The sequence below is a fragment of the Rana temporaria genome, chromosome 1 (genome assembly GCF_905171775.1).
Source record: "Rana temporaria chromosome 1, aRanTem1.1, whole genome shotgun sequence".
In the NCBI taxonomy this organism is placed as follows: Eukaryota; Metazoa; Chordata; class Amphibia; order Anura; family Ranidae; genus Rana; species Rana temporaria.
This window is the reverse complement of record NC_053489.1, coordinates 613,541,451-613,604,411: the sequence shown is the minus strand read 5'-3', so window position 1 is coordinate 613,604,411 and position 62,961 is coordinate 613,541,451. Positions and strand designations below refer to the sequence as shown.

General features: G+C 44.5%; 2 protein-coding genes across 3 annotated transcripts in view; both read left to right on the top strand.

The window, feature by feature from the left end:
• Positions 1–9,640: 9,640 nt before the first annotated feature.
• On the top strand, positions 9,641–29,645 carry SPON2 (spondin 2). 2 transcript variants are annotated; one of them, XM_040335251.1, is made up of 6 exons: positions 9,641–9,817; positions 14,480–14,702; positions 18,186–18,409; positions 24,864–25,055; positions 27,847–28,021; positions 29,344–29,645. In XM_040335251.1, exons 2-6 carry the CDS (start codon positions 14,492–14,494, stop codon positions 29,520–29,522), a joined length of 981 nt encoding a protein of 326 aa, XP_040191185.1. In that variant the 5' UTR covers positions 9,641–9,817; positions 14,480–14,491; the 3' UTR covers positions 29,523–29,645. The 2 variants fall into 2 exon arrangements, with proteins under 2 accessions (XP_040191185.1, XP_040191186.1); XM_040335252.1 differs by lacking the exon at positions 9,641–9,817 and adding an exon at positions 9,827–9,961.
• Positions 29,646–49,527: 19,882 nt separating this feature from the next.
• Positions 49,528–62,961, top strand: part of LOC120924349 (transmembrane emp24 domain-containing protein 11-like) — a 26,133-nt gene continuing 12,699 nt past the window's right edge. Inside the window, exons 1-2 of the mRNA XM_040335250.1 lie at positions 49,528–49,747; positions 60,383–60,483. Coding sequence (XP_040191184.1) covers positions 49,612–49,747; positions 60,383–60,483 — 237 coding nt within the window. The 5' untranslated portion in view covers positions 49,528–49,611. The remainder of the gene's footprint in view (positions 49,748–60,382; positions 60,484–62,961) is intronic.

Sequence of the window (62,961 nt, the reverse complement as noted above, 5' to 3'; positions counted from 1 at the left end):
TATTAACCAGTTGGTAACCGCCCTATAGCCAAAATACGGCTACAGAGCGGTTCCTGTACTCTAGGAGGGCGTCAATGTACGTCCTCCCAGAGAGTGAGTTGTGCGCACCCAAGCGGGCGCGCACACGCGATCGCCGGTGCTCGCCGGGTCTACGGGACCCGCAGCAACAGCACTCGCGGTAAGGAGCCAATGGAAGCGGCTCCTTACCACGTGATCGCGCCGTCCAATGACGGCGCGATCACATTTGTAAACAAACCCTGCGGCTGGGTCACCTGCAGGTCATCTCTCTCCTCTCCTCACACCGTTGCAGCGTGAGAGAAGAGGAGAGAGATTTTTTTCAATGAAAGTAAGTGCCAGCAGTGCCCAGCAGTGCCCAGCAGTGCCCAGCAGTGCCCCATCTGTTCCCCAGCAGTGCCATCTTTACCCCAGGCAGTGCCATCTGTGCCCCAGGCAGTGCCATCTGTGCCCCACTAGTGCCATCTGTGCCCCACTAGTGCCATCTGTGCCACCTGTGCCCCACAAGTGCCCCACCAGTGCCACCTGTCCTACACCAGTGCACACCAGTGCCACAACAGTACCACAACACTGCCACATCAGTGCCACAACACTGCCACATCAGTGCCACCTGTGCCCATAAGTGCCACCTGTGCCCATAAGTGCCACCTGTGCCCATAAGTGCCAATCAGTGCCGCCTGTGCCCACGAGTGCCGCCTGTGCCCACGAGTGCCGCCTGTGCCACACCAGTGCCGCCTGTGCCACACCAGTGCCGCCTGTGCCAAACCAGTGCCGCACCAGTGTCATCTGAGCCACACCAGTGTCATCTGAGCCACACCAGTGCCACACCAGTGTCATCTTTGCCACATCAGTGCCGCCTGTTCCCATCAGTGCCACCTGTGCCCATCAGTGCCGCCTGTGCCCATCAGTGCCACCTGTGCCACACCAGTGCCGCCTGTACCAAACCAGTGCCGCCTGTACCAAACCAGTGCCGCACCAGTGTCATCTGAGCCACACCAGTGCCACACCAGTGTCATCTGAGCCACATCAGTGCCGCCTGTGCCCATCAGTGCCACCTGTGCCCATCAGTGCCGCCTGTGCCCATCAGTGCCACCTGTGCCCATCAGTGCTCATCTGCACCCCACCAGTGCTCATCTGCACCCCACCAGTGCTCATCTGCGCCCCACCAGTGCTCATCTGCGCCCCACCAGTGCCATCTGTGCCCCACCAGTGCCATCTGTGCCCCACCAGTGCCACACCAGTTCCACCTGCACCACTGCAGTGACGCCTGTGCCCACCAGTGCCGCCTGCTAATCAGTGACCCCAGAGCCACAGCAGTGCAACCAGAGCCACACCAGTGCCACATTTGCCCATCAGTTACACCTGCGCCACTGCAGTGCCACTAGTGCCCACCAGTGTTCTGCAGTCCAGCCTCACTAGCCACCAGTATGGCAAAACATTTTTTTACCACCGAGCAGGCCTTCCAGAAACTATGGGCGTCTGATGACAGCTGCGAGGAGTCTCTGTCCGATTCCGATTCGGCCTATGAGCCCGTAACAGGAAGCGGGTCTGATACGGATTCAGAGGAGGAACCTGTGCCCGTTAAAAGAAGGCGTTCTGGCGTGGAGCAGCCTACTACTAGTGCAGTGCCGTCCACCTCGCAAGCAGTGCCGTCCACCTCGCGAGCAGTGCCGTCCACCTCGCAAGCAGTGCCGTCCACCCCGCAAGCAGTGCCGTCCACCCGCAAGCAGTGCCGTCCACCCCGCAAGCAGTGCCGTCCACCCCGCAAGCAGTGCCGTCCACCCCGCAAGCAGTGCAACAAAGGTCAGGCACCAGTAGGGTGTCCTCTCTGCCCCAAAGGGATAGGGGCCATGCCAGCCTTCCCTATGGCCTTCAAAACCCCCTGTGGCTGCCTTCGAATTCTGGAGCATCAAGTATCCCCCCTTTCACCGCCCAACCAGGTGTACAGGTGAACACCGATAATTTTGACATGATTGATTTTTTTCATTTAGTTTTTACAGAAGAATTATTGTCATCTATTGTGGCCCAGTGCAATCTCTACGCTCAGCAATTTATTGTAAGCAACCCCGATTCCAGCTATGCCCGCCCCTTTCATTGGAGAGACCTGACCGTAGAGGAGTTTAAAATATTCTTAGGCCTGACCTTCAATATGGGTCTCTCAAAAAAAAACAAAGGGTACTCCTATTGGTCTACCAAAGCCATCCACCACATGCCCGTCTTCTCATCCCGTATGCCCAGATCCCGATACTTTATTATTCTACGATTCCTCCACTTCAATGACAACACCCAGTGCCCTCCCCGAAATGACCCTGCTTTTGACAAATTATTTAAAATTCGGCCACTTCTAAAAAAAAATTCTGAAAAATTCCCCCAGTTATATACCCCTCAACAATATATATCAATAGATGAGTCCCTTGTAAAATTCCACGGCAGGCTGGGCATCAAACAATTCATCCCAAGCAAAAGGGCCCGATATGGGGTGAAGATGTACAAACTGTGTGACCGAGACACGGGGTACATCTACTCCTTTATTGTATATGAAGGGAAGGACTCCCAACTGCATCCCCCTGAATGCCCCGAATACATCGGAACAAGTGGAAAAGTCGTCTGGGAGCTCATCTATCCACTACTTGGAAAAGGATACCACCTTTACGTGGACAATTTTTATACCAGCTTGCCCCTGTTTAGAAATCTTTACCGGAGAGACACCCCAGCATGTGGCACAGTGAGAATAAACAGAAAGGGCTTCCCCCAAAAATTGTTGAATCAGAAGCTGAGACGAGGAGAGACGACGTCTTTACGGAACCAGGAGCTATTGGCTGTCAAGTGGAGGGACAGACGAGATGTCCACATGCTCACCACCATCCACAATGACACCTACGTGGAAGTCCCCAAAAGAAGCGGCCCAGTGCAGAAACCATCTTGTGTCTACGACTACAATTTATTTATGGGTGGCGTAGACTTCAATGACCAGATGATTGAACCCTATCTTCCCTCCCGAAAATCCCGTCACTGGTATAAAAAAGTGTCCATTTACTTTTTCAGTTTGGCCTTCTATAACTCTTATGTTATCTACAAAAAAGCAACACAGAATCCCGTTCCATATCTACTCTACCAAGAAGACGTTATCACCGCCCTTTTGTTCCCTGAAATGCCACCAGACATTCTTCGCACTGATTGCGTGAGCAGACTTCACGAATGGCACTTTCCTGACAAAATCCCCCCCCCGTCGAACAGGTGCAGCCCGTCAGAAGAAATGCCGGGTGTGCGCCAGAGGAGGAGTCAGAAGAGACACAACAGTTTATTGTCCCGATTGTCCCTCCCAACCAGGCCTCTGTTTAGGTGCATGTTTCCGCCATTACCACACTATTGAAAATTATTAGGTAAACAAAATTCAAATTCCCTGTCATTTTCCTCCACACCCCTTATGCCACTGCACTCTACATACCTCTGCCTTCTCCGGAACCGACCCTGGACTGTTATACGACCACGATTTTGCCTAATGCTAAAAATACCTCTGCTTTCTCTGGAACTGACCCTGGCTTGTTATACGACCACTCTTTTGCCTAACCCTAAACTGTACCTACATCTGCCTGCTCTGGAATTGACCCTGGACTGTTTGACCACGTTTTTTGCCTGCCCCTTGGATTGATCTTTTACCCTGCTATGCTAGTGGGAACACAGGGGTCTCACACATGTGAGGGGCTCCAGAATTGTTTTTCTGGATGAAAAAACAAATTTTTTAGTTTTCTCATTCCCAGATTAGAGTCTGGTTGCCCGGAGGCTTCAAAGAGATTTAGGTGGGAGAAGCCTCTACCCCTGTCCCCATTCTTTCCTGGCCTTACTACCAGGACCAATATTTTGGCACTGCTGGCTATGTACCGACTATGAACAATATTGCTGCCTGGACAATTCCATTCATTGTCGCTGACCACGTCCCTGCCTGCTGCCTGGATCAGGGCTCTCCTCCTGTGGACAATTGCACTACTAAAAACACAGGTAATCCTTTTTTTTTGTACCCATTACTCAGCAGAATGTATTTTAGGGTGTAACTCTTGGTATGTACATGCTGTGTTAGAAATATGAAGGGCCTTCAAAAATGTGATAGATTGTAAGGAAATTGGATGTGTAATTTGTGTCCCTACAACACCTGATGGTGCTTCTTGGATGTTGGGTCTCTATGTGGCCAGGCTGTGTAAAAGTCTCACACATGTGGTATCGCCATACTCAGGAGGAGCAGCAGAATATATTTTGGGGTGTAATTTTTGCTATGTACATGCTATGTGTTGGAAATATCCTATAAATGAACAACTTTGTGTAAAAAAAAATGCGTTTTCATTTTTTTTCCACATTTTCCAAAAACATCTGCAAAAAAATGAACTGTTCAAAAGACTCATTATGCCTCATAGATTATACGTTGGGGTGTTAGCTTTCCAAAATGGGGTCACTTTGTGGGCGTTTCCATTGTCCTGGTGCTCCAGGGCCTTCAAAAGTGTAATAGGTGGTTGAGAGATTAGATGTGTAATTTATGCTCCTAGAATGCTTGAAGTTGCTACTTCGGTGTTGGGCCTCTGTATGTGGCCACGCTGTGTAAAAGTCTCACACATGTGGTATCGCCATACTCAGGAGGAGCAGCAGAATATATTTTGGGGTGTCATTTGTGGAATATACATGCCATGTGAGAGAAATAACCTGTTATAATGACAATATTGGTATGAAAAAAAAAAAAAAAAAATCTTAATTTTGCAAAGAATTGTGGGAAAAAATGACAACTTCAAAAAACTAACTATGACTCTTACTAACTACCTTGGAATGTCTACTTTCCAAAAAGGGGTCATTTGGGGGGTATTTGTACTTTATTGGCTTGTTAGGGTCTCAAGAAATGAGAGAAGCTGTCAGTACTTCAGGTGTGATCAAATTGTTCAATTTTCAGAAATTGGTACCAAAGCTTGTAGACCCTATAACTTTCACCCAGACTAAATAATATCCACATTTTTTTTTTTTTTTTTACCAAAAATATGTAGCAGTATGCATTTTAGGCCAAATGTATGAGGAAAATTACTTTTTTACAAAATGATATGATAGAAATGAAGAAAAATTAATTTTTTTACAAAATTTTCGTTCTTTTTTCATTAATAGCGGGAAAAAAAACGCAGAGGTGATCAAATACCACCAAAAGAAAGCTCTATTTGTGGGAAAAAAAGGACAAAAATTTCATTTGGTTACAGTGTTGTATGACTGAGTTATTGTCATTCAAAACGTGAGAGCACCAAAAGCTGAAAATTGGTCTGGTTATTAAGGGTGTTTAAGTGCCCAGTTGTCAAGTGGTTAATAATGCTATTATTTGTACAATAATCCTTTTACCACCACCTGTATTCCCCTTATTGCCTGGAGCAAATATCACATTTCAGCTATGGGTCTAATGACTCAGCAATAGCATTGTCATTAATATTGATACTGAAGTAATGCATATATTTTGGGCTCATTGCATTTACTTCCTGTGACAGTAATAGTTCCTCCGATGCACTGAAAGCAGTGTTATCAGCCCTGCCCAGTTCACTTTTGAAGACAGAACATCTCCTTCCTATGTTATGAAGATGCAGGGGGGTGTTTCTATAGTCCTCTCACACTTCCTGCAATAGGGTGACAATGCTTCTTTGCCAGTGCAATGTAGTAAGCGTTGTCACCCTAGGACAGGAAGCATGTTACTGATTACAGGTGAAAAATAGGAAAATAGCCCAAAAAAAAGAAAGCTAACACAGCCATCCAATCTAATGCCGCGTACACACCATCACTTTATGCGATCTAAAAAAACGACGTTTTGAAAAACGTCAATTTAATTGACCGTGTGTGGGAGAAAACGTCGTTTTATGTCTTCTGAAAATCGACCAAAAAAAATTGAAGCATGCTTCAATTTTATGTGTCGTTTTTGCCCAACGTCGTTTTTTTAGATCGCATAAAGTGATTGTGTGTACGCGGCATAAGGACCAAAAAGCTGAATTATATTTTTTCGTTTTTCGGCTTTAGATATGCCTTAGAGCCACACTGTATATTTTGTTAGGAGATTGGCTTTGTGCCTGCTAGACCTCTCTGTCTTAGCATTTGAAGGGCTACTTGTTAATTGTTTCCGAAGCGCCCACACTATTGTAGCACTTACCCCCGAAGGAGCTGCTGATTTGTTTTGGGTGGCATGTTACCTCATGTATCTCCGCCGTATAGGGTATTTGATGAGAGTTGCAGTAAATGGAATGTCTTTTCTGTGCTTTTTATTACCCAGCCGGGTAAAAACAGTAGAACTTGGTGAAGAGTAGAGAAATAGTAGAAATGGAAATGGCAGATTCAGGTGTATGTAATAGGGAAATGGTCCTGCTTCCAACAACAATTTCGGTTTCACCACCCCAGCCAGGATGCGTATAGCGCAAGCCTGGCAGTCAGAATGTCACTCGGAACTTGGGAATAAGTCTCTGCCACAGACCCTCCCAATAGTTTCAAACTTGGGGTTAAGTCTCTGCCACAGACCCTCCCAATGGTTGAAAATACTGAAGACAAGAACCTTCCTTAGCAGATTCAACACCCGGATCGCCTTCAGGTAGTTTTAGTTAGGTTACCGTCTGATAGGCGACCGATGTCCAGCCTCTCAGTACCCGGTTTTCTTGGTCCCCAGTAGATGATCAAGACCCTCTTGGAACACCAGCCTCTCTTGGCACTCCTCAGGCAGACTCTCCACCGAACAGCTTCCTCTAACAGGACTAACGCTTGGGACCTCCTCAGATTGGGGACCCAGTCACGCCACTGGGCCCCAGCCACAGCTCATGTTCTAGACCAACGTGGTTCCGGAACCAGGAACATCACGTAGCACACACACCTCGGCCCGGAAGGCCATTTTTGCCGGGGTGCCGTGGTATGGCTACCCTGAAGGTGGGCGCTACACATGAAGAAGGACCCACTAAAATGGCGTCTGCCTCATAAATACCCTTCCCCAGCATGCACAGCAAGGAAACCCTCCTCCTGATAGGCTGCTGGTAAAGCATTCAAATCCTCGACTCCACTGCCGCCACCTGTCGGCCTGGGGTGTGATCAGCACCCCAGAAATGACAGCATGAACCCACAGCACAGCCAAAGCTGAGACAGATTTACTTAACTCTCTGACCCCCTCTAAATTTACACTAGCACCGGTTCTGAAAAGTAACCAGGCGCTACAATATTTTTTCTCTTCTCCACAAGACCTTCTTCTGACTATTAATAGTGGCAGAAAGACCAGGCCTAGCTACTCGCTTACTGGCTGCTGCCATTTATCCAAAACTCCACAATCCCCCCTTCAGTTTAGATTAAGCTTGGTTGGTTTTTCATAGGTTTTTGTCAAATATGCTGAAGAACATCTCAATATCACTGAGGGCTCCAGAAAGAAATTATAGATAGTGAGGGGAACCTGCCATGTAAGGACAGGCTGGCACTGTAGTTAGGGACCAGAACCTGTTTTAGCCCAGGTTCACACTGGGCTGCGGGAGTGAAGCCGTGCGAGTTCAGCTGAACTCGCGCAATTTCATTCCCGCTGGCAGTCCCGATTTCGGCCGCAATTTCAGAGACATCTGTGCAGGTTTCTTCAAAAATGTATTTTGAAGAGAAATGTGTTACCATGTGCTTGCAATAAAGGTGCATTCCCTGTTTTGAACCTCAAACAGAGCTGTGTGTCTCGTTAATGGGGGGGGGGGGAATTTGTATGGGTCGTGTTCGCCGGATTGTGGAGTGTCGATAGCTGTCTTGGGTTCGGGAATGGAATAACCTAAACGGCTTTAACCCCTGTATATATATATGCTGTATATATATGCTGTATATACACACTGGGAGTCCCTACCAAGTTTCTTCAATCAAGTGGGCATCTCATATGTACGATTTCCCAATCCAAGTGTTATTCCACTAATTAAACAAAAACATAGTGCAAGGACTTCCTCTTGATTCGTTGTGTTTGTAAATTTATGTGCCTAGCTTTGCAGGGTGAGAGACGAACCACGAACCACATTCACCTACCTACGGGGGTAGCGCTACATTAGTTGTGTGCTCTACAAATCTGGCCTTTATGAAATAGTGGCAAGAAGAAAGCCATTGTTGAAAGAAAGCAATAAGAAGTCCTGTTTGCAGTTTGCGAGAAAGCATGTGGGGGACACAGCAAACAAGGTATTGTGGTCTTGAACTTTTTGGCCTTAAAGGCAAAACGCTATGTGTTTGACGGAAAACTGACACTACACATCACCCTGAACACACCATCCCCATCTTGAAACATGGTGGTGGCAGCATCATGTTATGGGGATGCTTTTCTTCAGCAGGGACAGGGAAGCTGGACAGAGTTGATGGGAAGATGGATGGAGCCAAATACAGGGCAATCTTAGAAGAAACCCTGTAAGACCCTTTTCACACTGGGGTGCATTTCAGGAGTTTTAGGGCTAAAAATAACCCTTCAAAAGTACCTGGGGGATAAAAGTGCCTGCTAGTGGCCAAAAAGCACTGCTAAAACTAGCGGCACTTTAACACTAACGCCGGCAACTTCCCAGTGTGAAAGAGGCCTTAGAGCCTGCAAAAGACTTGAGACTGAGGTGAAGGTTCGCCTTTCAGCAGGACAACGACCCTAAACATACAGCCAGAGCTACAATGGAATGGTTTAGATCAAAGCAAATTCATGTGTTAGAATGGCCCAGTCAAAGTCCAGACTTAAATCCAATCGAGAATCTGTGGCAAGACTTGACAATTGGTGTTCACAGACGCTCTCCGTCCAATCTGACAGAGTTCGAACTATTTTGTAAAGAAGAATGGGCAAAAATGTCTCTCTCTAGATAGACAAAGCTGGTAGAGACATCCCCAAAAAGACTTGCAGCTGTAATTGCAGTGAAAGGTGGTTCTAAAAAGTTTTGACTTGGGGGGCTGAATACAAATACACGCCACACTTTTCCGCTATTTATTTGTAAAAAAAAATGAAAACTATTTATCATTTTAATTCAACTTCACAATAATTTGCCACTTTGTGTTGGTCTATCACTCAAAATCTCAATAAAATACATTTACGTTTTTGGTTGTCACATGACAAAATGTGGAAAATTTCAAGGGGTGTGAATACTTTTTCAAGGCACTGTATGTGTGTGAAGGAGGGGGGAGGGGGCACTGCAATTGACATTTTTTGAAGTTCAGCGTTAATCCTTCATTACTCTATCAAAAAAAAAAAAAAAACTTTAGATTATACATACACTTTATTAATTACAAATTTGCACTAATGTGTGACTTTTATATTGGTCTGGAGTTTGGCTAATATGTGTTAAATGTGCATTTAAGCAGCAAACTTCTATCAGTCAATGGTATCTGAAGCTCTGTCATTTACTTTTTCATTTTACCTTTTGAGGTCTTTCAATAGTTAAAATTCCCATGGCATGTCTTCACAGAATACAGCACTTTAAACCATGAACACATTTCCCCAATGTATCACATGAAGATTTACAGCGGGGGAGTCCTGCCTTTTAAAAACCAAATTTGTTTAGTCAGCGTTGTAAGGTTTATTTTATTGCAGAAACTCCAACCAACTGGCACACAGACTGTTCCAATAATTTTGTAAAAAAAAACAATCAAACAGTACATGGTAGATGTAAGCTGCATATAAACGGCTGGGTCCTAAGGTTTAAAGTCATTGTTGGACAAAGAGGACCCTCTGCAGGCATAAATAGCACAGTCCCTCCTTTTTTCTTCCCTCATCAGAAGAGCTCAGTTGCCAGCAGACACAAGTGCCCCCAGCCTGCAAGGACGCTGTAAGACTAAACTAGTAAGTACAAGTCTATCTTCTCCTCCTATCTTCTCCTCTTTGTACATAGCACTGCTACAAGCTGCAAGCCATGGCAAGCTGACCCTTCATGAACTTACTACAACCCTTCCCCACAACTCTTTGTCTCTTTGTGGAACTTTCCTTGTAAGTGCTAACTTTAAATTTTAAACTACTAAAACGTTAAAATGAAAATTTGTATTTTGAATACACTCAACTTTATTGCTACAAGTTAAATTTTTTCACTTTTTCAAAAGGCTCTTCCTAAATGTACTACTCCCAAGCTACTAATGTGGATATATTTCAAGCACTTAGATTCAAGTCACTGAATTAGAATTGTAATTTGACTTCAGTCTTAATTCAAAAAGCTTAACACAGGGATAAGTATCTTTAGTTTTGGTCATGTGATTGCAATTTTCAAATCTCTTTGGATACAGATGAAAATAACTGTCACTTAAAAAAATTATCATCAATTGTCTTGTTGTGTAATGCTGGCCATTGATTTTTTTTTTTACTGATTAATCTCTCCTAATAGGAATAATTGATATATAACAGACAACACATTAAATCAATAAGTTACACATGGGGAAGTGGATTTTGCTTGAATTCTGAAAATAAAATTATATGTTATGGGTTGTACTTCAGTGTTTTCCATGCAATCTCATAATTTAATGAATTTCATCTTATTTCAATTTGATAATTGAAATAAGATGAAATTCATGACCAAAGCAAAGGGCTTACTAAAACAATATTGGTCGCACTAAGTGTTACTGATCCCAGTGCTGAAAACGATAAAAAAGGGTTGATGCAATATAGCTGCTATTATATAAAATACAAATAATATCTTTTGCATATCTTTATCAAAGCAAAGGGCTTATTGATCAATTCAAAATGATTGATAGTTTTCTGCCCTTGACTCATTTTGATAGAATCTGATCTCAATCAACTGGAAGGAAAGTTGTGCCTGTTTTATTGTTTGCCAATTTGATTGTTTTGATCAAATCGCTCCATCGATTGTATAATAAAATCAAAGAGTGTATGGCCACCATTAACTTTGGGAATTAAGCCTAATAATTGTTATCATCAGCAATGAAAAATAAAAATAACAGTCACTTAGTTGATAGTAAAAGTTGTTAAGGCTTAGTGATTTTAGGGCTGGTTCACACCACAAAAATGCACTCCAGGTCTGTTCCAGGTGCGTTTTGACATGCACGTTTTTGATGCGTTTCCAGATGCTCTTTGCAGTTTTTTTCCCACTGTATTGGGGTCCTGTGTATTTTTGATGCGTTCCAGTGCATTCTGGTGCATTTGTTATGCTTTTTACTGCTGTCCAGTACAGGAAACATGCAGCATGTTTTCCTTTTTTTTCTGGATTTGGAAAGCCCTGGAACTGACTGCACTGGTGTGAACTATGCCATTGGAAGCCATATAACCAACATTCCATGCATTTTTGATGAACCATGTGATGTGAACTGGTCTATTGAAGTTTACAACTGCAAGATATGGAAAATAAATGTGGCATATTATTAAATATTCCTGAACTTTAAAAATCTTTTTTTCAACTCCACATTTACCACAAGTTTTACTTGGGCTGTTTTTAGGCTGCAAACTTTCAAATTGAGTTTTAAACAGTTTAAACTTTCCTTTCTGTGGAACTTTTTTTTTTTATTAAAAATTTTATTATTCTTAGCTGTTAACATTTTTTTCGGTACATTTTTTAATTTAGGGTGATACCATATATAGGCTAACTAAAAGGATTATAGTGAAAGCTTTCGAGGCAAGCTGGCCTCATGCCGCGTACACACCATCACTTTATGTGATGAAAAAAAACTTCATTTTCTGTGAAGTAAAAAACGACGTTTTTGAAGCTTCAATTTTCAAAAACGACGTTGCCTACACACCATCGTTTTTTCACAATGCTGTAGCAAAGCGAGGTTACGTTCACCACTTTTTTCCATTGAAGCTCGCTTCATAACTAGCTTCTGGGCATGCGCGGGTTTAAAAACGTCGTTTTTGCTACACACGGTCAATTTATGTGAAGTAAAAAACGACGTTTTGAAAAACGACACATAAAATTAAAGCATGCTTCAATTTTTTTTGTCGTTTTTCACAAGACATAAAACAACGTTTTCCCCCACACACGGTCATTTAAATTGACGTTTTTAAAAACGTCGTTTTTTTTCATCACATAAAGTGATGGTGTGTACGCGCCATCATCCTTGGCCAAGAGGCCAGAGTGCCTTGTAAACTTACACTTAAGTCTTTTTAGTTGGCCAATAAATGATATCACCCTCAATTCAAAATAGTAAGCCTTAGTGATATGCTTAAACAGCACAGATAACTACAATCCTTACCGAGGTTGAACCCTATTGTTAAAAGACAAAGAAATAAAAATCTACATGGTTCAATCTTTCTGTAGACTCCACTGGATTTTTGTTCTTGGGTGTTATCCCCTGTACACGCTATCTGAATTTCCGATGGAAAAAGTCAGATGGACTTTTTTCATTGGATTTTCCGATCTGAGATTTTTCATCGGAAATTCCGATGAATTCCATCGGACTTTAGATATAGAACATGTTCTATTTTTCTCCGATGGAATTCCTTCGGAATTCTGATGTGATTTGGCCGGGCAAAAGCCCAATCGTGTGTACGCGGCATTAGTTATCCTTAAAAACAGGAAGTAAGAGAAAATTCTCGCAAATTAAGGTAATCACTAGGGGAACCTTAATGGGGAGATTTACCTTCACTTTCTGTCCCATAGCCAAAACAGGAAGTAAGAGGAAATCCTTGCAAATTAAGGGAATCACTAGGGGAACCCCAGGTCACCAGAACTAGTGTCCCCCTATATTTTTTTTCTGGGGACAACCCAAAATCCTGGATTTTCTTTTACTGTGAGCTTCAATGATAATGTTGTAAAGAAAAGGGAGGCTGTATTGGACTATAATGGCATTGTATGAGCAACTGATAGACAGTCAAATTTATAATGTAATGGTTCAATGATAATGGCAAACAGACAAGCAGAGATAAGAATCTTCCAACCGGGGGCACAGACAGCAATAAAAACTGCCAGATGTTCTAATCCCTCTTCACTCTATCCCAAAAAAATGCCTTTAGTTGTACTTTAAGACATATTGGGCCAGATTCACAGAAAAATTTGCCGTTTACGGCGATCCACAAAGGTACACGCGTTCGTCGCATTTTCTTACGTCGTCGCTAGTCGGTTTTTCTTGTCGCAAACTTAAGCCTGCTATTACATGGCTTAGATTTAGACCAGCCATTTTAAAGTATGGCCGTCGTTCCCGCGTCGAATTTCAATTTTTTTTTTTGCGTAAGACGTCCGGGAATACGAAAGGACGTAACGCACGTCGGCGTTCAAAAAACACGTCGGGCGCCGTAATTTCGCGCAAAGCACGGCGGGAAATTTCCTAACGGAGCATGCGCACAACGTTCGGCGGGGGAACGCGCCTAATTTAAATGGTACACGCCCAATTTGAATTAGGCGGGCTTGCGCCGGACGGCTTTACGCTACGCCGCCGCAAGTTTACACGCAAGTGCTTTGTGAATCAAGCACTTACGATGAAAACTTGCGGCGGAGTAACGTAAAGGGGATACGTTACGCCGCCGTAATTGTTCGTGAATCTGGCCCACTCTGCCTACATTGAGGTCCATGTGATCAACATTAGACAGGAAGGGGGGTTCACATTATTATACATGATTTATATAGCGCCAACAGTTTACGCAGCGCTTTACAATGTATAGGGGGACAATACAATTACAGTACAGTTCAATATCCACTTGCTTTCTGAAGCTGGCTCAAGCTGTACCCCACTAAATGAGCTCCATAGCAGGGATGGACTGGCCATCTGGACAACAGGGAGTTTTCCGGTGGGCCAATGGCTCAGTGAGCCGGCTTCAGTGACAGAGGCCGCCGCCCCCTCCGCTCCTCTGTCTCCCCTTTTCCGCAGTGCTCACCTCCTCTCCCTCCCCGCAGCGTTCACCTCCTCTCCCTCCCCGCAGCATTCACCTCCTCCATCTCCCCGCAGCGTTCACCTCCTCTCCCCCCCGCAGCATTCACCTCCTCTGCTTTCCTGCAGCGTTCACCTTCTCTCCCTCCCGCAGCGTTCACCTCCTCTCCCTCCCGCAGCGTTCACCTCCTCTCCCTCCCCGCAGCGTTCACCTCCTCTCCCTCCCGCAGCGTTCACCTCCTCTCCCTCCCCGCAGCGTTCACCTCCTTTCCCTGCCTGGCCGCCCACATTGGAAAAACCTGTCAGTGGGCCGGTCTGGATGAAATCCAGGGCCACATTTTTGTCCCAGTCCAGCCCTGCTCCATAGTCTTTTGAACCCTGATTCAGTGGCTCATGCATCACAAGTATATCCACCTCTGGGTATGATAAGTATTGAAAACTATAATGTTATTGAGAATGACTTGCCCTTTAAAGTTACGTCAGCTGCTTGACATTTCTTCTTGTGGAAAATTCTGTTTCTATGCTCAAACTTTTTCTAAAGATTGATTGCATTTGGAATGGATGCTCTGCAATCTAGAACTCTGCTGGAACACTTTGGGCTGCTTCTAAGCAGAAATGTTTTGCAGATGTTTTGGGAAGTCACAGAAAAGACACGCGTCTATATTCATGTCTTGCTGTGTCTTTGTGTGTGTTTCTGCAGAGGACGGAAAACATGAATCTCGTGAGCAAGTTCTGCAACTTCGTCCTGACGGCGCTATTGATTGCGGGTTATTGCAGCTGTCTTCCCTTGAGCGAAGATGCTATTTGTACCGCAGAGGAGATTGCTAAGTATAGCATCATCTTTACAGGCAAATGGAGCCAGGCATCCTTCCCCAAACAATATCCTTTGTACAGGCCCCCGGCACAGTGGTCATCATTGTTAGGTAAGTGATTATACACTATCCACACACCTCTGTGTTAGATTGTCGAAGATCTCATCTAGATAATGTGGGAATGGAGCAATTACACCAGCAATGGTCTTATCCTGCCTTGACCAAATCTCAGAGGGTTTCATTCCATCCACTGTGATTAGCAGGCCTGTCTGATGTGTCACTCAAAATTCTTGGTGATTCTGCTGTAACATGTGGCCTTGATAATGATATATCTCTCTCTGTTACCTGCTTTGTCTGTGCTGCACAATAGGTATACTTTACTGCTCCTTCACACAATGCAAGGCTATCATTTGGCTGACACGTTAAAAACAATGTACTCCCCTTGTGCTTGATATCTCAACAAATGCTGATGAAAGTAAAGCTGGGTACACACTATCATTTTTTCTTTTTCATTTAACCCAGCGGGCCGAATGAAAAAAAAAAAAACTGAAGAGCTCAGGAGGAGATCATGTACTAACTATCCAATTAGTACAGCAATCTCCCCGCTGAGCTTATGTGTTCTGACCCCCCCGCCAGAACACACGGGTCACTTAAACATTGGCTGAGAACGGCGATCAGATGCTGATCTTTTTCGGTCGCGTTCCTTCAACAGAAGCCAGACGTTCACCCGGCTTATGTTGGGCCAACTGACGTACACACTGGCTGAATGTCAGTTGGTTTAAATTGAACTGGCCGATACCGCACAATATTTGGCCTGTGTGTATGGCCCTTTAGACCAGCGGTCTCAAACTTGCGTCCCTCCAGTTGTTGTGGAACTACAAGTCCCATCATGCCTCTGCCTGTCTTGTAACTATCTTGCAATGCCCCATGGGACTTGTAGTTTCGCAACAGATGGGGGGCCGCCAGTTTGAGACCCCTGCTTTAGACTATAAAGCTGGCCATAGATGGATCATAATCAGGACCGTCTATATTTCAATCCATCCATGACCATTCCTGCCCCAAAGAAGTCAATCTAATGATGGACTTCTCTCAAGGCTTTTTGGAAAATGTTCCTTTTATTTTTAGAGCAGAGAAGTCCCTGCGGTCAGAATACATTAACACAGCAGGGAGGATTCCTCCATGCACTTTGCGTGTGTGAATTGAGAAATTCATTCAGTTTTTTTTTTTTCGATCATCCTACTGGTTGCCTAAAAAAAATTATCCATATATGGCCAGCCCTAGGGCTTGATCACACTTGCTTTGCTCTTTGAAGAGTGTACCGGAAAAGACAGGCCTTGGGGTTTGTTCACATGAGCGGGCGGCTGAGCCTCAGTTTTACTGCCTGCTACTGCCCACCTGATCACTAACATACAGCTGCTATTCTGTCTGTGTAGCAGTGACTTGGCAGCCTACCGGCTTTCTAATCACTCCTGCAGCCCTTCTCAACCAGGGTTCCATGGAACTTTAAGTTTCATCCAGAGCAGACTTAAAGCGGAGGTTCACCCTCAAAATGAACTTTCCAGCATCCTTAAAGCGGAAGTAAACCCATCAATTTAACAGTTTGAAAAAGCAGTTACATTCCTGGCATGCCAGGAATGCTAACTGTCACATTGGTTGTGCTCTCAACCAAACTGTCAAACCATCCAATGGCTGGTGTCATAACTGATCACATGTGCAGCATCATGGCAGTTGAAGATTAAACAGAGGCCAAGACGCGCCTTAGCAGCCGTCAATCAACTCCTCTTCACTTAGAAACGCCCATTCCCCGCAGGATTCCCCGCTCGGAGCCAGAAAACAAGGGCTCATATAACGATAAGTACAAGTAAAAAATAAAAAAAAAACAGCATACTGCAGATGTTAGCAGTATGCTACAGCTAATGTCAAAAAGTGGATTTTTGGGTGAACCTCCGCTTTAAGCAAAGACCTGGAGGGTTCCTCCAAAGAAAAAAGGTTGGGAAAGTCCCCATCAACACCTTAGAATGCCTGTCTGCATCCATTTTCTGTGCCTACAGTTCATTTTTATTTTATATATTTCCATTTGTAGTCAAATGTTGAGATGCACTGAGAGCAGAAAATGCAAGTGAAGAAGAATGATAAGCCTGACGACCCCGGCGACCCTTCTGACAAGCAAGTTCTTTCCTTCCTTGCCATTGAATGGCTCATATTTTAGCTGTGCTGTGTTGATCAGTTGCTTGATTACTGTTATGGAAGAGGGTCTGAGAATGTAATCAAGAAAAACCATACCATACTATACATATACATACTTCTCTCAGAAACCTGGAAATCACTGTATTTGTTCTGCTACTACAGTGATCTTCACCAGCCTCTGGGTCCTGTCAAGCGGCTGCACTGCTGCATTGTAAACACAGGAGGTTGTCTGCTTGGTACAGGTGCCGTTCAGAGAACACTTTACACTTTGCATTTTCTCAATAATCCGATTAGATGAGATGGAAATCATGACGTCACTGCGCCACATCTCCACCTAGTCCAATCAGAGCATGCTTTTCATTCATTGAGAAAATGCAAAGTGTTCTCTGAACGAACCTGTGCCAAGCAGGCAACTTCCTGTGTTCACAATGTAGAAGGGTAGCCACTTGACACACAACCCGGAAGCAAGTAGAGATCACTGGACTGGAAGTGTCTACTGATTTATAGATTCCTTGGGGATCGGCCAGGTATGTTATATGCATACTATAACCAAACACCATGTGAACTTCAGGCATTGCTCCAAGCAGGTATCCTGTAATGCTCCAGTGACTCACATCGAATAAGGGTGCCAGCCTTGAAAGAACCTGTCTTGGCTCTATGTACACTTATAGGAAGAGGATTATGAAATGCAGCACTCCAAAAAACAGCCTAAGTATGGAAAGAAATTAAAGCAGCTTTAGTCCAGCTCCTCCAGATCACACCCCTGACATGTTTCGCCCTGCCCACAGGGCTTAGTCATATGCGTCGGTTTCATAGTCTGGGAGGAGTCTGGCTGAAGCCGCGTTCATTTCTTTCCATACGTGGACTATTTCTTTGGCGTGTGGCATTTCATACTCCCCTTCATATGATATATGCAAAGTTACACTGGTCCAAGATAGAACAATGTAACTATGTAAAAATATAATATATAAAAAATATCCATTCCTGGAATTCTTTTTTAATGTTAGAAATGTGACTTTAGCACTCCTTTAGGAATATGTAAAAAATATCCTTTGGTTATAGATATATTGAAGTGAATGATGCTATGTTTTCATATTTAATATTCCCTATGTAGAACAAGCTTGTTCTTGTGCCTATTCTGGCCATTTATGAGGCCTCTGTTACACAGAATAATGTAGACAGTGTTAATACACTGAGTGGTGAAGCAGAGATGGATGTGCTCATTTGTCGCTAGCGGTTGTTAAGTCTCTATTGATTTTACCTCGCTGCTCCCAACAAGTTAAATCCATTTTGCTGCGTTGATACTATCTCATGTGCTGGCGGTTGAGGCCTGCCGTGATTTACAAACAATTAATCTTGAAAAAGGCCAGTCGTACAACATGACCATCTACTCCTCTCATCTTTCAGGAGTGAGTCACAGCTCTGACTACCACATGTGGAAGAGGAACGATCATGCCAGCAATGGAGTGAGGGATTTTGCAGAGAAAGGGGAAGCCTGGGCCTTAATAAAGGAGATAGAGGCAGCTGGAGAGAAGATTCAAAGTGTGCATGGTATTTTCTCTGCCCCACCCATGTCCATCGGGACTGGCCATGCATCAACAGAGTTTGAGGTCCATACCAGGCACCCTTATGTAAGTACTATGCACCCCAAATGTAAGTACCAGGGTTTACTGTTTTCAGAGGTGTTGAAACCATAAAGAAGGGTGAGAATGTCTTCCTAAGCAGAACCCTATGTAGGTGGGCAATGATATTGTGGCCTCTTAGCTGCATCCTGCTGTGTACCCTAGGGAAGCAGAGCACCCAGCTTCTGCATCTGCATACACCGCCAACTCAAATACTGAATTTGGCAATATAGGGATTAACAATTTTGTACTACTTTTTGTGGATGCAGCATATCAGGAATGGACTTACATAGAGGGAGCAGGTTTTTCTGACATTATAATATCTGTAGAGCACTCCCTAAAGAGCTGAAAGTTGAGTGGGATCCCCCACTTGGGTTGTCACCAAACCCGAACACGTATTAATTACACAGGTACTGTGGCTGATTAAGGTGGTAATTAAACTTACTTGGTGCCTAATCTACATTAAATTAGCCTCAGAACCTGTGTAATTCATATGTGCTCGGGTTTAAAGGAATGAGGTGGCAACCCTAAACCCCACTCTGCGCAGTTAGGCACACCACATCTTCACAAGCACACTGCAGTCCAGAAACAGTCTAGTGTTTGTTTGTTTTTTCTGTTTTATTTTAGGGGAATAAACTTGAATGGGGATAGGGGTATTATCGGATGCCCACTTGTTTTAGCTGAACTCTTCAGGGTCAACTTCTTCTGTACAGTCTTTTTGCACACACCTCAGCTCCTCCAGAACATCACTTGCCTGCAAATAAAAATTCCCAGGACCAGCTGACACACTGTTAGGTGATCTGACAAAACGGCTCAGTCAGACCAAGCAAATTCCCATTAGGGCCCCGTACAGACGAGCAGACAGTCCGATGAAAACGGTCCGCCGGACCGTTTTCATCGGACATGTCCGCTCGGAGATTTCGGTCTGATGGTTGTACACACCATCAAACCGAAATCCGCGCGGACAGACGGCGTGGTGACGTGGCCGCGCCGTCGCCGCGACGATGATGCGGCGACGTGAGCGACCCTGGAAGGTCAATGCTTCCACGCATGCGTCGAATCACTTCGACGCATGCGAGGGATGGCGGCCCAGCGGACATGTCCGGTAAGTCGTACAGACGACCGAACATGTCCGACGGACAGGCTTCCAGCGAACATGTTTCTTAGCATGCTAAGAAACATTTGTCCGCTGGAAACCTGTCCGATCCGCCAGACATTTGTCTGGTCGGCCGTACACACGATGTTCGGTCGTGTGTACGAGGCCTTAGAGGCCCCTTGGTTGTATAACAAAGTCCTAGTGCCCAGCTGTCCTTCTGTGGCTAATGATTCCTGCACCACCTCTTGAGGCACTGCCAGCCCAACTGGCTGCAGATTCCCCTTTCACTAGCCCTCTCGGCCAATCTTCTACAGTCCTCCAAGACTGACTTTGTATCCATCTCAGACTGCTCTCACCCCGTCCTCTCAGGCTGCCTGTCGGTCCTCCCTGACTGTATCACTCACCAGCCCACCTGGCTGTCTTCTCCTAGGAGATCTCCCAGATGTACTCACTGGCTCCTGCTGTCCTCACACCTACTCCCGTGCCACTGGACAGAATTCCTCATTGGGGTTTAGGAGGGTCCCTCCTGCACCAGAGCTCCCAGGCCCAAGGTCACCCCCCCCCAAACTAGGAGGCTACCCTCAAGGGCCCGCCGACAGCCTCCTAGCACTCCAGCTTCCACCTGAACTCTCCTGCCCTGCTAGGCTGACCTTGAGTATTTGAGGGGGCCTTCCCACTGCTAACCCATCTGTTGGGGATTGGACAGGGCCCTCACGAATACTCCAGGCAGCTCCTCCTAACCTCTCTCATATTCTTCTGTAAATTTCTCACAAGTTCCAGAAGTAAGGGGAGGTACCAGAGATGCTGCCTGATGAGTTATAACAGCCTCCCTGGATCACTCACCAGTCCCAGATTAAAACACAGGCTTGGCTGCCAGCCAAGCCAAAGGGTGCAGAAGCTACAACACACTTCTTAAATCTGAGTGCCACCACTAGGGCATATATAGATGCATGACCAGTGTAGTCCAGATGTACTCAACCTTCCTTTTACTGCTAAACCACTTGTACTCCAACACTCCCTCTTACTCTTCTAAAATAATCCACACCTTAATTTGGAGTATATATGGCCATAGCAGCCTATTTTATTAACACAATATAAATATCAATAACTCCAATATCAAAATAAAACAAAATATATAACATCCGTAACAACTTGTTTAACCCCAGTCTGTTGGTCTTTGACGGCACCCCGAACTCCAACACATATTCCAACAATACACTGCGGAATCTTTTCAGCATGATAGGCCTTCGGCCGTATAACCAGCTCAGAGACAACCCCCTTCCCACAGTGCAACCATTACCAGTATTCCAGCTAACCTTTCTGCTAGAATAAACTGGAGGGGCACATACTACCGACAAGCCCCCTACCCCTTTCCATCACATGTTTACTGCCACCGTCAAAGACCAAACAAAACACTGCCAAACCAAATTGCCATGACGACCATCTTCCAACGCTCCTGAAAGAAAGAAAACAGACAAACAGACAAACAAACACACAAACAACTTATACTGAGGGCGGGTGGGAAAAACTGCCTCCTCCTTTCTCTCTCCCCAACTTTCTGTTCCCCTTGGTACCGCCTCCTCTTTAAGTGACACCACTCGCCCTCTGACTTTCTTCCCTGTCACCTCCCCTCCTACACTTCTCATATTAACCCTTCCGTTATCTCCCCTTAACACACTGTCATGCCCGGCCCTGCACTACTTTCCTTTCTTTCTTTTCTGTCCGGGCCTCACTATAAAGAGAACTAATTCTGGTGACTAGGCTAAATTACAGGGAAATGTATGAAAAATCCAGCCTTGTGGATGAGATTCAGCCTCAAAGTGAGATTCAGTCTCACACATTAGATCTAGCCTCAGAGTTGAGATTCAGCTTTCAAATGAGATCCAGCCTCATATACGAGATTTAGCATTATATGACAAATCAATCCCCCCACAAGATCTAGTGTTTCCCTTGAGATTCAGCCTCACACATTATATTCACCCTCACATAAGAGATCTAGCCACACGCAAGAGTTCTAGGTTCACAGATGAAATCCAGCCTCTGAATTGAGATCCAGCCTCATACATGAGATCCATCCTCATAAGTGAGATTTAGCATTACATGACAAATCAAACCATCATCAATCTGTGCCTTTTATATCTGCCTGTAGTTTAGCTTTAAGCAAACTGTAATTTAGCCTCACCAGCCCTTTAAATTCATAAGCTGTAATAGGTGTATATAGTATACAGATTGTGTTATTTTCACATAATAGTATCACTGACACCATAAAAACAGCACAACCAGCACAGAGGCAGCCTAGCAACAGACACAACATTAACAGAAACATTGCAAAACATGAATCCATCAGTGCTTTCATCACCAAGAATTCCTGGATCGCCCTTGTCAGCCTCTCCGTTCTGCACATTATTTTCTGTCTTCTCATTTGCTCTATTACCAGATGAGCTGAGACATCCCGATGAGCACCCTATTAGTCCTCTCACTGACACCAACACTGGGGCACTATTCCTCCCACTGACACCAACAATGGGGCACTAGTCTTCTCACTGACACCAACACTGGGGCACTATTCCTCTCACTAACACCAATGATGGGGCACTATTCCTTTCACTGACACAGACAATGGTACAATATTCCTTCCACTGACACCAACAATGGGGTTCTATTCCTCCCAATGGCACCATTCATGGGGCACTATTCTACCCCCTCCCCCATACCAAGGATGGGACACTGTTTACTCTCACTGACATCAGGGCATTTTCTATCCCCACTGGCTACACCCTTACTCCCTAAAGTCTGAAGAACAGTAAACTGGCTCTTTGTATAGAAAGTTTGGAGGTCCCTGACCTAAACAACTGTGTTCCTGTGTTGTGTTGTGTCTGTTTCCTCTCTCTTCTTACTGGCACCTTGCTGGTGATCTCCATTGGTACCTCACCGTACATTTACTCTGTGCGGCCCTGTGCTGCTCCTCATCTGTGTCTTGGGCAGTGTATTTGTGGGCGAGGCCACATGACCAGGGAATAAAACATTATGGTGGTTTCCAGGCATAAAGATGAGCCATACACTGTGTGCAATAAAAAAAAAAGTCCTACTGTGCTGTCCATGTCACTGCATACCTTCACCTGATGTATATAGCATATACAGTAGGAGGGACACCGCTGAGCTCATGTCCTCTCCAGTCCAGTGTGCCTCTGTCACCTCACGCCTAGTGACATAATGGATAGGGTTGCCACCTGTCCAGAATTCACTCGGACAGTTCGGGTTTGGAATCATGCGTTCGGGTTTCAGACTGCCTGAAACCCAGACACATTATTCAGACTGGACTATGGCTTCCTAACAGGGTTGCTGGCTGCAGTTGTCTAAGCTGAGAGTGTTTGTTACACTCTTTCACACTGCCCAAAGCCAGCACTAACAACCCCCTCCCAAACACACACACAAACGGGAGAGGAGAAAGGGCTTGATCTGCACCTCTTTCCCCCACCCCTACCCCTCTGTGTCTGCCCACACTCCAATCTCTGGCGTTGTGCCTCAGAAAAGGAAAGAGGGGGCTGGAAAATTTGAAGTTCATCAGCCTCAAATGCATCTGGATGAGAAGTGTTGACTGCCATGAGGTGAGTGAGCTTACCATCTATCCCTGTCTGTGACTGAAGTTTTCCCCCTTCTTTCTCCTGCCTCTGAGTGTGTACACTAAGGTAAATCAGGGTTCTCAGAGCACCCCTTACATCAGAGTTCCCCTTTACACCTTTATACTATAAAAAAAATTGCTATGCGCTGTTAAAGTGTTCGGGTTTGACTTGAAGAAAAGGTGGCAACCCTAATAATGGGGTCCTGCTTACACTGAGCACAGACTACATGCGTGCACTTAATTTCTTCACTCTCCATGCAGCTGAGCTACAGTATGGGTCTCCATTTAGGAGATTCGGTCCCGATGCCTTCAGGGAACTGATCGCTGAGAAGCGAGCCAGATCACTGATCCCCTCGCTACCAGAGGACCCTCTACCATGCCAGGTACTGGCTTGCAATGCACTCGTTACTGGCTACTCATAGCAACCACACTCCTCCTCCTGCTTATCTTTCCAAGTAGATCCTTCATAGTGGCTTTGCTTCATACCCCACATGTGTTTTACTGATCCGGTTTTTTCATACGCCAGAGACCATCATGCACCCCTTTAAATGACTTCAGACCAGGCTTAAAAACAGTTGAAGCAATGCACATTTGTGGCAATGTCCAACAAGTACATTCCTGTGCGACATAACCCTATCTAACCGACCTAAGCTGCCCAGGCATATCTTAACAAGGAGATATGACTGGCATCGTCCGAGGTTTGGTAGTTCTCCAGACTTCTGGTGTTCCGACATACTACTGGGTGCAGTAAACCCTCTTATGCCGCGTACACACGGTCGGAATTTCCAATGGAAAAAGTCAGATGGGAGCTTTCCATCGGATATTCTGACCGTGTGTATGCCCCATCGGACTTTTCCCATCGGAATTTCCGACGGACTTTAGATAGAGAGCAGGTTCTCTATTTTTCCGTTGGAAATTCCGACTGAGTTTTGCCCGGTCAAAAGTCCGACTGTGTGTACGCGGCATCAGTGTTCCATGTTGATTTTGGCATCTCTGAGAGTGGGTCTGTAGCCCAGCCTTCCTCCTCTATTTATATCACAGGATGGACAGGCAGGGTACCAAAAACAGGAACTGAGGTGCTAACAGTTAACCCCTTCCCCAGCCTGGACAAGCCAGCTACCTAACTAATACACTGCAGGCAACCTGCCTACATAATTCTTTCTCCATTCCCTTGCTTTTATTTTATTCGACTTCCAAGTTCCCTTTTCTGGTTGCTCCGGTAGTGTCGGTAAATGGCACTTGGGAATCCAATGCTGTAGTCACCTAGTAATAACACCAAAGTGTATTCATGTGTCCTTACTTAATCAATAACCAACCAATTGAAATCAGAACTGCCCTGGAGGTTTCAATCTAATTTTTGTCTATGGCGAAATAATACACTAGATCAGCCCATACTAGATTCCACCCTAGTGTTAACCTGGGCCACATTCAAGATTAGAACAGCACAATGGATACTGACAATGGGCCGATGTGGCATGGGAAAGTTTTTTTCTCTTTGATTTAATTGAAGCTATGACATGTACAGTGCCATACATAGTCCTGAGAAGCTCACAAGGAATACAAACTCCCCCATTGTCGGTCAGCTACTGCTATCAAATTAGATCACATCCTATGGCAGGTTTGTAGGAGGATGGCTGAGGACCATCCTCAATACAGTAATGTAATAAACATTGGTACATAGCAACTGCACCACTACAATGAATTTCAAATCTCAATTCATTGACCTTCTGTTCTCCTACCACTAGGTATCGTTTATGGTGAGGATTGTACCAAGTCCGGACTGGTTTGTAGGAGCGAACAGCCTAAACCTGTGTAACGGTAAACAGTGGAAAAAGTCAATTACTCTAGACCTCCATCCCTATGATGCTGGAACAGACAGTGGATTCACATTCTCTTCTCCCAACTTTGCTACCATCCCCCAGGGCACTGTCACAGAGGTATGTCTTCATATACCACCAGGCATAGTGGGCATCATCTTGTTCTTTTGGATGCCAAGAATTGTGTGTTCACAGGTCACAGTGATGGAAATCCAGCCTTGGGAATACATATAAACTTAAAGAAAAAAGTCCTCCCTGCAAAAAAAAAAAAAAAAAAAAGGAATACTTACCTGCTGCTCGTACCACTGATCTATGCTCTCGTCAGGCACTAAGCTTGCAGAAGTATCTTCCACACCCCACAATTTAAGGTGTGTCCGATGCCTGGCTGTCCTACATTTTTTATTGCTGTAGGGACCGGCAGAAGAGTATGGTGGAAGACCTCACACTGCTGGATGGGGTCTAATGTTAAAAGCTATTTACCAAGCTTAGCTCTTTTTTTTTTAATTTTTATTTGGATTTTCATAGTACAATCAAATAGGGTAAAAACAACCCCAGAGCAGTTGTAAAAATGCATTATAACAAAGCAATGTAATTTAAACAATCGAAAGTGATAGCTTAGCTCTTTAGGAGAGCAAAGAATGGCATGGTTGGCAATACAGGTAAAGTAAGTATTGATTCTTTTTTTAGGAAGGACATGTGTTTCAATCCACCCACAGAGTCACTTTAACTGTACAGAATAAGTGTCAAGAAGCTCAAAAACTGAAGTAGAATAGAATAGAACATCAAACAAAGCATCAATCATTCTTATTTTCTACTTCATGGATATGGACTATAAGCATATTCTCTTTATTATAATGGTATTTTTTGTTGCTTTATAGTAAACTTTGCCTACTAATACATTCATACATTTTTTAGCCAGAAGGTGTTGTTCTTGGGCTTTTTCCATTTGTTAATCTCTTTACATCCTGTTGAAAAACTCTGTTTACAGGCCCAGTAGCTCAAGTTTAAAATTATATACACACGTGAATTAGTCTGACGCATCCTTTAATATAAATGTTTGAGGACACATAACCCTCTGAGAATCCTCAAACCAAAAAAATGAGTTAAGTGTTAAAGTGGTCCTGTCACCAAACCATTGATTTCAATGACAATCCTCCCATAAGGCTATATGTGAATTTACCATATTTTTGTGTGTTATTTAACCGTAAAAGCCTCCCTTTGTGTAGTTATTCAAAACTGTGGCGACTGCTGCTAGGCTACGCCATCTTGAATGTGATGTAAGCAGCCCGAGCAGACTCAGAGCTATTACTCAAGTTACTCGTTTTAGTATTACCCTTTACTGCTCCCCCAGCAGCTACATGAAAGATTATGTAGGGAGGTGAGGAGAGGGGTGGGAGAGCTTGGCCAGCACAGACAGTATTGAGACATACCCAAACAGGAGTGGGGCGGTGCTATAGAAGCTCAAGTTCAAAGGCACATTATAAGCCAATAAAAATTGTTTATGGAAGAGACAAAAGCTGCAAGTAAGCATTTTTAAACGTTTGATTTATTTGTACTGTTTTTAAAGTTGGTGACTGGGTCTCTTTAATGGCCCGTACACATGGTTCAAAAATCGGATGACAGAGCGTGAGTGTTTTTTTTTTTTTTGCATGCTAGTCGCATATCGAAAATAGAGAGGTTAGTAAAGTTACGAAAATTCTCGTACGAATAAAAAATCAGAAGTGATGTACTGTGTTGTAGTGTATTTGTAGTGTATTTTTGGACGACAACAGTACTTAATAAACGAAAATCGTACAATCTGGTATCGTACGAGAACATTTTTCATGCTTGTCCGATCGGATAATATATGATGAACTGTCAGGCCTTGTACACACGACCGAACATGTCCGCTGAAACTGGTCCGTCGGACCAGTTTCCGCGGACATGTCCGACCATGTGTAGGGCCTACCGGACAGTTTTCCGACCTAGCGGACATGTTTCCAGCGGACAAAAGTTTCTTAGCATGCTAAGAAACTTGTCCGCTGAAAGCCTGTCCGTCGGACATGTCCGATGGTCAGTACGACTCATCGGACATGTCCGCTGGCCTGAAATCCCGTGTATGCGTCAAAGTGATTTGACGCATGCTTCGAAGCATTGAACTTCCGGGTTCGCGCACGTCGCCGCGTCATCGTCGCCGCCACATCACCGCGTATTCTGTCTGCGGGGAATTTGGTCTGATGGTGTGTACACACATCAGACCAAAATCTCCCAGCAGACATGTCCGATGAAAACAGTCCGCGGACCGTTTTCATCGGACATGTCTGGTCATGTCTGGTCGTGTGTACAGGGCCTCATGATTGGATCTCGAAAGCTGTGTACTAATGATCTGATTATCACTTCTAAAGCAGTATTTTTCGTCCGATTTTCAGATCACTTGTACGGGCCATGAGGATAACCATAAATGATGCACAATCATAATGACCTCTGAGTAGAGGTGGCTGTGGAGGCTGCTGGGTTAGGTGGCTTTTAAGGTAGCATTTCCCCCCGTACGATCCTGCCCTGGGGAAAGCATTGAGTCTTTTTGACATAAACACAGAAATAAAAAAGATTTTACAGGTTAGACATTAGTTATTATGCATTTCATAAAACAAGATTTTTCTTTGCTAACAGAGGTTTTTCGTCTGAGCACATCCATAGCAAGTAATCTTCTTTTATGCATTGAGCTTATAAATCTATTCCAAAATATATTGTTTTAGCCTTTACATGGTATTCTGTGCAATAATTATATGTGCGCCTTTCCTTCAGAATTTTATCATACTCACCACGGAAAGAGCTACAAAATGTCTAGGGTATTCAGAGTTGTTTGAAGTTCCGTCTTATCACTTTGCGAAATAAAAATGCAAATGTCAAAATCATTCTCTTTCATTGGCAGATTACATCTTCCTCACCAAATCATCCGGCAAACTCATTCTTTTATCCCCGACTAAAGAGCCTACCGCCAATTGCAAAAGTGACATTTACAAAACTCAAAGGCAAGATAATGTCCTTTCTTGATATTACTTCAAATGTGACGACTACAGGAAACGAAATAGACGAAAATATCTCAGGTAAAGCACTTACCATTCTGTTAGGTTAAGATGAAAGGCACATTCAATTTCGAATATATACAGTCTGTATCTATACACATTATATACATATACTGTATACAGAGTCTGTGTGTGTATATATAACTTTTTCAGTCCACCAGGTATTTCAAATGGACTGGTGTAGGCTCGGTCACCTGTTATACTTTAAAGCCCAACTCTAGCCTCACTTTACCCAAAATAAAAAACAAAAAACAAATTTGGCTTAAGCTAAGCTCCTCCCCTGATAGAAGCCCAATTTATGAGCATTATTATTGTTGAGCTCAGGCAGAGCTCAAAAATAATTATGGCTACAAATTGAACTCCTTTTCCGCGGACCGTTTTCATCGGACATGTCCGCTGGTATCATTTGGTCTGATGGCTGTACACACCATGAGACCAAATTCCCCGTGGACAGGATACACGGTGACGTGGCGGCGACGTTGCGGCGACGATGATGCGGCGACTTACGCGACCCCGGAAGTTCAATGCTTCCACGCATGCGTCGAATCACTTCGACGCATGCGAGGGATTTCGGCCGAGCGGACATGTCCGATGAGTCGTACTGACCATCGGACATGTCCGACGGACATGGTTCCAGCAGACATGTTTCTTAGCATGCTAAGAAACATTTGTCCGCTGGAAACCTGTCCGGTCAGCCGGAAAATTGTCCGGTCGGCCCTACACACGACCGAACATGTCCGCGGAAACTGGTCCGCGGACCAGTTTCAGCAGACATGTTCGGTCGTTTGTACGAGGCCTAATATGTCCGAAACCGACATGCTTTTGATGTGAAAATCCCGAGATTTTAGCTGCCCTGCACTGCCTCCTGGCATGGTGGCCATCTGTAAGCCCGGGCGCCCCATATTGCCTTGGGGCCCCATGAGTTGTCAGTCCGCCCCTGGTAGAACCCACCAGGACATAAATCTGGCTTTGCACGTAGTCATCCAAATTTTGCACCCATACAAAGTGCAAATAAAAATATGCCAAAATGATGTCTTAGTGACATGGGTGCTCAACCTGTGGCCCTCCAGCTGTTGCAAAGCTACAAATCCCATGAGTAAGTTTGACAGTTACAAGCATTACTACCAAAGACAGAGGCATGATGGGACTTGTAGATCTGCAACAGCTGGAGGGCCACAGGTTGAGTACCCATGTAAAATATTTAAGAAATCCTTACAATGTGGTGTGCCATTATTTTACTTTGGTTTCAAGCGCCATCTAGTGACAAGATGCAGTATGCGCTTGGTGAATGCTTTCGCTGCTGTGTACGACTGGCATTTTCTACATTTGTTTGTGTATTTCAGGAACACCCCTGGATTGTGAGATCTCTGTCTGGTCTTCCTGGGGCCTCTGTAAAGGAAGCTGCGTATCTAACGGGGTGAAGACCAGGACCAGGTACATACGCATGAAACCGGCCAACAACGGAACAGCCTGTCCGACGCTCACAGAAGACAGACAATGTGAACCAGAAAACTGTGTATAGGAAATAGTATGATAATAACTTATTTTAGCATCAAAGTATTAGTTGTAAATGTTATACAAGACAATAGAAACTCATTGTGTGACCATTATCAACCAGCTGTGTCTTGAAGTTTATGATTAATTCAGATACATTCAACAAAGACTCAGTGACTATAAGCTGAGCAAAGGATAAAAAATGTGGAATTATGAACACCGAAGCATGTTTATAGGGATCAATCAGTCATCTACCTGATATAAATGATGTCAGCTCTAATTTAAGAATGCTTCTGGCTCAGTTCATACCTTAGGACCATAGGCGTGCGCACAGGGTGTGCCAGGTGTGCCCAGGCACATCCTAATCACCCTTTACTGCACAGATTCCCCCTACTGTCCTGGCTCCCCCTTCCCCCTGCAGTGCTACCAGCTTCCCTCCTCTTCCGCCAGCTGTTGCTGCAAGGATGTTTTAGGATAAGTGGAGGAAGGGGCCAGTAAATATGTAATTGACCATCCCCTTCCTTTTCTGAATGAACATCGTGAGTGATCAGTAGTGCTTGAGCTTTGTGGGTGCACACCCTAATGCCATACGCTGTGCACACCTATGCTTAGGACTTTATGGCACATGAGATTTTATTCTGTGTTGGACCCATAATACAGCTTGAAAACTGACCTGACCCACTCCTAATGGTTAAAAGTCAGCTGCCTCAAAACACATGTTACTAAAGTAGATCTAAACCACTAGAGGTTAACTTTCTTGACATAGGGGGAACCCAAGTGTGGCCAAAGAGCCACACATAATATTCCATAAATGCAATGTTATAGAAAGCTGTCAGAGACTGTAGACAAGGATGGTCAGAGACTGCAAATTCACTGCAGAAGATGGTCATAGCCTGCAGATATGGTGCAGGAGATGGTCATAGCCTGCATATATGGTGCAGGAGATGGTCAGAGACTGCAGATATGGTGCAGAAGATGGTCATAGACTGCAGATATGGTGCAGGAGATGGTCATAGACTGCAGATATGGTGCAGGAGATGGTCATAGACTGCAGATATGGTGCAGGAGATGGTCATAGACTGCAGATATGGTGCAGGAGATGGTCATAGACTGCAGATATGGTGCAAGAGATGGTCATAGCCTGCAGATATGGTGCAGGAGATGGTCATAGCCTGCAGATATGGTGCAGGAGATGGTCATAGCCTGCAGATATGGTGCAGGAGATGGTCATAGACTGCAGATATGGTGCAGGAGATGGTCATAGACTGCAGATATGGTGCAGGAGATGGTCATAGACTGCAGATATGGTGCAGGAGGCGGTCATAGACTGCAGATATGGTGCAGGAGATGGTCATAGCCTGCAGATATGGTGCAGGAGATGGCCATAGACTGCAGATATGGTACAGGAGATGGTCATAGACTGCAGATATGGTACAGGAGATGGTCATAGACTGCAGATATGGTGCAGGCGATGGTCATAGACTGCAGATATGGTGCAGGAGATGGTCAGAGCCTGCAGATATGGTACAGGAGATGGTCATAGCCTGCAGATATGGTGCAGGAGATGGTCATAGACTGCAGATTTGGTGCAGGAGATGGTCATAGACTGCAGATATGGTGCAGGACATGGTCATAGACTGTGGATATGGTACAGGAGATGGTCATAGCCTGCGGATATTGTGCAGGAGATGGTCAGAGCCTGCAGATATGGTACAGGAGATAGTCATAGCCTGCAGATATGGTGCAGGAGATGGTCATAGACTGCAGATTTGGTGCAGGAGATGGTCATAGACTGCAGATATGGTGCAGGCGATGGTCATAGACTGCAGATATGGTGCAGGAGATGGTCAGAGCCTGCAGATATGGTACAGGAGATGGTCATAGCCTGCAGATATGGTGCAGGAGATGGTCATAGACTGCAGATTTGGTGCAGGAGATGGTCATAGACTGCAGATATGGTGCAGGAGATGGTCATAGACTGTGGATATGGTGCAGGAGAGGGTCATAGCCTGCAGATATGGTGCAGGAGATGGTCAGAGCCTGCAGATATGGTGCAGGAGATGGTCAAAACTGCAGATATAGACACACAGAGCACAGCTTGGCCGTGCCCCCTGCTCCCTTCTTACTGGCTCCCACTGCTGTGTCTGAGCCAATGAGGAGGGGGAAAAATGCTGCTCTAATGCATATCTCTGTGGGGGGAGAGGGAGTTGCATACTGAAGTTGTTGTTTTACCTTAATGCAGAAAATGCAAAACCTTCAGCCTTTAGAACCACTTTAACAAGACCTTACATGAGACTGCTAGAGATCACTGTTATTAAAACCCCATTAAAAATCAATGCTTCCACATGAATGGCCTTTAAAGCCCCCTTAACCACTTGACCTCCAGAAGATTTTACCCCCATGGCCAGAGCATTTTTATGCTATTCGACACTGTGCTACTTTAACTGGTAATTTGCACAGTCATGCAACACTGTACACAAATACATTTATGTCATTTTTTTTCACACAAATAAAGCTTTATTTGGTGGTATTTGATCATAACTGGGCTTTTTTATTATATAAATGAAAAAAGACTGAAAATTTAGGAAAAAAAAATATATATATATTTTTTACTTTCTGCTATAAAACATAGCTAACAAAAAAAAATTAAAAAAGTAATTTCTTCATAAATGTAGGCCAAAATGTGTTCTGCTACATGTCTGGAAAAACAAACAAACAAAAAAACAATAAGTGTATATGGATTGGCTTGCATAAAAGTTATTGCATCTTAAAACTATGGCACAAATACTGGATTTTTTTTATACTAGTAATGGCGGTTATAACGAGACTGTGATAGTGTGGTGGGCAATCTGAGACTAACTGACACTGGGTGGAAACTGACTAACTGACATTGACATCACCAGTGACACTAATATAGTGATCAGTGATAACACTATACACTGTAACTGTCAGTGTTACCAACCTCCTGCAGTATTTTTTTGTGACAAAACATGGAAAATTTTCTGGCGGAGCACGTTTTTACTGATAACCTGAAACATGTAAACAGTATAAACACAATATGGAAACACTAACAATACCCATAACAAGTAATTTGCCTGGTTTACACTTAAAAAGTCAGCACAGCATGACACATTGGCAGCACCTAATAATTACAGACAGTTGTAAAAATCATAGATTTTTACAAACTGTCTGTAAATTTACTGATGGTTGGCAACCCTGGTCACTGTACTAATGACACTGTCCAGGATGGGGTCAATATCTAGGGGAAATCAAGGAGTTTACCAATGTGCTTAACAATGTGCTGCTTTTACTAATTAATGTGCTTGATTTAGCAGGGAGAAAAAATCAGCCACATCGCTGTACGCTCCGTGTACAGAGCCCTGTGTTGTAGTAAACACAGAGCTCTGTACTGTGAATTGTTAAGCCGATCAGCAGGTCACACCCACAAATCATTGGCCAGGATCTGCTGACCGACTTGTGCTGTACCCAATCACAGCACAGATTGTGCGGCACGCGCCCCTTACCCGGAGATGCAGCATCACGTACATGTGCGTGACCTTGTTGCTGTATAAGTGCATTGGGCGGTCAGCAAGTTGTGCTGACATTTGTGCCACATTTGATATTTCTCTCAGCAGGATCCATTATAAAAGATCAGTGGGGTAAAAAAAAAAAAAAAAAGCTAAAAAAAAGGAAAAGTAAAGGACAGCACAGAAACAAAGTAAAGCAGTGTAAAATAATAAGCCAAACCAAAAGTCTAAAGAATATTTTCCCGTCAATGGCCCAAGTAAGCACTTAGGTAAGGAGAACACATACTGTCTTCAGGAGCCCTGAGTGCCACATAGTAAGGGCCAAAGGACTGTATACGGCTCACAGGCTGCAGGTCGGGCACCAGGGATCCATTCCCTAGCTAACTGGATGACATTTGACTTGCTTAGACACTATGGGGTCTATTTATAAAAAAAATTGCTGTATGGATGTCTTAAAGCGGAGTTCCGCAAAAAAAATAAAGTCAGCAGCTACAAATACAGCAGCTGCTGACACTGGAGGGGGGGGGGCATCCGAAAAGCGGAAGTTCCATTTTTAGGTTGGAAGTCCACTATAAGCATTCCCACATGCACAAGGAATGATCATATTTTTTGCAATATGATTATCTCCTATGATCGTCAGCTCCATCTAGTGGCCTTAATGCAGATTTTTTTTTTTTTTTGTGATTGAGACTTTTCAGAAACACACCACATTATAGCCACTAGATACATCTGACCAAATTGCAAACAATTATTCGTTGTGCCTGTGCAAATGCTTAAGATATCTGCACGGCAAATTTTATATACACAGACCCCATAAAATCATAAACAATTGACACGTTTTATTTTCATAAAACACTCTTTCATCTTTTTTTTTTACATCTCAGACACTTTCTGTGCACATGCACACATTCCAGCATTGGCAGCTCATCCCTGCTTATGATAGGGACCACGGTTCCTCAATGAAAGTTGGAAATTTGAAAAGGTTAAAAACAATGGGCCAGATTCAGGTAGACTTACGACGGGCGTATCAGTAGATACGCCGTGGTAAGTCCGAATCCGCGCCGTTGCTAAGATACGGCCGGCGTAAGTCTCCTACGCCGTCGTATCTTAACTGCATATTTACGCTGGCCGCTAGGGGCGTGTACGCTGATTTACGCCTAGAATATGTAAATCAGCTAGATACACCTATTCACGAACGTACAGCTGGCTGTCGCAGTAAAGATACACCGTTTACGTAAGGGGTTTTCAAGTGTAAAGATAAACCACCAAAAAGATGGCGCAGCCAATGTTAAGTATGGACGTCGGAACCGCGTCAAATTTTTCAAATTTTACGTCGTTTGCGTAACTCGTCCGTGATTGGGGCTGGGCGTAATTTACGTTCACATCGAAAGCATTGACGATTTGCCAACGTCATTTGGAGCATGCGCACTGGGATACGTCCACGGACGGCGCATGCGCCGTTCGATCGAAACGTCATTTACATGGGGGTCACACTTAATATACATAAAACACGCCCACAGCTTCAACATTTGAATTAGGCGGGCCCTAATACGCTACGCCGCCGTAACTTTGGCGGCAAAATCTTTGAGAATACCATACTCGCCTCTCAAAGTTACAGCGGCGTAGCGTATAGGAGATACGCTACGCCCGCCTAAAGGTATGTGAATCTAGCCCAATGATTTTATTTAACATGTTGAAGCTTACGTGAGATTTTAGTGATTGGGTTTAGATCTACTTTAGGCTTCCCGGTGGACTTCTTGTCTCGGCCCTCTCTCCTCCTTAGTCCTCCTGCTGTGTCAAATGTAATGTAAATGTAAACTTTAACATATAGAATGCACCAATTTTTAATATAATCATGTCATTGTGTATTGTAACATGAAAATCTTCCACACTGTGCCTTAATAAAATGTTTATCACAAAAATGTTGATCCATGGTGATCAGAACCTGCCAGTTTGTCTGAATACCCGGCCCGTCCTATAAGTGCACCTGATGTAATTATATCCGCACTTTAAAAGCTGTACTGTATGTTAGGAACCAATTGTCAATTCATGCAGACTATTCTTGCAGTTTGGTTTTGCTACTTTTTGCTCATTCTCATGGCTCCCTCTTGTGGCTGGATATGGGATATATCCATCTTGTATTGTTACTTTAAGGTAATGGCCAAGATTCACAAAGCACTTGCGCCGACGTATCTCAAGATACGCCGACGTAAGTGCAAATGTGCGCCGTCGTATCGGTGCGCCGGACCCACAAACTAAGATGCGCCTAAAAACAGACTTAATCCCGCCGATGTAACTTGCCTACGCCGGCGTAGAGTGGGCGCACATTTAGGCTGGACGCATGGTGGCGCTCCCATTGATCAGCCATTCAAATATGCAAATGAGGAAAATACGGCGATTCACGAACGTACGTGCGCCCGATGCAGGCTATGAGTGGTGCGCGTAAGTTGTACTTCCGGAGTAAAGTTAAGCCCCATAAAGGAGGTGTAACCCAGCAGCAGACATGCAAAGGTCTGCACCAAGGAATACAAGCCGGCGTATTTTACGTAGTTTACGTTGGACATGAGTCTGGCTGGGCGTAGGATATGTTCATGGCGTAGGCAGTGATCCGGCGTATCTTAGGCAGTTGTTCCGAAGTGGTTGTGAGCATGCGCAGGGGGATGTGTCCACGGCACGACGCATGCGCAGTTCGTAAACGTACTTGTCTGGCGCTCGGACCATCATTTGCATGGGTTTGCATGGGTCAAGCCCACTTCCACCTACGCCAGCCTGCGCCTTAGAAACCTACGCCACGCCGACGCAGCGTGGGGAGCACTGGCTTCCTGAATTCCATGCTTGCCTCTCTGCGCTGCGTCGGCGTGGCGTACATTGGTTTGCGCTACGGCGGCGTAATGTGCACCCGCTCTCTGTGAATCTGGGCCAATGTCTTTATTTAACTACTACTATAATGTGTATATGAGCTCAAATTTTTAACCAATAAATGGGAAATAAAGACACATTTTAATTTATGTTTCTCTTTTGTTGAGTTCTTTCTTTTGCTCTTCCCAAGTGGAAAGTGTCAAATATTGAGCCTTATAGTGTATTTAAAGTGCCAGCTCCCAGGGACTGAAACATGTAAAAATACAGTTTTGTGAAATGCTGTATCAAAGTACCGGCCCGCGGGCCATTTGCGGCCCGCGGACCGGTTTTAAATGGCCTGCAGGCAGGGCGGGTGCCGCAGAAGTGTAGATCGAGGTGCATGAAGAGTAGCGCAGGAAGCGTCTGTCATAAGTTCACTTATCTCTCATGTCACACTGCTACTGCCCGGCGGCCCCTCCTCTCTTCTCGTCCATCCCCATTTGCTTGTGACATCATCTGAGATGGACGAGAAGAGAGGGGGGGGCTGCCGGGGAGTAGCAGCGTGACATGAGAGACAAGTGAACTTATGACAGACGTTTCCTGCGCTACTCTGCCTTTGAAGAAAACAACAAGTAAATGCTGACCTGTGCCCTGGTGTGCTCTCATGTGCCCTGATTGTGCCCTAATGTGCTCTCATGTGCCCTGATGTGCTTTCATGTGCCCTGATGTTCTCTCATGTGCCCTGATGTGCCCTGATGTGCCCTGATGTGCCCTGATTGTGCCCTGGTGTGCTCGTATGTGCCCCATGTGCCCTGATATGCCCCATGTGCTCTGAGTGTGCCCTGATGTTGCCCATGTACCCTGATGTGCCATGGGGCACATGAGAGCACATCAGGGCACAATCAGGGAACATGGGGCACACCAGGGAACATGGGGCACATGAAAACACATGGGGCACAGCACATCAGGACAGGGCACATGGCACATCAGGGTACAGGACATGGCACATCAGGGCACAGCACATCAGGACAGGGCACATGGCAAATCAGGGTACAGGCCACATGAAACAGCACATCAGGATACAAAGCCCAGCACATCAGGGCACGTGGCACATCAGGGTACAGGGCACATGAAACAGCACATCAGGGTACAAAGCCCAGCACATCAGGGTACATGGAATACCCTGATGTGCTGGGCTTTGTACCCTGATGTGCTGTTTCATGTGCCCTGTACCCTGATGTGCCATGTGCCCTGTCCTGATGTGCTGTGCCCTGATGTGCCATGTCCTGTACCCTGATGTGCCATGTGCCCTGTCCTGATGTGCTGTGACCTGATGTGCTCTCATGTGCCCCATGTTTCCTGGTGTGCCCCATGTTCCCTGATTGTGCCCTGATATGCTCTCATGTGCCCCATGTGCCCTGGTGTGCTCGTATGTGCCCCATGTGCCCTGATATGCCCCATGTGCCCTGATGTGCTCTGATTGTGCCCCATGTATCCTGATGTGGCCCATGTACCCTGATGTGCCATGTGCCCTGTCCTGATGTGCTGTGCCCTGATGTGCCATGTCCTGCACTGTGCCATGTGCCCTGTCCTGATATGCCCTGCCCTGATGTGCCGTGCACCCTGATGTGGCCTGTTGTGCTGTACCCCTATGTGCTGTGCTCTGATGTGCCCTGTACCCTGATGTGCTGGGCTTTGTACCCTGATGTGCTGGGCTTTGTACTCTGATGTGCGCTGTGCACTCATGTGTGCTGTGCCCTGTGCCCTGATGTGCTGTACCCTGATGGTGAGTGGTCAGCGTGTAGTGTAGTGGTCAGTGTGCAGTGTAGTGGTCAGGGTTAATAATGCGTTCGCTGACACCAGTACTGTTTTTGAAGTTTGAAAGTTTGCATGCGGCCCCCCATGGGATATGGAAACTTGTCTTGTGGCCCTCAGGTGATTTGAGTTTGAGACCCCTGCTGTAGAGCCTGACTGGCTCACAACTGTATAATACATCTATTCTATTTCATGGAACTGTATTTTCTGGCTCATAAGAAGCACTTTATTTGCATACACACCATCACTAATGCATGGATTTTTTTTTTTTTTGAAAGGACCAGATTTTTTATTGATTTATTTCTTTTGTATTCAAATCTACATATGTTTATGATATGTGCTGCCCTAAGCATGAATTATACAGAGTAGGTTTGTATCTGTTAACCTGTTCCAGCAGATGTTCTTTTTTTTCTTTCTTTTTATTTTATCTAGCGTGGATTTTCAAGTGCTTATATAGTGCAGAACAAGGCATTGCATTGAAAAAATGAATAACTATGGTGCAAAAATGAGAACAATTATTAATAGAAGACAGGGGTTGGCCTAAGGGTTAAACATAAAGGGCCAGATCCACGTACATCCGCGCCGGCGTAGCGCATCTCATTTACGATATGCCGCCGCAACTTAGAGAGGCAAGTGCTGTATTCTCAAAGCACTTGCGTCCTAAGTTACGGCGGTGTATCGTAAATGTGCTGGCGTAAGCGCGCGTAATTCAAATTGTGAAGAGGTGGGCGTGTTTTATGCTAATAACTCGTGACCCAACGTGATTGACATTTTGAACGAATGGCGCATGTTCCGTCCATAACGCCGACGTAACTTCTTTGTGGATCTGGCCCAAAAAGTCTTGTGGATGGATGAAAATGAAGTAAAAAAGAAGTTGCTTAATGATGGTTTCAGCTCCTCAATGTCCAAGTAAAACCTAGTGCACAGATAATAAATAGAAGAAAGAGGGCACCACCATCTAAGTGTAGCCATTTATTAATATCGATAAAATATAACAAAATGTATGCATTCACTGCATTAATATAGGTGTAGGCATATCAATCCTAATCTCGATGCAAAGCTGCGCCGGGAAACTGCTGGATGTAAGCGGCAGTATCGGAGCCATGCTGGATCACTAAATTCCCAACAACCCCCTGGTAGACCCATTATACTAATAGTCACACTAAGGCCCCATGCACACGAGACGCTATTACAAACGCCTCTAATCTTAGCTTTTCAAAGGCAAAAAACGGCATTTAAAACGCCCGTTTTTGCCGCGAATTGCGCAGCGTTTTGCCGCGATTTGCGGCGTTTTACCGTGATTTGTGGCTGTCAGCGTTTATCTCCAAAACACTGTAGACCCTCCCCAAGCTCAGAATCAAACTATTTGTGCCGCGTTAAGCGGCGTTTAGCGGCGTTTTGACGCGATTTGCGTCTAAAACGCAAAAGATGAAAGCTTCTGAACCCAAAATTTTGGGTTTAGAAAAACGGCCCTAAACCCAACTGCTTTGAAACGCCAAAAAACGTGATTGTGTGCATGGACACATAGGATAACATTAAATGTGTTCAGGGGCAGTTGAAAAAAATGCCCAAATGCCTCTGAGCTCGAGTTTAGCAGCGTCTCGTGTGCATGGGGCCTTAGATGGTGGTGCTCACTTTCTTCTATTGTAAGTCAGTTCGAGGGAGACCACAGGCAAAAAAATGGTGACTAGTGCTTTGTCTTCTTCCTGAATTTCATTGAACAGAACTCAGGTCCTATTTACTATTGCGCTTAGTGGTGGCCATAATATATCCTCATTACAGGCATTAATCCAGGGCCAGATTTAGCCTGTCTGATCTGGGGTGCAATATAAAAAGTCAGGGGTCATACAGTTAGCACACCTTTGTTTTATCCTCTCCAGCTAGCTCTCCCTGTTGTTCTGACTCTCTGGGTCATACAGACAGTGAATCTATCCAAATGGCATCTTGCAGATCATAGAAATCCCAAACTTGTGCAGATCACACCAGATGAACATCAGATAGATTAAAAATCATAGTGTGCCTAGCTTCAGCAGAATACAGTACATGTGATGAATGGAGGCTTAAGCATGAAGAAAAAGGGTGGGACAAAGTCAGTCTCTCCATCTCATTAGAGCCAGACACAATCATATTAGAATTAGCGCCCATCACATTAGAATCTGCCCCCATCAAATCAGAGTCAGACTCCAACACATCAAAGTCATGCACTAACAGTCCTCCCTTCACAAATAGAGTCCTACCTTTAAATCTTTATCACAATTACAGCATCATGTTAGGGGCAGGAGACAGAACAGATCTAGTAGCATTCAGTACTTCCATCCTCTTCTGAAACCCCGTCCTAGATTAACGTCATCTGTTTCCATGGTGTGGACGGGCTGGTCGCCAACCTCAAAGCCACCAATTACTTGATACATGCACCACAGAAGTTAATGATGTGGGGATCTAGAAAGGGACAGAGCACTGTGCAGCCATGCCAATTTGGCATCACCAAGGCTATGCATTGGCCACCCAATTCCTGATACTGACATCACTGGTCCTGGGGGGGACATGACTGAAATCTGATGGGGGGCAGTCCATCCCAGCGCTCCCTTAGATCTGGCCCTGCATGAATCAAATAATCTGGACACACTCATAGGAAGTAGTTGACACCAATTAATATAACTGACTAACCATATTACATATGTCAAGTTATCAACTTCCTCACACCCCTCAGCTGTGTCATACTGATCAATATCACAGCTCATTCAGGTGCATATAGTGCCCCCTAGCTGTGGGGAGTCCTGGCAAGGTACCTCCAACCAGGGGTCTACAGTAAGAAAGTTTCACCACCACATACAAGATGGTGACACCTGGATCAGGTTGTTAAACCAGTTCCCGGTCCAGTCAACCTATTAGCCTCCCACAGGCTCTGTTACTTTTAGAGATTCCTAGACCATCTTTGCCATTAGACCAGGTCGGGTGGTTCCAGGTCTGGTTCATAGACTAGCCCAGTGCCATGTAAGAGGACTGCATTACGGTAGCCCAAACCTCCCACAGAGTGTGTCCATGGAACCTATCAGACCACTCAACTGCCAAAACTGCAGCCTCCAGATCACCACTTGCTCATGATCCAAGCCACCTGCTATACACACTTCCCGATATAGGCTGTGGTGCTCTCTTCTAAAAGACCCATGACATTCCCTTTCTTATATGCTTGCATCCACTATCAGTAAGGTAGTAGCCTTCTAGATTGTTTTTGTCCATTCTGTGTTTCACTGACTGCAGGATTGGCTGCTTCTTCCTGTCTGTCTGGAAATATTTATGCAGCCCTGGCCAATCCTTGGTGAGAGGTGTGCAGATGGTGGCTGGGAGGGAGCATATACTCTAAGATCTGGAGCAGAGGGATTATTGTCCTAGAGGAGGAGATCCCAGCCTACAACTCTCCTGGGCAGACTTGCCATGTGTCAGTTGTTCATCAGGGTTCCAGTTAAGCCAGCTGGGGAGCCTATTCTGCTGACAGTTGCTGGAGCTGAATGAGGAATGTTCATCTGGGGATCACTGGAAAAGGTGTCTGAAAGATATTGGAAGGAGGCGCCCAACCATTCAAAGACATTAGTGAGTACAGACTGGTGGGACATGGTGCTTGGTTTCCCAGGACAGCTCAGTCCACTAATTGCTTGTGCAAGGACACCTGCTCAGAATATTATAAGGAAGATGAGTGTCCTCACGTTGCTGCTAAAGTTACTTGAGTATCCCACAGTTACCCTATTCCTATCCAAGTTCAAGGTATGCAATAAAGCATCAGAAAAGCTCACCCCTAGACAGTGGCATTGCTCTGGGGGAGCAGGAGTGCAGCCCAACAGACAACGGGTGGCATTGCATGGGCTGCCTGCTTCGCTGACACAAGGACAGCACACCACTCTTGCTGGCGACAGAGGCAGCGATATCAGTAGGGGGACCACGAGAGACAGATAATTTAAGCAGCAAGGAATGACTTGAGAAACCAGCGGAGGCTGACCATAAGGGATAAGACCAGAGAGGAGGAGCCGATGAAGGGACTCAGTAGTGAGTAATCTTTCATCCTTACAATATGCAGCACTGTACACGGCTTGGACCGGGCACACACACAGCACATGTCATTCCCTAGGATGAAGCTTCAAGCTGTGCTGTCTGTGCCCCAGTGAGGAGGGCAGAGCCAGCTGTGTGCCTGGCAGGATGTGCATGAAACAGCTGAGGGGTAAAGAGCCAGGGGAAGATGAGGAGGGGGGAGGAAGGAGAGTCTCATTTCTTTCTCTCACACCCCCACCCCCTCTCTCTCAACTCCTACCCCTCACTCTTTCTCTCCCCACCCCCCTCTCTCTCTCACTCCCCACCCCCTCTCTCTCACCCTTCACTCAACCCTCCTCTGCTCCCCCTCTCTCTCACCCCCCACCCCACTCTCTCTCACTCCCCCTCTCTTTCTTACCCCTCATCCTTCTCTCTCTTAGCCCTCTCCCTCTATCAACCCCCTCCCTCTCTCCACTTTCTCCATCTCTCTCCTACTTTCCCATCTCCCCCATCTCTCTCCCTCCTATTCGTATCTCTCCTCCCACTCCCCCTCCCCCTTCTGTCGCTATCCATCCGACTCCTCTTTGCCTCTTAGGGCAAATTCACACTGAAACAGCAGTAAATCGCAGAGCAGCCAGAGCAATTCAGCACTCCAGCCACTCTGCGTTGAAGGCTGCTAGGGGGCAGTGTGATGCACAACTGAGTGCGTTGCACTGCTCCCCCCTTTTTTGTACAAACTTAATTTGAAGTGTACAATATGTATATTTCATTCTCCACAATGTTGGGCAGCATGCTGTCATATTTCAGGTTCTCAGGAAAAAAAATGCATTCTGTCAGTAGATTTTCTATGTTTTCTCAGGGTATAAAAAAAAGTTGTGGAGGGTTGGCAACACTCATTTCAGTGACTCCTGAAATGTAAATGTAGGCCAGGAGAGGGAGAGAGATGGGGGGGACAAAGTAAATGGGAGAGAAAGAAGAAGAGATAGAAAGAACAAGAAAGACAGATAGAAAGAGAGAGAGAGAGAGAGAGAGAAAAGAGAAATAAAGGAGAACATAGAGAGAAAACAGTAGCGTAAAAATATATGGATTTTTTTTTTTATTGGGGGATGGGTTGTGGTGACAGCACGTTTTTCTGCACCAGGTGATACCAACCCTAGTGACGCCACTGCCCCTAGATTGGTCATTGAGTCAAAAGAGTGAGGCCTCGTACACACGGCCGAGAAACTCATCGGACAAAACACATCGTTTTGCTCGTCGAGTTCCTTGTGAAGCCGCTGAGGATCTCGGCGAGCCAACTTTTCCCATTGCCGTTGGGGAAAAAGAAGACATGCTTTCTTTTTGGCCTGACGAGATCCTCGGCGGTTTCCTCGTTGAAAAGTGTACACACGACCGGTTTCCTCTGCAAAAAAAAAAACCCAGTAAGCTTCTTGCTGGTTTTTGGCGAGAAACTCGGCCGTGTGTACGAGGCCTGACTGTGACTGTGTGCCTGGCTGCGGGTATATTTAATCACGGTTACGTGATAATTTATGTTTTTGGGATTTGTATTCAAGATGTGCAAAGACAGATCACACAAACACTTGTAGGTATAACATTTCATTAAATAATGACAAATGTATGAATATTAGAAAATATAACAAGAATGAATGAATGAATGAATGAATGAAAAACTTATAAAGCGCGGCGCATGCGAACTGAATCGCTTCTGGGCGCTAGTTGTTCGTGTCTCATGACATCAAAAGAGCAGAGTTTTGATCCGTCTTCTGAAAGTCAGATGGTTTTCCTCCAACCGAATGCTGGTTGGTAAAGCGTTCCATAGTCTAGGACCCTGAAAAGCAAACCTTCTTTCTCCTTTGGACTTGTATTTGGTTTTTGGAACCCTGACCAGATTTTGGTCGGTGGATCGCAGAACGCGATTCGAATTGTGAGGTTCTATCTTGTCGCAAAGATATTGCGGAGCCTTCCCATGGATGCACTTATGTGTCAGGCAGAGTGCTTTAAATGCAATTCTGTCTTTTACTGGCAGCCAGTAAAGGGTTCTCAACGAAGGTGAGATTGATTCCCATTTTTTTTTCCCAGTCACCAGTCTGGCGGCCGTATTCTGAACGACTTGCAGACGAGTGATTTGGTACTTTGGGAGTCCGAGGTACAGGGCGTTAGCATAGTCCAGTCTGGAATTCACGATTGTTCCCACCACGACTGCTACGTCTTCTTTGGGGATAAATGGAATAAGTCTGCGTAGTAGGCGCAACAGATGGTGCGCTCCGCTGACTACTGACCCTATTTGTGCGTCCATTGTCATGAATACTTAACCAAAGTGCTAAAATGCTTACCGTCTGCTTTCATACAGGAAGGCACACGTGATCTGAGATGCATGCATGATAGCAAGCTTTGATACGAGACTGAATTTTCCAAGTTATCGCTGTAGTATATACTGGACTTGAATGTAAGGAAATTGTCGATTCTCACGGCAAGCAAAGATATTACCTTTTAAGGACTTGGTCAGTTTGCAATTACATTCCTTTGGTATAAAGTCAGCTAAGGTAACCAGGATAACCAGGACATTAGAGGCTTTCTTAGATATTGTGAGACAACTAGACAACTTTAACAGGGAAATTTGAAATATGCAATTTTCTCATTTGGGTGAAACTATGAAAAAGCCCCTAGGGACCTTATACCGAGGGCTCCTGCAGGGGTATGCGCTACAGTAACAAGGCTTTGCAGTGCCTTTTATGAACTGGTGTGGGTTCTGCAACTAATTAAAAAAGAGATAGCGGCAAAAGTGGCAGTTTTTAATATAGAAAACTGCTTCAGATGCTCAGCAGTTTGGACCTGGCATACTGATAACTCACATTCCTCTCTGCCTGTGTTGTATTTACACTGCGCAAACATTTCTGGCCAACAATATACCTGGCTGTTAACCCTGGAAAAGGCAGAATTAACAATCTCGCTCTCAGCTGAGCAGGGGCGCGCGGTTGGGCAGTGGGAGCTTGAACAACAGACTGCAGCTAAGCACTTCTGAATTGTATGCTATGTCTGGCTCAAACCTGGCATAGAAGGCAGAGGAGATCATTCTTAAATAACGAAGGGGCTTCCTCTCACCACTCTTTGTACAATACCCCAATAGCTATTCATTACAGTTCCACTTGATTGGCAATAACAAGTCCCAAAGAGGATGGCATAACATCCAAATATCGGTTCTAACTTCTTAATAAAGGTAAAAATGTCTCACTAAGACTATTGTAACATAATTTTAGCAGAGTTATTCTTAATTTTTTTTAGCTGGATGGAGTTTTCGTTTATTAGGCACATGCTTGTCTTGAAGGTAGACTTTGCAATTAATTGAAGGTATACCCAGAGTGTAAAAAACACATATGGTAATGCTATTCGTAAGATTTATTGCAGGACTCAGTGTCTATGTTACACTATATATTTCTTTTGAGTAAAAAGAGAATTTCCTGAGAAAAACACCCCAGATTTATTATCTGTGGATGTAATGTTGCATACTTCTGAGGGCCAGGATGCAGCTGAAATTTTCATTATGAGTTGCAACAAGTTCTGTGTGATGGAGTCTGCTTTCCCTTTTTATTCTTAGGGGTGTTGCATCCAGTACTGCTAGCAAATTCTATCTATGGATGTGCCATGGGACTGCAGTCATAATCACGATGGCCCAGAGATTAGAGATACCGGGTCTGATGCAGATGTTGCATATTCAATATACATTCTATACTATTAGTCACAGATAAAAAGCGGGGGTAAGCAAAACTTTTGCCTTACCAAGATTTCTGTGAAAAATCAGGACATTTCGGCAACTGTCACCTATCCCAGAGCTGTTCGAGTTCCAAAAAATGGCACTCTGTTAGCTTGGAACATGCCGTTTGTGGATAAAAGAGCCATGTGCGTAGTCTGCACAGGAATATTTTAGTGAAAGGATGCAAGCATTTTCAACATTTTGTAAAAACTTTAGCGAAAGAAAGGTTGATCATTTTGCTACAGTTTTGTGATTTTGTTCATCTCTCTGGTGATTCCACATATCTAGGATGTTTTAAGTGGGAATGGATTTCTCAGATTTGGGCCACTACAGTAGATAGAAGTACACCATGGTGGGGAGATGTCACCTCACCTCTGGTGCAGTTGGCTTTTCATTATAGGAGTTACAACACTTCTATCCCCCGGTACAGTGGGCTTCTAATTATAGGGGTTACAACACTTCTATCCCCTGGTACAGTGGGCTTCTAATTATAGGGGTTACAACACTTCTATCCCCTGGTACATTGGGCTTCTAATTATAGGGGTTACAACACTTCTATCCCCTGGTACATTGGGCTTCTAATTATAGGGGTTACATCACTTCTATCCCCTGGTACATTGGGCTTCTAATTATAGGGGTTACAACACTTCTATCCCCTGGTACATTGGGCTTCTAATTATAGGGGTTACAACACTTCTATCCCCTGGTACATTGGGCTTCTAATTATAGGGGTTACAACCCTTCTATCCCCTGGTACATTGGGCTTCTAATTATAGGGGTTACAACCCTTCTATCCCCTGGTACAGTGGGCACCTCATTATTGGAGTTATAACACTTCTAACCCCTTGTACAGTTGGATTCTCATTAAAATGTTTACAAATCTCATCCCTAGTAAAGTTGGCTTCTTCAAACAAGATATTATACTCAAAAGTCTAAATATATAACTAAAATAAAACTATTCAAATCTACTTTTGCACAAAATACATCCTGGCTAATACATCCTTGTTTGCTTAAACTTTGATTTTCAGCATATAGGGGGTGATCCGTGGCAACTACTGTAAATGTTAATTGTGGTGCATGGGTTCACTTCACTGGATGAACTGATAGGCCTCGTACACACGACAGAGGAACTCGACGTGCCAAACACATCGAGTTCCTCGTCGAGTTCAGGGATGAAGCCGTCGAGGAGCTCGGCGGGCCGCCTTCTCCCATAGAACAACGAGAAAATAGAGAACATGTTCTCTATTTTCTCGACGAGTTCCTCGGCGGCTCCATCGGGCCAAAAGTGTACAGACAACAGAGTTTCTCGGCAGAATCCGGCTCTGACCGAGTTTCTCGCTGAATTCTGCCGAGAAACTCTGTCGTGTGTACAAGGCCATACACTTGTTGAACTAATAAGGGGAGGAAGGGATAAGCTGACTTTCCCTAGCTGATGAGATGTAAAGGTCCAGATGGGTTTGGGCATTACAACCTCAACAACCACAACAGTGTACGCCTTTATGTGAACTGTGGCATCATGTCCCAAATACATTGAGGATTTGCTTAGTACCAGTTGTACCTTTTCTAAAATTAAAATGTCATTCACTATACTCTTTGCTCTTGTTAGTATGTCCACTAGGAACAGCCTAATTGGCCCGTAGTCAAGATAGAAAGTGAAGGAAAATCTTCCCATTGGAGACACAGACCTGAAATAAAACCCAGAGGGACCCAAATGATCTTGTACATGTGTTTTTAATCTTTTTAAAATTATAGTTCTCCCAATGGATTTCTCAGCATAACACCTTCACCAGAATCACCGACTTCAACAGTTATATTATGTACCAATATGACTTAAGAAGATGTCAAGCTTGGTTACATTTAACATATTGGTAGTTAGGAACAAAACAGCTGAAAGAAAATCGTAAAGTTTTGATCATAATTCGATTTTTTTTTTAAATGTGAAAACGTGAATCTAGTGAGCTTTATGCTGCTGTTTTTATGGGTGCCGTTCCTGTCAGCTGAGAACAGAAAACTGAGGCTACAATTTGCACAGGCTCATCAAACTGGACAATAGAAGATTCGAAAAAGGTGGCCTGGTCTGATGAGTCTCGATTTCAGCTGTAACATTCAGATGGTAGGGTCAGAATTTGGTGTAAACATCATGAAAGCTCGGATCCTTCCTCTCTTGTATCAACGGTTCAGGCTGGTGGTGGTGTAATGGTGTGGGGGATATTTGTGTCACACTTTGGACCCCTGAGTACCAATTGAGCATTGTTTAATACCATGGCCCATCTTAGTATTGTTGCTGACCATGTCCATCCCTTTATGACTACAGTGTACCCATTTTCTGATGGCTCCTTCCAGTAGGATAATGCACCATGTCACAAAGCTCAAATGGGTTCACTGTACTCCAATGGCTTTCACAGTCACCATAGGCGTGCACACATACTGTGTTCCAGGTGTGCGTGGGCACACCCTAATCACCCTGTGGGGCGCAGGTTCCCCCTATTTAGTCCCCTAATATTTCACCAAAGCCCCCTAACAGGGCCCCTAACAAAAATTGTAAAAAAAAAAAAATTGTAAAAATATATTAGAAATCTAATAATGAAAAGTGGTGACACCATCCTCTGCCCTACTGACACCAATCTCTGCCCTACTGACACCCTCCACTGCTCTACTGACACTGTCAGTATATATACACATGTACATGCATATATGTTTGAGTTTTGGGGTGCTCACCCCAATGCTATAGGCTGTGCACACCTATGACAGTCACCATATCTCAATCCAATAAAGCACCTTTAGGCCCCTTTCACATTGAGGAGTTTTTCAGGCGGTACAGCGCTAAAAATAGCACTGCTATCCCGCCTGAAAAACTCCTTCACTGCAGACTCAATGTGAAAGCCCCGAGGGCTTTCACACTGAGGCGATGCGCTGGCGGGAGACAAAAAAATCTCCTGTCAGCAGCATCTTTGGAGCGGTGAGAGGAGCAGCGTGTATACCGCTCCTTCCCATTGAAAACAATGGGAAACCGCGGCAATACCGCCCGCAATGTGCCTCTATAGAGGCGCATTGCGGGTGGTATTAACTCTTTATCGGCCGCTAGCGGGGGTTAATACCGCACCGCTAGCGGCTGATTCCCGCGGCAATCCCGGCGGTATAGCGCCGTTATTTTTAGCGGCGTTATACAGCCACCCGGCTCCCTCCCCAGTCTGAAAGGGGCCTTACATAGCTCCCAACTGTCCCCGATTTCGAGGGACTGTCCCTCATTTGGAGCAATGTCCCCCTGTCCCTCATTCCTCCTCATTTGTCCCTCATTTTGGTCTGATCTATATAGATGTATATAAATGCACTTTTTATCTATCAAAAAGTGTTTTCCAGCGCTAAACCTTTCATCTGGTTTCTAAATTGCTGCATTTGTAAATTCCAAAAGCCAATATAAAGGAATATTAGTGGTAAAAAAGCACTTGTGGGTTTAACCAATCTTTTATTTTTTGTACAATTCTCCTTTAAGGGGGCGTGACAAGGGGTGTGTCTTATGCCTGCATACTTTTGCTGATAGGTGTCCCTCATTCCCATCTAAAAAAGTTGGGAGGTATGCCTTTATAATGTGGTAGAACTGGAGATTCACATCATGGATGTGCAGCCGACAAATCTGGAGCAACTGCTTGATGCTATTATGGCAATATAAATCCAAATCTCTGAGGAATGCTTCCAACAATGAATCTATGCCAGAAAGAATGAAGGCAGTTCTGAATGCAAAAGGGGGTCCAACTTGGTATTAGCAAGGTGTATCTAATAAAGTGGCCGGTGAGTGTAATTTATTTATCATATTCTATTCTACCATATATATTTTTTTAAATAGTCGGAGATACAATCCCATGCCCCCTTAAAAGGGTTCCTATAACCCCTGGTATGGATACCCCAGGTCTATCCTTTCAGTCCAAACCTATAAAAAAGGTTTTGATTGAAGTTGGGCTTTAACTGGTCTTTTTTTTATCTTCTTCAGAATATTTCTAGTAACACTAGATATGTTAAAGTTTGCATTTCTGAATGTTAATAATTAACATGCAGATATTAAGCAGATGGCCTTTCTCATGAGAGTCAGTTTTGTGCTGCTAGCTCCTTTTGAACGCTGACTTCCATCTGTGCTTCTAGCGTGTTCTCTCTTTGCTGTGACTACAGACATGTCAGCAGCACATGTAGCATGTTTAGTGATCATCTTCAGTGTCTGGACATTGGCAAATGCCATGTACTATCATTCTGCAGAAAGAGAGGAGAAATGTGTCATAGAAGATCTCCCTGCTGAATTGCTGGTTACAGGTAAGAAATGACTACTGTCTCCATTCATAAAGTATATCTAAAGGCACAACTATTATTTTTATTTTTCAATAGAGTTGGGAATTATTAAAACTTATTTTTTTTTTGCTGTCCTTTAAAGGGTTATATCTCTTCTCTTTCTGTTTATTCTGTCCTGGAGAAACAACTGGAAGCGCAGGGTAGTCATACTTTATAGCTGTACAAGGGTCCTCTAAGACTTAGGGGTACATTTATACTAGATGAAGGACAGATGTTTGCCAGGACCCCTGCCACTGTCACATACAGTATACCTAGTCCTGTCTCATGTCTCACCAGATGTTCACTGCTACAATATTTTCCTTGGACAGTAGTTGGTATAGAAAATTCTATTCACACAGGGGCCCTATAGTGACTCTGTTCACCAGTCAGGAGATGAGAGGAAATTTCCCCAAAGTCAGGGGAAATCTATACTTAGGCCCCGTACACACGATAGAATCCATCCGCAGATAAATCCCAGCAAATGGGTTTCAGCGGATAGATCCTATGGTGTGTACACGCCAGCGGATCTTTTTCCGCGGATATATCTCCCCTGGGATGGATTCCAGCAGATGAATATTTGCTGACATGCAGAACATATCCATCTGCTGGAGTCCATCCCAACGGATGGATCCGCTGGTCTGTACAGACTCACCGAATCCATCCATCCGAAGGGATCCCCCGCATGCGTCGTAATGATTTGACGCATGCGTGGAATTCCTTATATGACAGCGTCGCGCACGTCGCCGCGTCATAATCGCGGCGACGGCGCGACACGTCATCGCAAGAGGATTTCGGCGCGGATTTCAATGCGATGGTGTGTACACACCATCGCATGAAAATCCGCCGAAATCCACGAGAGGATTTATCCGCGGAAACGGTCCGCTGGACCGTATTCGCGGATAAATTCTATCGTGTGTATGGGGCCTGAGTCTAGGTTCCCATCTGTACGGGCTGTGCTTGATGCATTTTTCAGGTACGTTTTGCAGTGCGTTTTTAAACCCTCGATTTTTAATGCGCTTTGCATGCAATTTTCATGTATTTTGCATTTACATTTTTCTTCTTTAAACACACTGTAAACACTCTGGGCCAGATCCATGTAGCATGTCCGGCGTAGCGTATCTCAGATATACTACGCCACCGTAACTTACAGTGTATTTCCCGTATCCACAAAGAATTTGCGCCGTAAATACGGCGGCATAGTGTAAATGTGTCGGCGTAAGGGCGCGCAATTCAAATCACTAAGTTGTGGGCGTGTTTTATGTTAATACGTCTTGACCTCATGTAAATTACGTTTTTTTAACGCCGCATGCGCCGTCCATGGGGGTATCCCAGTGCGCATGCTCCAAATTAACCCGCAACAAGCCAATGCTTTCGATGTGAACGTAATTCTACGCAAAGCCCTATTCGTGAACGTTTTACGCAAACGACGTAAACAACGGAAAATTTGACGCTGGCCCGACATCCATACTTAACATTGGCTACGCCTCATATAGCAGGGGTAACTTTACGCCGGAAAAAGCCTTACTGAAACGACGTTTAAAAAATGCGCTGGCCGGACGTACGTTTGTGGATTGGCTTATCTAGCTAATTTGCATACTCGACGCGGAAGTCGACGGAAGCGCCACCTAGCGGCCAGCGTAAATATGCACCTTAGATCAGACGGCGTACTAAGACGTACGCCAGTCGGATCTAGCCCAGCTTCTGGTGTATCTTGTCTTGTGGATACAAAACAAAGATATGCCGGAGCAACCTAGAAGTTACGCGGCGTATCAATAGATACGCCAGCGTAACTGCTTCGTGGATCTGGCCCTCTGTATATAGCTGGTTGCTAAGGAGCGAGCCGGGAAGCTGACCGTCACATCCTTAACAACCGATGAGTCATCAGCTGTCAGCGGGGTTTATCGCTGACAGCTGAATGTAAAAAAAGAATGTCTGGCAAAAGAAAAATGTTTTAAAAATGGAGTCCATACCAGGCCCTTCGGCATTACATCACCCGGAGAACCCACCCCTTATGACATCACTGGATGGCCACGCCCCATGGCTATATAAAAATGGCAGACAGCGGGAACCAACACCATGAAGGCAGCCAGCATCAGATTAAGACCGTTTTTTTCATTTTCAGTGGTTGTCAAGGATGCAGTGGCCGGCTTCTCAGCCCACTTCTTAGCAACCAGCTATTTACACTGTTTTTAAGGGGAAAATAGAAAAACTCAAAATGCATAAAAAATCGCACCACAAACACAACACTTGCATTTCTGGTGTGACTCCATTGAAGTCTAATACACGCAAAACAAAAAGTCCCTGACCCTTTCCAAAAATGCACCGGCTGCAAAAAGCATAGATAATAATGTGTACCATAGGAAACCATGTTAAATGAACTGTAGTGTGTTTCTGCAAATGGCAAAACACACTAAAAAATGCATAGGTGTGAACAGCACAGTTGCCAGCGGTACAAGTGTTCCCAACCTCCTGCTCTAATGACAATTGTACAATTTTGGATTTTACATAATTCCCTATTCCTGTGACAATGGTCATGATTTACTATTCATTAAAATTAGAAAAGACAAATCTCTCCTGTAGCTAGACTGATAGGGGTAAAATTATTATAGGGGTTTCAACACTTTCCAAAAACGTTTGGGCTTTAGAAACTCAATGCATGTACAAAGTATTCTTTTTTTTTAATTGTGAATGATAAAAAGCAGATTTATCTTATATCACATAATTCCAGAATAATCCCCAAAAATTTGTGGGATTTGTTCTCTAACAAACTTCTGAGGGCTTCACAGAACAGCTGTATTTATACTGAGATTAAATTACACACAGGTAGACTCTATATTATCAGAGTAAAGGGGGCTGAATACAAATGCACGCCACACTTTTTAGTATTTTACATTTTTTTTAAACAGAATTTTACAAAATTTTATACATTTTTTATTTGTAAAAAATTTGAAACCCCTTTATCATTTTCCCTTCACTTTATAATTATTTGCCACTTTGTGTTGGTTTACCACAAACAATCCCATTAAATAACATTTACATTTTTGATTGTAACATGAAAAAATGTGGAAAATGTCAAGGGATATGAATACTTTTTTAAGGCACCTATACTATTATGCCCAGTGCATTGCCTCATACTGGCCTGAAGATCTCTTCTTTACTGCTGCTGGCACCACTCTGGAGACCACTAGCTGGGATAAGAGGTGGAGTGCAGTTGGTATCACTTTGCATGGAACAGGAGCCAGCACTACAGGAGGCATCGCCTTATGCAGCTCTTGCTCCCTACTACAGCTCCAACTTTACAAGTAGTTCCTTTGCATTGCACTCTGTTTGATGCTCTGGGATTGCGGGTCAGAAAGACCAGAACGCGATCTTCCAGTCACCTGTGCATAATCTACTGGTTGCTGATCCCTTAAACTGATAAAATATATTACCAAAAGTATGGGGTTGCCTGCCTTTACATGCACATGAACTTTAATGACATCCTAGTCTTATGCCGCGTACACACGATCGGTCCATACGATGAAAATGGTCTGATGGATTTTTCCATCGGTTAACTGATGAAGCTGACTGATGATCAGTCATGCCTACACACCATCAGTTAAAAAACTGATCGTGTCAGAACGCGGTGAGGTAAAACACAACGCCGTGCTGAAAAAAAATGAAGTTCAATGCTTCCAAGCATGCGTCGACTTGATTCTGAGCATGCGTGGATTTTTAACCGATGGTCGTGCCTACAAACGATCGTTTTTTTTCTATCGGTTAGGTATCCATCGGTTACATTTAAAACAAGATTGAATTTTTTTAACCGATGGGGCCTACACACGATCGGTTTGGTCTGATGAAAACGGTCCATCAGACCGTTCTCATCGGTTTGACCGATCGTGTGTACGTGGCATTAGTCTATAGGGTTCGATATTGAGTTGGCCCACAATTTGCAGCTATAACAGTTCAACTCTTCTGGGAAGGATGTCCACAAGTTTTAGGAGCGTGTCTATAGGAATCTTTTGGTAATATATAGGTAGATTCAGGTACGGCCGTGCAATTTTAATACGGCGTAGCCTAGCGTGTTTACACTACGCTGCCTTAAGTAAGAGAGGCAAGTACATGATTCTCAAGGCACTTACCTCCTTACTTAGGGCGGCGTAGTGTAAACACGGCGGGCGTAAGGGCGCCTAATTCAAATGGGTTGGAGGGGGGCGTGTTGTATGGTAATGAGGCTTGACCTCACGTTTTTGACGTTTTTTGTTACTGCGCATGCGCCAGGCGCCTACATTTCCCAGTGCGCATTGCAGCTAAGTACGCCGTACAGGCCTTTTGATTTCGACGTGGACGTAAACGACGTAACTCCCGATTCGCGGACGACTTATGCAAACAACGTAAAAAATTCGAACCTCGCGGCAGGAACGGCGGCCATTCTTTAACATTGTTATTCCACCTCATAGGTGGAATAACTTTAGGCCGCCTAAGGCCTTACGGAAACGACGTAATTCGACTGCGGCGGCCGGGCGTACGTTCGTGAATCGGCGTACAAACTAATTTACGCAATGGAAGCGCCACCTAGCGGCCATCCGAAAAATTGCAATCTAAGATAGGACGGCGCAAGCCGTCCTATCTTAGATATGTTTAAGCGTATCTCTGTTTGAGCATACGCTTAAACATACGGCGGCGTAGATTCAGAGTTAGGTCGGCTTATCTACTGATAAGCCGGCCTAACTCTTTCTGAATCTACCTAATATTGTATATAACTATAAATTTGTACTTACCACATTTTGTTTCCTCTTTCAAAATTACTTGGTAGCCTTCCAATCCTCCAGACTTTCTTCAAAAGGGTGACAATATATTTACACTGAGGAGAAGGGATATTAGCATTGTCACTGCCATGTTGAACTTCCAGTGACTAGTGTGGGAGAGTGAAAGCGATAACACCAAATTTAACACACTTGCTCCCGATTCACACCTGAGACCTTGTAACACTAACGAGTCACATGACACCGGGGAAGAAAAATGGCTAATTGGGCCCAATTTGGACATTTTCACTTAGGGGTGTACTCACTTTTGTTGCCAGCGGTTTTAAACATTAATGGGTGTGTTAAGATATTTTGAGGGGACATCAATTTACACTTTTCTACAAGCTGTACACTCACTACTTTGTAGCAAAGTGTCAATTCTTCAGTGTTGTCATATGAAAAGATATAATCAAATATTTACAAAAATGTGAGGGATGTACTTACTTTTGTGAGATACTGTACATGTTCAAATAAATATGATATTTTAATCATTATCCAGTTTCTTTTTTGTGCCTTATTCAAAGTCCCAAACAGCCCCCCTTTTTTTTATAACATCTTTGGATCACACCTCCTGGGTCCAGAAGGGTGAAGACCTTTGCAACCCCTGTCATAATCCCATGGGAAAAAAAGAGAACCTTGAGATTTAGGAAAAAATTCAGGAGTTGGTTTAAAAAAATGCTTTGGGCAGAGATTGACTTTAAAGCGGTCCTCCACCCTAAAGTGGAGTCCCGCTGATCGGAACCCTCCCCCCCTCCGGTGTCACATTTGACACCTTTCAGGGGGGAGGGGGGTGCAGACACCTGTCTAAAGACAGGTATTTGCACCCACTTCCGGCCACACGCTACGGGCGAAAGACGGGCATTCCGTCACATCCCGTCTGTCGCCCGTTGTGTGCTGGGAACACTCGGCTCCCAGCACACAGCGTGTGAGCCAATCGGCGGGCGCAGCGCGACTCGCGCATGCGCCGTAGGGAACCGGGCAGTGAAGCCGCAGCGCTTCACTTCCTGGTTCCCTCACCGTGGATGGAGGGGGGAGCAGCAGGGTGACGAGCGATCGGCTCATCCTCTGCTGCGATCACCGCTGGACTCCAGGACAGGTAAGTGTCCTTATATTAAAAGTCAGCAGCTGCAGTATTTGTAGCTGCTAGCTTTTAATATATTGTTTTAGTGGCACATCCGCTTTAATGTGGCTGATTCATTAAATCTTGAAAAAGAAAGTCAGCGCAAATTGGAGTTCATGTCATATTGAGTCACTTGGGTTTCAAGTTCAACATTCATTTTTGTTAGACACGAATTCTAAATAATTGTTAGAGAGAGACAATATAGCCTCACATTACATCTGTAGAAATATTATTGAAGTAAAATCTGCATACGGTACATCTCTCACATTTAAAGAGAGGTCAGTATCAGGATGCATTTTAGTACTCAGCAAAACACTTTTATTTGATAAAGGAACAATATGACTCCATAGTGTTCTCTGGCTCAATGTTCTGCATGATGCCAAGGCTGCCGAATTTCGTTAATCCCAGCATGAATATTGTACACAATGAACAATTGCACATAACAGACAAAAAACATTATACAATATGCTGATGATGTCATTTGTATTTCGGCTCAGTAACCCTTGGAAAATGTAAGATATTGTTCCTTGGCATACTAATACTAAGTACATTTCAAATATGAAAGCATATCAATTTTATTTACAAGTAGCACAGAAGGTGTCTCAGCTATACATTCTAGTGAGGGTCCATTACACCCCAGTCAAACTTTTCAAAATGGGCAGGGTTCCTGACCCGATGTGTAACAGATGCAGGGTAATGTCTGGCGATCTGAATCATCTGCTCTGGCGCTGCCCCAAGCTCCACAGGTTCTGGACGGGGGTTCTGGCTACACTTAATTTGGTGTTCCAGACCAACGTCCCCCTTGACCCGCTGTACTGTCTGCTTGGAGTTTTGGAGGGAGTGGTAACGGAGGAGTTGACTCAAATGGCATTTAACAGAGCACTATTCCAGGCCAGGAATACCATTCTCCTGAATTGGAAATTGGAGGCGCCCCCCACGATTAAATCCTGGTTGACACATGGGCAGGATGCTTATAATAGAGAAGTACATTTATCAGCACAGGGGAAATGCGGGGAAATTTGACAGGCTGTGGGATGCATGGCTAGCTACACCTGGCTTGAGTCCTACGAAACTTGTTTAGATGAGGCTGCTGGGGGGTACTTAGTTTTGTGAGTTACGGGTGGGTGGGGGCGGGGAGCTTGCTACTGGATATGATCACTACTTGTTATGTTCTTGATGGAGAGACTCATTGTTAGTGTATTCTACATGTTATGTACGATATGTCATATTGTCATTCCCTGTATGTTTTGTGAGCAATAAAAACTTCTTTGATTTAAAAAAATAAATAAAATTATTTACAAACGTACCGTATTTATCGGGGTATTGCGCGCTCCGGCGTATAGAGTGCACCCCTAATTTTGACCTCTTTTTCCTGTAAAAAAAAATGTTATTACATTTTAATACTTACAGTTTTTGTGTCTTGCCCGGCGTACATCGGCGGCCTCGTCCGGTCGGGCGTCCGTCTGCGGCCTCGGCGGTGTCCTCCTGGCTTCTACCGTGCTGTCTTCATGGCGAATCCCCGCTTCCCACGCTCAGTTTGAAGCCTCCGCTGACGTATACCCAGCGTAGTACACTCGCGTATATTCGGCCAGGCTCGGCTTCTCACGCATAAACGTCACAGAGCGTGACTACGAGTGAAGCCGAGCCTGGCCGAATGTACCCGAGTGTACTGCGCTCAGTATATTGCGGCGCAGGCATTCAAACTAGGCGCGGGAAGCGGGTATCGGCGTATGTCGCGCACCCACGATTTTGCCCCGATTTTCAGGGCAAAAAAGTGCGCGATATACGCCGATAAATACGGTACTTGCTTTTAAAAACGAATTTGCGTTAAAATATTTGCTAGATGGTGACTAAAAAAAAAATTTAGCACCAATCTGCATGCTTACCCCCCTAAGCATAAATTCCCCCTCCTCCCAGTACAAATCTGCCCCCCCCCCCCTGCTGAAATCCCCACTGCCAGCACAAATCCTTGCTCCCCCATCATAGTTACATAGTAGGTGAGGTTGAAAAAAGACACAAGTCCATCAAGTCCAACCTATGTGTGTGATTATATGTCAGAAATACATTGTATATCCCTGTATGTTGTGGTCGCTAAGGTGCTTATCTAATAGTTTTTTTAAACTATTGATGCTCCCCGCTGAGACCACCTACTGTGGAAGGGAATTCCACATCCTTGCCGCTCTTACAGTAATGAACCCTCTACGTAGTTTAAGGTTAGACCTCTTTTCTTTTCATTTTAATGAGTGGCCATGTGTCTTGTTAATCTCTCTTCCACGGAAAAGTTTTATCCCTATTGTGGGGTCACCAGTACGGTGTTTGTAAATTTAAATCATATCCCCTCTCAAGTGTCTCTTCTCCAGAGAGCACACGTTCAGTGCTCGCAACCTTTCCTCATAACTAATGTCCTCCAGACCCTTTATTAGCTTTGGGTTTTTTTTGCCCTTCTTTGTACATCCTTCCTGAGGACTGGAGCCCAGAATCCTATGGTCCATGCCAACTGACCTTATTTTGTACAGTAAACTTTTTTGGGGACCTGTGTCAAATGCTTTTACAAAATCCAGATACACTACGTTTACGGGCCTCCTTTATCTAGATGGCAACTCACCTCCTCATAGAAGGTTAATAGATTGGTTTGGCAAGAATGATTCTTCTTGAATCCATGCTGATTACTGCTAATGATACCATTCTCATTACTAAAATCATGTATATAGTCCCTTATCATCCCCTCCAAGAGTTTGTATACTATTGATGTTAAGATAACTGGTCTGGAATTCCCAGGGATGTATTTTGGGCTCTTTTTAAATATTGGTGCTACATTGGCTTTTCTTCAATCAGTTGGTACCATTCCAGTCAGTAGACTGTCAGTAAAAAATAGGAACAATGGTCTGGCAATTCCTTGACTGAGTTTCCTAAATACCCTCGGGTGCAAGCCATCTTGTCCCAGTGATTTATTAATGTTAAGTTTCCCAAGTATAATTTTAATTCTGTCCTCTGTTAACCATGGAGGGGCTTCCTGTGATGTATCATGAGGATAAAACTGCAGTTTTGGTTACTGAAGCCCCCCGATTCTCTCGTGAGGACTGAGGAGAAGAATAAATTCAATACCTTCGCCATCTCCCCATACTTTTCAACCAGATGACCTTCCTCATTCTTTATGGGGCCAATATGGTCTATCCTCCCTATTTTACTCTTAACATACTTAAAGAATTTCCTGGAATTTTAGTTGCTTTCCTCAGCTATGTGTCTTTCATGTTCTATCTTAGCCGCCCTAATTGCACCTTACATTTCTTGTTGCATTCCTTATAAAGTCTGAATGCTGATGATGATCCCTCAACCTTGTATTTTTTGAAGGACAAAAAAAGGTGTCAGTAGGGCGGTGGAATTTGTCTGTAGAGCAGTAGAGCAGTAGACAGTGTCAGTAGGGCAGATGTTGGTATCAATAGGGCAGTGGACAGTGTCAGTAGTTTTTTTATTTTAGCAGTTGTAGGGGGGACTACAGGAAATTGGTTCCAGTAAATGCCACCTCTGTTGCCTCTGCTTGTCAACGGCGCAGCATACTAAGTTGTTCCTTTCCTGTGCCGCTCTGCGTATGTGGGAGAAGTAGTTGGGGTTGGTAAGGAAGGGACACAATCTACCCATCACCTGCCTGCGATCAACGTGTTGCTGACCACCATTTTACACTTAATCCTCCTTGTAATCCCAATATGAATTCTCACAACAACCTTCCCTAACACCTTCATAAACCCTCAACAAAAACACTCATACTGGGCAAACACACTTGAAGAATGTTGGACATGAGAATGGCAGCACCAGGGCCACACTTTTCCTCTACAAAATCCATCAAGAAACTTGGTGGCAGAGCTTTTTTGCCTAGGAAAACGGTTGTGTGTATGTTTTTTGTCGAGAAACCTGTCATGGATCTCGACGAGAAAAAGAGAGAACAAGTTCTCTTTTTTCTCGTCGGGAGACTCAATTTCCTAGTCGTGTTTCTCGTTGTGCTGGTTTATGACGAGAAACATATTCGTGTGTATGCTTAGAAACCTGTGCATGCTCAGAATAAAGTATGAGACGGGAGCGCACCTTCGGTAAAAGTAGCGTTCATAATGGAGATAGCACATTCGTTACATTTTTGTAAATATTTTATTATATCTTTTCATATGACAACACTGAAGAATTGACACTTTGCTACAAAGTAGTGAGTGTACAGCTTGTAGAAAAGTGTAAATTGATGTTCCCTCAATATATCTTAACACACACCCATAAATGTCTAAACCGCTGGCAACAAAAGTGAGTACACCCCTAAGTGAAAATTGGACCCAATTAGCCATTTTCTTCCCCGGTGTCATGTGACTCGTTAGTGTTACAAGGTTCAATGCATAGTAAAACATATCACAAATTCACACTCACTTGCTAGCCGATTCAAATTTGTATTGCCTCGTTTTCTGTCCTAAAGAAGAAGTTTTAAAATCACATCCAGGCGTTCTCCATCTTGCTTGTGGGCATTGTGAAGCCCACAAGCAAATACTTCCTGGATGCGATGATCATCTCCTGGGAGTCTCGACACATAACTCCCAGAAGACATTGCGCCCAGCTCACATGACACACTGGGCCGTCGGGGAAAAGGAGGGACACGCCCACTCCCGTGGGGAAACAATACCCGGAAGAGAGATAAAATCAACTGAATCACGGTAATCATTGTTTTTCTCTGATTAGGTCGTTATAAGATACAGAAGTGGGACTTAGGCCAACATGACTTCCTTCCATCTGCTCCCGGCCTTGGAATGGTTGTGACTATCAAGGCTCCAAATAGTGAGGTAAATGCTATAATATACAATAGTTTTCACGTTGCATTTTCACTGATTCTTTTAATATACTTGACTTGTTAAAGACTTCCACACTACGGGTATGAAATATTTAATGCAAGGTAAAGACCCAAAGACGTTACATTGCTAACTGTTGTTTACAGTACATGACCACTGCCAAATTGCTCCTGAATCTAACATTATTGAGTACAAGAGAGGCCTGTATTTGTTTCAAATTACCTAAAAGTAATTTACCTGTTGGAACTGGGAAAAGTAATAAGGCATGAATTATCATACCGCTACCTTCCTTTCTGACCTGAAAAAAAGTATTTTGAATTGCTAAGTGTGACGGAACCATTCCACACTGTGCTTGAGTGCTTCCGTCAGTATACCGCTTCCTCCAGTCTGAACATAGATATCAGATATTATAGCTGCATGTTGCAACCAAGAACTAGGTGAGACTAGCTCAGCTGCAAAACTGGAACACTTTATTTGAAAACTCAATGAGAATTTATACTACACAACCAGGAGACGCTGATCACATTATCATATGCAAACACAACTGTATACAGAAGTATAATTAACACTATAAACATACGTTAATTAAACTAGCCACCTGAACGCTCAAAGATCTCATTCCAGGTCAGACCTGCTAGCTTTGAGCTCACAAAGTACAATACACATTGGGCCAGATTCACGTAGAATCGCGGCGGCGTAACGTATCCTAGATAAGTTACACCGCCGCAATTTTTCATCGCAAGTGCCTGATTCACCAAGCACTTGCGATGAAAACTACGCCCGTGGCCTCCGACGCAAGGCGGGCCAATTCAAATGGGCGTGTGCCATTTAAATTAGGCGCGCTCCCGCGCCGGACCTACTGCGCATGCTCCGTTTCCTAACTCCCGCCGTGCTTTGCGCGCCGTGACGTAATTTTTTTGAACAGCGACGCGCGTAGTGTACTTCCGTATTCCCGGACGGCTTACACAAACGACGTTAAATTTTGAATTTTGAATTTGAATTTTGAATCTCAGCAGATATCACACTATATCCATAGAGCGCTTGGATCAGTACTATCTTCGGATAAATTCTGATATTTTTTATAAATTTTGAATTTCGACGCGGGAACGACGGCCATACTTTAGACAGCAATACACTTGCTTACTAAAGTTAGGGCACCAAAAAAAACGACTAACTTTGCGACGGGAAACTTGACTACGGATGACGTAGCGAACGCGAAAAACCGTTGTGGATCGGCCGTAACTCCTAATTTGCATAACCGACGCTGGTTTACGACGCAAACTCCCCCCAGGGGCGGCCGCGGTACTGCATCCTAAGATCCGACAGTGTAAAACAATTACACCTGTTGGATCTTAGGGATATCTATGCGTAACTGATTCTATGAATCAGTCGCATAGATAGAAACAGAGATACGACGGCGTATCAGGAGAAACGCCGTCGTATCTCATTTGTGAATCTGGCCCATTATTACAAGTATAAACACATCCCATAGCAGTCAATAGGTGAGTTAATTAGCAAAATTAACAATGTGTGAAAGACCCTTCAGACTAGTAGACAACAGGAGACCCAAGGCTTTCCAGATCTCATTACCTTGCATTCCTTTCACATACAGTACATCTGTCTACTGTGTCCCAAACTGGCAGATACCATCATGGCCTCCTTAATATATAACAGAACATCTATCTAAAATCTTGTAGCTACCTGAAATGCCAGGGCCCATAGTCAGTAGGCTAGAAGCTAGCATTCAGTCCCCTCCAAAATCCTCTGTCCCTGGTGAGTCTATCACACTAAACAAGCGGTATCAGCCCTACCTATTTAAGTTTTGATAGATTACACAGAACACACACCACCCCTAATCTCCTCCCCCTGCTCATCTCCACAACCCCTTCTTGTGCACAGGAAGAGAGTACTGAAATTATCTTTTTACAAAGGTTCTGTTGAAATCAACATACTTCAGCTATCTAACAGATATAGCTGTAGCACTCTTTAGCTTAGTGCGCTAGTGTGTACACATTCTCTCCCTCCCTACTCCAAATTCCCCTCCTAGCACAAATATTCCCCCCCCATCCCCCCTCTTAGCATAAACACCCCCAATATTTCCTACTAGCACAACCCTTCCCAAACCTCCCAAAAAAAGCCTCCCCCTCCCCCTCTTCCATATCACTGCTTCTAGCACAATCCCCCCATCGACTTTCCTAGCACAAATCATCTTCCCCCATCCCCCTCCCAGCACAAATCCCCCTCAATCACCACTCCTAGCACACACACACATTTCCCCTCCTAGAACAACTCTTACCCCCCACTGTCCCCCCAATTCCTCCTCCCAACACAAATCCCCAGCCCCTCAATCTCCTCGTGGTGCCCACTCACCTCCCATGATACTACATTGCCCAGGGCAGCTTCCCCTCCTGCCCATCCCTTGTCCTGGGCCCAGTCTTTCATATTCGGGAGGTAGCCACATAACTTTTGGGA

What these genes read in the sequence shown, in the direction of transcription:
- SPON2 (XM_040335251.1), top strand. Translation starts at nt 14,492, where the DNA reads ATGAATCTCGTGAGCAAGTTCTGCAACTTCGTCCTGACGGCGCTATTG. An exon ending in CCCAGGGCACTGTCACAGAG is followed by an intron (nt 25,056 to 27,846) that starts GTATGTCTTCAT and finishes TTTCATTGGCAG; the next exon opens with ATTACATCTTCCTCACCAAA. An exon ending in AATAGACGAAAATATCTCAG is followed by an intron (nt 28,022 to 29,343) that starts GTAAAGCACTTA and finishes TGTGTATTTCAG; the next exon opens with GAACACCCCTGGATTGTGAG.